The 60,177-nt window shown below is 42.1% G+C and overlaps 1 protein-coding gene across 1 annotated transcript; it reads right to left on the bottom strand.

The window, feature by feature from the left end:
• Positions 1-4,651: 4,651 nt before the first annotated feature.
• On the bottom strand, positions 4,652-36,722 carry GCLC (glutamate-cysteine ligase catalytic subunit). The gene is made up of 16 exons (XM_032184734.1): positions 36,441-36,722; positions 24,578-24,690; positions 23,082-23,264; positions 20,875-20,988; positions 20,034-20,092; positions 19,803-19,939; positions 17,336-17,410; positions 16,296-16,412; positions 15,392-15,530; positions 14,766-14,878; positions 13,977-14,069; positions 13,140-13,244; positions 10,163-10,244; positions 9,964-10,067; positions 9,739-9,859; positions 4,652-6,301 (listed from the first exon to the last, which is right to left on the bottom strand). The coding sequence occupies exons 1-16, from the start codon at positions 36,588-36,590 to the stop codon at positions 6,096-6,098; spliced, it is 1,911 nt and encodes a 636-aa protein (XP_032040625.1). The 5' UTR covers positions 36,591-36,722; the 3' UTR covers positions 4,652-6,095.
• Between the last annotated feature and the right edge of the window lie 23,455 nt (positions 36,723-60,177).

The raw sequence follows: 60,177 nt of genomic DNA, 5'->3' as shown, positions 1-60,177 counted from the left end.
AGCTCACAGATTTCTTCTCAGGGTAGGTGTCAGATAGGAAGGTAGGTGTCAGAACACACATCCGGCAGATTACAAGTCCTTACGGCCAGTGGGCTCTGCCAGTGAAAGATGTCAATGAGGAATTTGCTGGTACAGTCCAAATTTATACACACTGTATTTTCTCACGATAAAAGGTAGGAAATGGGTGTGTGAGGCTGTCGCTGTGTCACCTCTCTCAGGCTCCAGGCATGGATGAGGAAATGCAGTAAAGACAGAGCAGCTCGGTAGATAAAATCGATCATGTGAATTGCAACTAGAGCATCAGACTCACCACACCACATCATTTCTAGGGTCTGTTTGGACCAACACCGTGCCTCCAGTTGTCACACATCAACGGGAGGCACAGCGATTCATGCCTCGAGCTGCACATGGCTGCAGCAAGCTGTTACCACAGTTTTCAGACTACTGAACTCCTTTGGTTGCATTGGGACAAAAGGAAGATTAAAAACTCCCTTTCTGGGTGGATGTAAGTCTGGAAACAGATGCCAGATCTGGTGGCATCCCAAACAGTGATGTGCCTGGCAGATTGTCCCTTCCTCTGGACAGCAGGGCCCTGGAGGAAGCGTTCCTCTCCCCTTGAAGAACAGCTCACCCTGGTCCACCTTGCCGAGAATTACAAAGCTTTATAAAAACATGAGCACAGAAGGCAGAGCCTTTCCCTGGATTCTCTGGTACACAGCTTGAATCCTTCAAGTTTCCTTTCTGTAGCATGGATTTTGCTTTTCCAAGGCAGGATGAGGAATAATGTCTTATTCTAGTGCTGGGTTCGGCTTCAGGGCAAGCACCGCGTTGCATCAGCTCACAGCAAGGCCAAACACGCCGTGCTGCTGGAAGCTGGATTTGCAGCCCGAGGGATGCAGCAGGACTGCCATCTCTCCCAGGCATGCCACACCTTCATATCCCCACAGCCTGAGAGGAAACAGGCACATACTGATGATACCACGCGTGCCTGGATGATAGGGAAGTGGGAAGTCAGAACAAGTTCCCAGGATATTGTGGATGCTTCGGAAAAATCCCTCCTGCCTTGCCTTGCCTTGCCTGGGCTCTGCCTTTCACATCGCTGAGATGCTCACGGTGCAAGCAGCAGCACGGTGGGGATGTGCCCGGGGTCAGGGAGCCCAGCACTTACTTGCTCTCCCCCTCAGAGACTGCCATGGGTTTCCCTACAGCTACTCCGAAACCAGCCCGAGCCCTTGCCCAGCAAAAGCAGTGGGACCTGTGCCAGTCGGGCTGGCCGTAAATAAAGGGGGAAGACAAAAATCTGCAAAATGTTAGTTTGTGCCATTCTCTGAGCTGCCTTAGACAGAGTTGTTTTTATTTATTTATTTACCTCTAAAGTGACGTTTGCTGTCCAGAAGCGAACATTTCAAGAGCAGCACCTCCCTACACTGCGCTTGAAAGCAGAGCTCCCGGGTTCACCCCGCAGAGCTGAGCCGGGTGTGCCGCGGCCGGGAGCACTTGGCAGCTCCGCAGCCTGACTCAGAGGGGACAGTTTTGCTCTCAGCAATGCAATCAGCTGCACTAAGCCCCTGGAAGGGACGGGCTGCCCTTCTTGCAGCCCCCAGGAGAGCTGCACACGAGGGCTGGGAAGCAGCTGGAGATGGCCAGCAGCATGGGCTGGGACTTGGATCGGGGCAGACACTTGGGGACAAAATCCAGAGAGGATTTGGAGCTGAAATCCTGAAGCTGAGGCTCTTTAGTTTTTCTCCTTATTCCTCCCAGGACAGTTATGTTCTCTCCCAGCTCACTGCATTGCCTCTGAACTTAGGAGGCCACCTAGGGCTGGCCCTGGGCTTAGCAGTGAGCTTTTCCTAACCTCATCCCTCCCCGTGTCGTGAGCAGACCCCAGCGAGGACTGTGGCTTGCTTTGGGGATTTTTTGCTTTGCCAACAATTTTAACACTTAAGGACCCCATCAGAGTTGAAAGTGCATCTCTGTCGTTCACCCCGGGACGAATTAGAGGCCGGGGAGCTTGGTAGCCTGGTTTACATCTGGGACACGCAGCCACATCTCCCAGCCACCCAACCCAGGCCTGGCCTCCCCCCAGTAACATCCCTTTCCGCGCTGCTTCGATCCGGAGGCTCTCGAGCTGGTGCCAGGGGGCTGAGTACGAGCCGGGCAGGCCACGGGGTGCTGGCGGTGCGGAGGTTTTGCTGGCACAGCGCCCTGGTTTCCATCAGGCAGCTGCACGACGGGCTCTGGGCACGGAGTCGCAGTGCCTTACACGGCCAAGAGAAACACTCGGAGCTCCCGGCCCCTGAATGCCCATGTCGTGAGTAAACCGGGGAGGGGGGGGGGGGGTGAGGCGTCCGGCCCTGCGTGTGCGTGCTTCCATGGGAAAGGACTGGGAAGCGTAGAGCCCAGCCTCGTAAGTGGTTTAAGGGAAGGAATAAACTGAGCTGAAAAATGCCAGGGAGCTGGAGGTCATCCTGGCACAGCTGCTGCTGCCTGGGGAAGCAAAGCATGGGAAGGAGCAGGCGGTTTCAGACTCTTCGGCTTCACTCCTTCACGCTCTGTTCCCTACCACCCCCAGCCTCTTTTTCTGCACATGACCTCTCCTTCTCCTTAAATAAATTCCCAGAGCCTCTTCAGGCGGCTCTGTGTCATCACGGGCTCCCCCTGCGAAACAGGGAGAGCTTGGCCGTGAGTGTCCTGCTGCTCTCAGGTCACTTTGCACCTCTGAGCAGCAGAAAGTGGGGCTGGCAGAGCTGCGAGCCTGGCAGCATCTTTATTTAATCATGTCATTACTGGCCTCTAGCAACACAAGAGCTCTCAAAAGTGTCTGACCATTGCAGGAAACGTACAAACAACGAACCCTTAATTTATGAACAGGTATTAGATACAAATTTTACTTCTTGTGCAGGACAAAGAAAACTAAAATTTGCACCCTCCCAGGGCAAGAGCAACATACACAACACAACCCCTTGCTATGCACTTGGACAAGGAGCTATTTGGGATGCCTTCCTCAAAATCTGTGCTGTCATCTTCATAACAACCTGCTTTCCTTTTAATCTAATTGCAGTTAATAGGAGCTTGGACTCCCTCCAGAGAAAGAGCAGTTGCTGTTGCTTCAATATTTATAAACTAACATTTTTCTAGCCAAAAAACAAACTCTTGGAAGCCAGCGATGAGGAGCCATCACACACCAACACAATTTTCAAATCAAAAATCAAAAAGTGATTTTGAGCCTGTTAGCTGATGCCTGTTAGCAGCTTGTCTCTGGGCCTTTCTCTCCCTTTGCTGCACCGCAGTCATTTTTATCTTCTCACTGTTGGGATGATTACAGATTTCCCTCTAGGTGTATGCAATGGGTAGATTTTGGAAGAGCTTTGATTAAAGTGGAGGGCCAAATTAATAGGTAGATACGCATGGACTTAGAAAGGACTAGATAGCCATTTCTTGCTTCACATAAGATGTAGATTTTCACCCAATGTTCAATTCATAGACAGCATTTATGGGCAGTTGAACTTTTCTTCTGGAGGTTGCATTTAGGTTTCCAAAGGGAACATTCCCCCAGGGCTATTTACATGTTTATTGGGGAAACCATGTGGGAAAGCAGCTCTGGAGCTGGCTGCACGAACTGACCCCATCCACTCCCGGAGACGCAAAGTGCTCACGCTGCTCTGTGCACACACACACAGTGAGCCACGTTTTGGAGATTTAGGCCATGGTACAAGCGTAGCAAAACTAATTCAGGAAAGAAAAGGTACTTGTACTCACGTAGGTTACTGTCAAGAAAAACATGGCTGTCAGGGTATTGTTTATAGTGTTGAGACCTCAGGAAATCAGAAAAAACATCTTCCAGCTGAATGCCAAGTGGAAGGCAAGAGTCGAATCACTGCGGTTGAGCTGGGGCCAGAGCATTGTAGTGTTTATGGGAAATGCAAAGATCACCACGTTAATAGAGTTTTGGGGTAAGGAACACAACCACCTTTCACCTCAGGTGCTCTGTGCTTCTTCCCCTCCTTTTGCGGAGGAGTCAGTATCTCCATGAGAGCACCTGGTGACCGCAGGACCCAAATTCCCGAATCCATAACTTGAGGCAGCGTCTCATGCTTTGTGCTGAAGGTCAGCCAGAGCCTGCCAGCACCAGCTTGGCCTAGGGCTTGCTTCTCCACCTCTGAGTGGGCGAAGACACCGCAGGCTCGTCTCCAAGGGCTTATTCAAAGCCTGCCCTTCCTGCAGCGACTCCGCGCTGCCCCAGGGCCTTCACCACACGCCTAGAACAGGCTGGGGCACATACCTGAACTCCTCATCCAGCAACCACAGACACCTTAATAAAGGAGCAGCAGCCTCATGTCCAGCCTTTCCCATCCTTTCTGGAACTATGAACGCAACACATTGGACACCACAACTCAGGGCTTTTAAGTGCCAGGACAACAGCTAATAAAACTTTGGCCACCAGTCCTGAGAAGTTTCACTGTACAAAACCAAAGTCTGGCTTACACGAGCTCTGCTTGCTCCACACGCAGCTCTTCTGCTTCTTTGAATCTGAGCACAGGGGTTCAACTGATGCAAGTGACCAACACATACTGCAAATTTTATTTTTATTTCCTTATTACAGAAACTAAATTAGCATATGCCTACATCTTGATTAAAACAAATTCACCACTGCAGAAAAAAAGCATTTTATTCTCTAAAGCACACCTGTGAACACAGAACAAATTCTAATGTCAGTACATAAAAGCTTCTTCTTAGTGCACCTCTTCATTGCAGTTCCTCCATTAGTTGTTTGTAAAAATTATTACACCTTAGGTAATTATATATGCTTGCGTTAAGCTTTGCAATTCACTTTTAGGAGTCAGTTAAGAAGCTAAATTAAAAAGGGCCCATTAACTTGCTTTATTTACACTTGCAATGGCTAAATTTTAAATATGCTACAGTCACTCCCAGCACTGGCTCCCAATTCAAAGGATTAGTACACTCCATGATTTCCTTTATCTGCTTTATAGAAGGGATTAAGTTGCCCACACCTACAGCTCCATGGTACCTCAGCTAGCTACATGAAGTACCTTGTCAGAAATAAACTTGCTGACCTATTTTAATAAAAAGACAAATGAGAAACTCGAGCTTTAGGAAAAAACAGAAGGTCCTTGGTTTTATGCTGCGGTTGCTGTCAACTGCAGTAACGTGGGAGCAGTGCCACAGTCCAGAGCAGTTGTCTGTGCTAGGCTTGTAGAGATCTTTATGTTTGCTTCCCAATTCTTCCTCTCTTTCACTGCCTCTCCCCGCTTACTGTTTTTTGTTAAATCATAAAGAAACACTCAGGCAAGCTTCTGAACCATAACAACATACTTGCGAGGGATAAAAATGATGCTGCTACAGGGAGATGTCTTCATGTTAGTTCTTTGCTGCAGGAAATGCAGGTTACTAAACCATAGGGCAGCCCTTACCTAAGACTACAGTTATCAGGAGACAGGCAGAGTTGTGTTATCTGAATAAAGATTGATCTCTTCCTCCCAATTTTACGCTCTATGACTGGATGCAGGTCTTGTGGCAACTGAGAAACTGTTGTAGAGATTGAGAAAGTTGATGCACATGCAGTTATCTGTTCTTACATACTTTCAAAACCAGAATGGAAGGAAGAAGTCTCTGTGAAGCAGGTAGGTCCAAAAGTTTTTTTTTTCTTACACAATAAGGTAGATTACTCAGCACATTCCAGATTAAAAAATTACAGTAAACATTCAGTAACTGGAATGCATATAATATACAAGTACCATTACATTTACAAAGCTGTCCAGGACAATTTTTCTTTCTAGAATAAGCATAAAAAAGTTACAAGCTAATTCACAATAACTTTAGATACAATGCTTATTAAAATACATTGATGTTAATCATAAAAATATTTTACTATTTACATGTACATTGTATAAACCTTAACAATAAGAATATGCCCTATTTAGGATGCCTTAAATGAATATTTAGGCAGATTGGCCCATTTTATAGTGCAGTATCCCTGTTTTGGTCTTCACACCATGAAGCTGTACCAGATTCACAGTATCTTAGCTAGTGCTTTGCTGAAAGGCTTGAACTCTCTAATATCTGAGAAACATTCATTACAAGGAGCCGGTTTTGCTTCCGCTTTGTTTCTTGTTAAATCCTACCCCCAATAGTTCAGGGCACTCCGCCTGGCCTTGTGCGATCTGGTTGCACTTCCAGATAAGGCTGTAATTCATCTCATCCGTTATCACACTGTCTTGCTTGTAGTCTGGATGCTGTGCGATGAACTCCCTCATCCAGCGGGCGACTGTCATCAGCTCTCCTGTGGGCAAGATCAAGTCAAATTTCACAGTTTACACATCTAATTTAGCAGTAAAAGTGTTGTGTGTGTTACATACACGATTAGTGAATAGCCTATATTTTTAGGAAACATGCTCCTATGTGTATTTTTTTTGCTATACAATGACTAAACTTCAAGTATACTTCAGCTGATATATCACAGATAGTCCAAAACTCACTTATCTGGTATGATCTTCAAACTTTCAACTCTTAATGAGACAGAGCAGAGAGAAGTGTCACACCCAGCTGCTGCAGCAGGTGTTACCGCCTTCTATTCAGGGTCACGAGGTGACACCCACCACTTGCTGGAGACCTGATTTCTTAACAGGTAGCAGCTGGAGGACAGCTGGATGTCAGTGCTTAGGGAGCTGAACCTTGCTCCTGCACACAGCATCTGTAAGGAAACCTCCACCAGTACAAGTTTAAGGTAACTCTGGAGGTAAGACATTGCTTGAAGAGCCTAGCTAAACTGTTACTGCTCCCTTATTAGAGAGAGGAAAGAGCCACAGGCTTCTACTACACTTTTTTTCTTAAGAATATTATTAAAAAACAAAAGGAATCAAGTTAGGGAAAGCAAAGATGAACAAACAAAGTAAAAAGTAAAAAGCACCCAATGTGTCATCAGTACTGCTTGAAGATATCCTATGGGTGGTTTTGAACAGAGGCATCCTAACACAAATAAGAAAAAATATGAAAAGTACAAGAAAGGAAAGTGTAATATGGAAAGTTATTAGAAATAAAAACATCCTCAAAAAACAAGTCATGTTTTTAAACAAATGAAGCCAATGTTATCCACTTCTATATAAAAAAGGGGCAGAAGAAAAATATGCAAGGCACATTTGGTGAAGGCACTAAAAACGTGAGAGGAAGCTCTCAAACAAGTCAGAAGCAGAGGGCTTGCAAGAAAAATCAGCGAGGCCAGGAGATGAGCAGAGCATAACAAGAGACATTCCTGCACTCCCAATGCTGTGAAGCTCATACAACACTGACACCTGGTGGTCACACAGCCCCACCACTCTCCACCGACAATAAATGACATTGTTTCTAGCTGTATACATCTGTATAAAACTGTGTAAAACTTCACCTTGAACTCCTCATGAAGTTCTCAAAAAGAGTAAAGGAAAAAAGCACCACAGACTGACAAACATTTAAGACGACTTCCAAGTGGAGAAAGAAAGGACAAAGAGTATCTCAAGGATGGAAGAGATTCTGAGAAGCTTGCACAATCATCAACATTGATCAAAAGTGAATAGAAACAATGATAATAGACATTATCATCCCACAGTGCAGGAACCAGAAGCCCTATAATGAAGTTATTGGGAAGCACATTTAAACATAAAAAATAAAGGAAGTAAATTTTTTCAAAGAGCATATAATAAAATTGTGGCTTTTTTTTATGACTTTGTGGGAACAAAAATATAGTTGCTTCAAGATGGATCTGACAGAGAGCGTGGAAACCATGTTTGTGAGCTGTTATCAGGCACCATGCTAACTGTGCTACCTATGGCTGCAAAAATATAAAAATGCCCATGCTGCAGACAGCCAGAGCGAGCCAGCACAAGGATAACCTGCTGCAGCTCATCCTAACACTACTTTCTGTAGCACTTGGTGGTGGTCAGCAGCTGCTGCTTGCCTAGCACATCTGTAGTCTCACTGAGCGTGGTGACAGTCACAGAGCAGCTACACTGAGACCAGGCAGGGCAATTCCTAACCATGCTGTGAAAGAAGTGACCAACAAACTATGCCAGGGCAAGGTTAAATCCTCAGCAGCTAGGGCACCAGCATTCAACTCTCACAAGTGCTCTGTGTTCACCGTTTGAGGAGAGTAATGTGACAAGTGGCTGTTCTGTGGACATGTCCCATGCTAGACAGCCAGCAATTCAGGAACATTTGATTTCAGATCAATGGTTCACCAGAAAAATCCAGAGCTCATGACTGAGAAATATGGCACAGTAACATGACGCCTAATGCTTCTTATTCTGTGTATTGTTGTTCTTATGAAGCTTTACTTAACAATTATTTCAAGCTTAGAGTTAAGATATACACCCTAGACTATTTGTCCTCGCACCTTCTACATCTGTGTAAGTCTAAAAGGTGACTTCTGCAGGGTCCACAGCTTCACATCACAAAGCAGAGGTTCTTTGGAATGGGAACACCTGTGACACAGGGCTGAGCCTGGGCAATTAGCTCTTCACAAACAAAAAAGAAAAAAAACTTTATACCATTGCATTCCTTTTTTTTTTTCCCAGCAGCATTTTTCTGAATGAAAAATATTTTTAAAAAAGTATTTTTGAAGCATTGCTACTTTGAGGGTTGATGTGCCTCAGATGTTTTCTACCTGCCAGCTTCTTTCCTCCCTCTCAGTTAAGCCAGGCATCAAATCCCTGGGCTGTGTTATCTGAGGGACAGAAGCCTCCTGCAAACAAGCAGCCTTAGGACAGAACATTTTCAGTGCAAGCAGGAATTAATTACAACTTGTTAGCATTCTGAAGTGCTACTAAAGTATTAAATTACCAGACAAGGAAGAGTCCTGATTTTCATCTCACCTTTAAAAATGTCTTTAGGTAGAAGGCTCTACAGCAATTACCAAGAATTGAAAAGGAATGCAACACTTACATTTAAAACCAATGAATGCATCATAAATAAAAATCTGTGTCTCGACTTTTAAGACTAAAATTAACTGTTTAGATAAACTTACAGCAAGAAAGGCACATGAGAGATTTACACATCAGTATAAAGCTGCCACGTGCCAGGTTTTGAACGAAAGCATTTAGCCTGCATCTCCTATTCAGGATACTGTTGCATTTTAAGGAGCAGCATAAAAAGTCATTATACCACCTATCTGGGAAAACGCTACAGCAAGAGAAGGGCAGGGAAAGGGCCTGGTTTACTTTGAGCTGAAGGCGTTTCACCACTTCCAGAAGGGCTCTCTTATTGGGGAGCTAACAAGGCCCTGTGCTCTGGCATATCAGAGCTTAATCCAACTTAATGCCAGCATGTTTAGGAACTGCACCAATTACCTGGCTATCAGACCCAGCCTCATATACCCTTAAAACATTTGAGTTCCAGGAAAAAGGGATTGAGTAGTTTATGTACAAGCTACTACAACATAGACAGTACACTGGCAAAAGCAGCAGTGCTGAAAAAAGTCTTGGAGATATAATTGCAGCTTCGGGGGTAGTGTAACAATTACTCCTGATTTAAGTCCTAAATAGATCACGAAACACTTAGGATCAGAATTAAACAGGACCAAATATAAGCCAGAGAACACATTCCAGTCCTTTGCTCCCATGATTCAGCACTTACCCAGACAGCCACAGTTGCCACCAGTTTTACCCAACTGATAATTAGAGAACACCCCAATTACTTTCTAAATAGAAAAATGCCAGGAAAATGAGTGTCTGAAAGTGTCAAACATACCAGATGCTCTCTTTTTTATTAACTTCAGGTAGTTTAGGATGGTGCATCTTGTGTCCACGTCCACTTCCATGTTTTCAAGGTAAGAATTCAAAATTGGGATCAAACCAGGAAAGACTCCCTCCTGTATAGGAGAACACAGTTAACATGAAACATGGTTGATCAGATTTCTGAGAGGATGGAGAGGAGGGGAAGAGGTTGTGTGTTCCAGGTAGAAGAGGTTATGACCTTCCCATTGATAATTGTATCGATGCTCATTAAGATGTACTCTTCTGTGTCTGTGCCTGTCCCATTCTGCGCAGAGCCACATCCATCCACGACGACATTTCCACCTTCATAAGTGACAAAGGGAAAGGAAGCAGCAGTTAGAAGGCAAGAGGTACACTAATCATCAACAACTGTGTTGCCAGATCACTTGCTGGGATACCTTTGCAAATATCCTTTCTGAAGTAAAACATTCCCTGCCGGACAGCATCTCTTTTCTGGGCCACCTTCATATTTTCATCCACCTGGAAAAAGAAATATTGCAGAGATTTGTGAATTTTTTGAAAACTAGAATTCTCCAAACCCTCACATTTTGCTCTCATTAACTGAAATATCCCCTATGTTTTTTATTATCTCACCCCAGAAGGTGAAACTCTGGAGGTAATTTTTTTTTTAATTTCCTGTGCAAAACCATGAGGAAATCACATTCCGTAAATCTAGGTCTCTTCAGCAGAAAAGGTGATATATAATGTTAGAACATGCCATGCTAAGCTTTTAAGTTGGACTGAAAACAGGCAACAGGTTGCATCCCACCTGAAAATTCTTTGCATATTCAGATGCAACCTAAATGAGTACAGACGAAGAAAACTGCAACTTTCCTAACAATAGTTTGTTGCTTTTATTAAAAAAATCAATTAAATCTTTAGAAAAGTTAATGCTGAATTTGAGAAAAAAAAACGTTCAGAAACAGAATCCCAGTAACATTGTATGAGAATTATATCTATCCCGTACCTGAACATCTGTTAAACAAACTGCTAATAAAGTAGTTCTAAGTTACAGGCTTCCCAAAAAGTCTACAAAGTACAAAGCACTGCTCATAAGTTTCCAGACAGATTTTGTCCAAGTTTTTTTTTTTTTTTTTACAGGAATGTTCTTTTGGAATTAACAGCACTTTGCTTTGGGATGCTAGCTTTACTATGTTGTCTTTAGAAGAAGGGATACAATTTGCTGAATTCTTTGCTCCACCTCTAATGGAAATAAAATCTTAACTCTTGCCTTTCAAAGCTTTGTTTTTCAAAAGCCTGGTTTTGTTCATGTTGTATTATGAAATTTGTTTACACAACTAGCTAACTGAAATACAACAGTACTCAGACAGAAAAGATCAGCCCCATAATCCTTTATTCTTTTAATTATATGAGGCGGGTTTACCAATGGTTGTGCAATTTGGTGTTGCATTACCTGCTAAATTGCTTGGCAGGCTCAATTTGGTTTCTCCATCAAAAACTCTTCATATTTTTCCTGCACCCAAGCTCTTTTTTGGTCATAACTTGTGTTCATTAGTTAAAAGATTTTTGCACTTTTAAGACATCCCACTTAACATAACTGTGAACTATAAGTGCTAATCTACTGTATTAAGCATGAAATCTGAACTCCCCAACATAAGGAAGAGAATTTCTCTTTGTGGTGTTAGTATGATTTCATACAGAAATAGATCATAACAGTAATCATACCATATATATATATATATATATATATATATATATATATATATAGTTAACTGGCAACTTCAGTTTTTTTCTCCGTTTTGATTAAAACCATTAGAAAAGCGTCAGGACTATTGCTATGCCACAGCCAGTATTGGCAGTGTTTTCTGTTACACAGCTCATCAAAAGCCTTCTGCTGTACAAGATCTTCTTTAAAGTCACCTATAACGCTGCAGGACTGCCCCTTTAAAAAGGGATTTTCTGGTCAGGTGCCTCCGGAAGGTGTACAAAGACGGTTTCCTTCAAAACAGTTCAGCAATTGTGAGGCCGATATTAAGGAAAAAACAAATTTTGCATGGCTAGTTGCAGTTGTGACCAGAATCCAGAGTATCTGTTTTCAATACTGAGTAACACTGCGTGTGCTCAGCTTCTTTCCCTCTCACCCAAACAAAAGCAAGATATAAATAATGTGAGATATAGGCCATAGCCACATTAAAATAAATAACTAAGGAAGTTACAGTTTTAGCCTCCACAGATTACTTTCCCCACCTGTAAAATGGTGGAAATATCTCCTTTCCCATTCTTCAAGCAGATTTGTGACAACGGGCTTTTATCAACATTTCTGTAGTAGTCTGACATTGTTGGGCACCACAGAAATTCCACCATCAGCAGCAGGCAGGGCTTCAGGGAAATATTTTGTTCAGCTTTCACTAAACAAGCATGAAGCCTCACAGCAACCAAACAGGAAAAGAACAGTACTGCGTGGCTACTGCTCACTGAAATGCAGCAGCAGGTCTGCAGAAAGAGTTTGCAGTTGAAATGAAGGCAATGGCTTAATACTTTTGTAAAAAAGAAAATGACAAACTCTCCACAGACCTGTTTCATTTGGCAACTGTGATAACATTTCTGCAGCAAAGCTTATACACTATTTATTCCTTCCTCCTTTTACAGAACTTGCACTAGAACAGATGCCTGAAGTTTAACTTTTATTCTTGCCCTGGATGCAAGACAACAAGATAAACTTAGGAGGAGAGCTAAAGTACCTGGCCACCAGCACTGGATGGCACAAATGACTGGAAATTATTACCGGGAGAATAAATTTAATACAATGCCAAATTTTTAAATACGTAAGTCAAAAGGAATAAGTGAAGAAAGAACAAGGAGGCATGAATTTGTGTAAGCTGCTGGAAAGGTGGATCTTGGTGGGAAAGCAAACACGGAAAAGTCAAGTTTGGCAACCTGAAAAAAATTAATTTTATCATTTATGTTGAAGTACCTTTGGCAAACATATTTTGGCTTTGTGTAAAAGGAACAAAGAGAAGATGCAGCAAATTTTCTTACTGCTAAAAGCTGAAGGCTAAATTCAGATTATTTCTTCTAAGAATAGGTAAGACATTTTTGCTTCTGATAACTTAAAAATTTCTGTGAACAGTTTATAAATAATGGTCCATCAGACATTTTTAACGGAGCCATAAAATGCAAATGGGAGAAAGCTAACTGTCTGTAAAGCCTAACGCCATTAGATAACAGTATTTTTAATATAGTGTAGAAGTGAAGTTGATGCCAATTATTGGTCCAGATTTAAACTGATTGAAAGATAGTAATGATTGTTCTGTAAGTGTACAAATATTAATTCCTAGCTTGCAGAGGATAGCAATCAACTGGAATGCAAATATTTTGCAATTAGCTCTAGTACATCTGACCTTTCACACCTACCTTGGACAAAGGAATGAGAAAATCCAGTTTGTATGACAGAATCACTCTGGTTAGCAGTACCACAAACACAACGTATGCAGAGTTTTCGAAGTCTGTTAACTGGACCTAGACATGAAAGGATTAGAGACTGAATTACTCTAGTGGGAACATGCTCATAGAATTAGATGGCTATCTGGGAGAGTTTAAAAGTGTGACTCAAGCACTCATGTTGATACTTGTATTCACACACACACACTACTAGCAGAGATGGTGATGTACATACTGGAATCAAGGCCTTCAAATGCACAACGCAGTGCACACACTTCAACAAGCTCAACCCTTTAATCCAATGCCAAAGCACACTTGTGTTTCAAAAGGCTAATAACTTGCATCTTTGGGCTCTCTGTGTAATTACAAATGCAGAACAACTTTTAAATTTCTACTTAGGGGATTCAGTTCAGACAGCTCTGAAATAGACAGCTATAAAATAAAAGCACTTACAAAACACAAAATAGTGACTGTGGAATTGTTCAGTACCAACAGAAGTACTGGATAAATAAGGTCCCTGGAAACTAAATGGCTCTTTGTTTGCAATAGCTTTAGTACAAGCCTAATTCCTTTCCCCATCACCCCAAATCCATTAGCATGCTTTGCTGTGCTACAGTGGATTCTCCTGTCAGTCGCATTCCCACAGTCCGTGTCTGATTAAACACTGCTGTCCAGTTCATTTGCGTCTGGCAATTCAGAGGGGAGAAAACACAGCATAAGTAATAAGGGCCTGATACTTGATGACAGCAGGCCCCATACTCTTCCACTTAAAAGTGAACGTGTTTTTGTGCGTATTGACTCTTTCCTTACCTCCATAGGCCTGAATTCCACTCTCCATCCTATATCCGAATTTGGAGGAGGTGGCTTAAATCTCATTGTCTGCCAGTTTGTAGACTGTATGTTCTGCAAAGCACATGAAAAAAATCTGTCAGTCTAGATATGCATCAACCTATAAGATCAAAGCAAAATGAACAAACAGCTACTGTCTTAGTCGTTTCCCAAGAACAGCTCATCAACTTCACAGAGAAATGCTTCCAAACTGAGTTGCTCAACTTCCTAAAAACTATAATGTAACTACTCATCCAAGAAGCAGATATGCTGTACTTTCTCATGCTATTTTGTTTGAGGATTACATAAAAGATACTAGGATGTGTTGAGATTATGCTGGCCTTTCCATAAGAGATCAATTCATCCAAATGTAAAAATACACAATATTACTATAGCTATTACTTCATAATCATTATAAGATTATACAGATTTTAATAAATCTATGTAAGACACACACACGAATCAGAGAAGTCATGCAAAACAGTTTTCAGGAAGTCACAAAAAATGCAATTCCCCATAACAATGGGGATAATTAGTTTGGGCCCTTTGTATTTTGTTGGATATAAAATATGCTATCATCTTCTTCAAAGTAAATGGTGAAACAAAAATATGTGCTTACAGCTACAAAGTCACATGCTAAGCAAGTAGCTTAAGTGAAAAACTCAAGAAAAAATATTCTTAGCTAACAGTCATCCTCCAATTAAGCAGTACTATAAAACATTTCACACACACACCTCTACATCTATTAAATTCCTCTAAATCAGATACAACCTCAAAATGATCAGATTCATTTGCATCATCAAGATGTATTTTCTCCTCAAACAAAGTCAGTGGGTCTCGAATGAACAAGTGTGCAATATGCTGTGCCAAAAGGTGGTCAATACCTACAAAATGAAAATTCGGAGAAACATTTCAGACATTGCAAAGCAGGCTCTAGGAAACAACTTGATTTATAAGAACCAAAAATGAAAAATTCCAATTCCGCAATACTATCTTAACCCACCATATCCTGTTAAGGTTTAAATGATTACTTTGGGAAGGAAGGAAATGATTAAAGAGAAAAATGAACAAGTTCTCCTTTGGAAGTGGCAACTGGATATTGGTGTGGCTGCCATTCTTTCCGTTTTCTGATGCAACTCTGTGCCACGTTTCCTAATGCAGTTCTGCTCTCTCCACAAAGATAAACATTAGTACACGAAACACTAAGCTTCCTGAATTGGAATTAGGGACAGCTTCTAATTCTATTTATTTTTAATTTCTCAATACCACAATGCACAGATACTTTGAGTAGAATCACTATCAGGGAAGCATGATCAAAACAAAAAGTTAAATGTAAAAATATCCCCACACACTGCAAGCATAATTCTAAACCTGCTCATAATGAAGCAAACACTTACCTTCCTTTATTAGGTGCTCGTAGATATCTTTGTCTATTGTCAAATCAATGTCATTGTATTTCTCACCACATTCAGATAGATAACTGTCTATGGAATCATATCTGGATTTACTGATTCTATAATGGTTGTTCTTCAGTGGCTATATAATTTAAGAATACAATATTTTAACAGCTTGTTAACAATGTTACCTAAGTTTTGCTCACTAATGACACTTATGTGAGAATTATTATCCTGTTTAAAATATCCTACAGCCTCAATTAAAATTATTCAAAGTATGAGTCTTAAACGGAAACATTTTCCTGATGCAACAGAACATTATTACCCCGACTGTCTGGAAAGCATTATTATACCTATTGCAACACATACTGATGCAGTTTCATTCACACACATTGTTAGAGATATTCTTAAACTGTGTAGCTCAAGAAGTATTTCTAGTATTTTTGTTTGCTTGTTTTTAATTCCCTAAGTGTCCTGGATGCCAATTCTTGAAGTTCTAGCAACTGGCTCTCTTCACGTAGCTCCAGTTTACACTACTAGATTACTCAGCATCACCCACTATTTAACTCAAAGCAATTTTTGCCTTTTGGGCTTAAGCACAAAATGGAAATTTTAAACACAGAAGGACAATTTTTAGCAAGCTGTGGAGGAGTGAAAGTGGAGTTTTACTGGAATTCCATATCTAACTGAAAACATATTTGCTAACATAAGCTGTACAACCAAGATGACTGTTTGCACCATCTCTCGTGCATTTACCACAACGACTGCCACATTCCCTCATTAGGGATTCTGATGACCACAGGCAGAATTTGATAATAAAGGAAGTTAAAAAAAATTTTGCCTGGAAAAAAAAAAAGCCAACACACAACAAAAAAAATAATGGACACCTACTACTTAAATCACTTACCTCCAGCCCCCTCTCTTCTCGTGTTCGATCATCTACAGATGCAGAGATTACTCCCCAGCGACAATCAATATCAGACACATAGCCTCTGTAGAACGGAGATGCAGCACTCAATGCCATCTGAAAGAAAACAGCCTGATATGAACACAAAGGACAAGCCAAGGAACCAAACACACTATCTTAATCCCATAGGGAAGGGAAATTTGCCAGTCCAGAAGTAACTGAAGTACAAACTACGGTTTGGCATGTAAATGAAGCCCATACCATAGTCTCTCAATTGTTATCTCCATAAAATGCCTAGACGAAAGGTCAGTATTACTGACACAACAGCTTATGCTTTCCAAATGCACTACCTCTACAGATGAGCATTTAAGGAACAGAAAGTTGATACAGGTAGAAGCAATTGCATAAGAAAAAAATCAGCAAGGATTGTGCTTGCACACTCCTTTAATCCCTGGGAGTTCACTTGGCAAACATTTTATTTCTGTTTAGCTTATCGGCCAGGCATCTTAGCAACAGAGCTGGAATATACCTCACTGAGAGCAGGAGTTCTTCCTGAACAAGGCAAAACTTTATAACACCCATTTCCACATGTTTACAAAAGGGACAGAAGGTGAATCTATTATATGAGACCAAAGCTAAAATTTTTGAAAATTGTTTAAGGAGCGATTTTAACAAGTTTCCATGGAAGATTCTCCAAAATTTGTTTCTAAAGTAATTCAACTAAAGTCTTCTGCATGTGGGAAGCAGGGTAGAGGTGGAGAAACAGACATCTTCTGCTTTGTGGTATCACACTTTTCTTTAAGGAAGACTGTAACACACAAATACACATGCAATCCAAAGTGATAGCTCAGATGCATTAAACATATTTCATCGTTAAATAAACCATACTGTTAATGTGACAACATAATAAGAGACACCAATGCTTTCCCCAGAGTATTAAATTTGTTGCTAGTATTTAAGCTCTTAATTCTGATTTTATTTTTCACACGTAGTGGCTTGCACATAACAAATATCTGATGTGACAGAAGTGCATTACTCACCACAATGGGACAGATTGTGGCTAGCTGATCATAGAGATACCTCGCTTCAGAAATGCTGCAAGCCTGGAATGTCACCTGATAGAGAGAGGAAGGACAGTTGTTGTAACAATTTTTATAATCTACCAGCAGCATTTATGTTACAAGGTTCTTTCCCCACACTTCCCATGTGTACTAAAGCATTTTATACCGCAGCACTTAGGCTGTGACACCAGATACATAAATACTTGCCAGAACCAAAGAAAACTGAGTTAACATTTACAATGCACATGGGCTGATAATGTGCATTCAGGAAACAAGCCAGGAGCCTACTCATTTAAAACAACAGCCAAACTGTTGCACATGCAACATTTATTTTATGTGACAGCTAGTCCTCTTTTAAAGAGCTGTCTTAATTTCAACATGCCTCTGTTTGATCCTGCAATTGAGAAAAATAAATATTTGTGTGTCTACTGTAATACATATGTTATAGTTTTTAAACAATACAGTTTTGCCTGTATTAGAGACCAGGATACAACAAAATGAAGCATTACTTGCATAAACTATTAATGATAAGGAAGCTCTACCACACATAAGCCCCTGGGAAGCTACGATTTCTTAGCGACTTTTGGTGAAATTTGCTCAGGGCAGCATCAAACACAATCTCAACACAGATTTTCCTCATCCACAGATTACAAATCTACAGTCTCCAAAACCATACACATTATTCTTAATCTGACACTAAAGTCCTCCTCATCTGCAAGTAAGCTTCAAAAAAATCCAAATCCATATCCAAAACCTCCTGAGCTTGGCACATGAAGCCTGAATAAGGGCAGAAGCACAGCACTTTGCCTAGACACTTGCAGGGGACATCATCTTTCTCCCCATCTGGCAAGAATTGCACCATCACTGCATATGATCCCAACTGATCCGATCAGGACATTTCTGACCTTGAAAACTCCTTCAGCCAAGTCACAGCCTAGGTGTGTAGTGAGAAAAAGACAAAAGGAAGTCTGCATAGTACAAACTCCAAAAAATAAGTGGGGAACACATGTTTTTCTTCTAGTTGGCAATTAAGAATTAACAGTTAATATGTAAGCAGCTGCTTACAGAGCCTACCAGCTTTTTCTCCATTCTCCCTTTGATGGTAACAAGAGTACTGAATTTGAATTCAACCATTGATTTTAAGGATGGTTAATAGTAAAACAGTGTTTAAAAATATATTAAATTCCTAATTTTAGAATAATCTCGTACAATGACTGCAAGTTAAGGCTGCATTGCTATTGTTGGTCTTAAATAATAAAAAGAGATGGTATAAAACAGGCTGTATCAAGCTTAATAAAATGTGTATAATATTGCCTGTTTTTACACTTTACTACTTATTCTCCCTAGTTTACCCAAATGGACAGGAAACCTTATTTAGCTGTAGTCAAAAACATTTTATCTATGCACCTTTTAAACTTTCTTAATCTCAAAGAGACTTGTTTCACAGCACTGCCAGAAATAACCACATTCCAAACAAGAGGAGCTTGGAGAATTTCCTTTCCCTAGGGACTTAACACTAGGCTCTTCCTCACTCTGCTTCGAAGTTAATGGTGGCAACAGGCAGATTTTATTGACAGTTGCACACATTGCTGCTACCTAAGCCGTCATCCCCTAGCATTGGGTTACTGTGATAGAGAAATTATAGCAATAATTAAGAAATATAAAACACAACAACAAAAGATACTGAAAGAATTAAAGCACTCCCAATATACAACACCTGGATTTAAACTAAAGGTACCTGAACTCAGGCAAATGAATGAAAACAATAAAAATAGGGCATGCATTAACAGGAGCAAAGAAGAACCAGAATGTCTTCTAGTATACTGTGAGAGAAAACAGTTACCCACATGGATTTCATGGTACAAGCAATAAGAAGGAGGCCTCTCAGTAGGTAGTTAAAAATATGTATGAATGAGGAATGTGTACACAGGAGTTAACATAGCTTGTAAAGAAAATGAAACTACACAGAAGAGAGCTACTTATTTTTTAAAGATGTTCCAATAACTTCTTGTCACTTTGTTTTTGTTGTTCTAAGAATTGGGAAAAGCCAAAAAAAAAAATAAGATCAAAACGAATAACCAAAAAACCCACGCATTTGTGCTAGATAGATTGTTTTAATTCCCACTGTGCCCTTTGGTCATGCCTGAAGAAAGAAGTCAGTGGAAGATCTTTCACACCTGAAAAATGTTGGAGTTCCAACAGAAGGTACTTGATCAAGTGAATGGGATGTGACTAGTTTGAGCAAATCCTTTTAAGTAAAGCCTCCAATTCCATTTGAAAATTAGCAGAAAATAAACCTAGATTCCCCTTTTTGCCACTCTGAAAACACAAACTACATTAAGCTAGAGTGATTAGACATAAGGCAAATATTTAAAAAAAAAAAAAAAAGGGGAACAGTTTAGGGAAGACGACATTCATTTACATCTCAAAAGCAGATGCATTTTACCTGAAGACAGCAGTTGCCCATTCCAAAACCCATAGCATCCATATAGATATAGTCTGGTTTAGCTGCTTTTGCTGCTTCTCCATCATCGTTGGGAAATGTTTCGATAAATGGTGATGGTGTGTTCTTATCTTTAAATACTGGATGGAAAACACAGGTACTCAGTAATTCAGAGTAACAGACTGAACATTTTTTTTTGGGAAAAAGAATAAAAGATACATTGGATTTACTCACTTGGTACATTTATGACAACCTTCTCTCCTCTTCGGTGCCGGATATTTCTTGTCAGTGTACTAGAACAAGAAGAATTCAATATCCAAAGGTTTATCTTTATGAAAATAGTTTCAGAGTTAATTCCTCATTAATTTTCATGATTTCAGAATATCAGCTTCCTATTGGTTTTAGGCATTTTCCTTCAGGACCCTTCTTTCCCTGGTTTACAATAGACTATAACAGACAGCACTGAATTTTTCTTCAGTGAAGTCAAACCCACTTAGAGGAACTTAATAGGCAGAAGCAATAGGCTACTGACCCGAAGAATACAAGGGTGAGTGAAAAGGCATTGCTTAGTTTTTAAACAGAATGATTTTGTTTCTTCTAAGTCCTATCCTTATAATCAAAGCTCCGCTTGAACTACACAAGTAGTAGTATAGTAGTATACAAGTAGCATACAAGTAGTACAACACTCATGCTCCATTCCAGAGTAACTTGGGTAAGTTCAGGACACCGAGATGTTTATGGAATAAAATGGACTGTGACATACCTGAATAAGAGCTAGATTAACTGTGAACAAAGTGGTTAATCATGGGATTTCAAACTGGAAACAATTTTGCAGTAGCATAATCAACACCTTTTGCCCCATAATGGCATGAACTACTATATAAAGTTATTTGAGCTTAACAGTTTACTTTATGTCACTTTGACAGAAAATACACCATCACAACCATCTCTGTCCAAGTCCTTGGGACATGTGCAGCAGCTAGCCAAGTAGTTCTCTATTGCAGGTATTCCTATAATATTACAGCACAGAAAAAAAGAGTTCAGTTTCTCATTCAGACTCCTGAAACGCTCTTACCTAAACCTAGGATGTTTATTGATGGCTTCATCTGGAAAGAAGAGGGATTTTGAAGCTCCTCCTTCTACTGGCGTTGGCTTATATTCTGGCACCGTAAATCCAGGACACCCTAACCTATATAACACAACAATGAGAGTCCAAGTTGTAATGAATACAGACTGTGATTTTAAAAGGGTCAGATGACCTAAGATTAGGATCTCAGTATACAAAGGGAAAAAAAAAAAAAAAAAAAAAAAAAAAAAAAAAAAAAAGGATTTTTAAAAACTTGAATCTAAGTCTGATTACTTCTAAAGTGCTTTTCAAGACTGTTACCTACCCATCTGGAATTGCCAGAAAGAGTTACCATAAAAAGGTCAGTGCCTGTCAACAGCTGGCTTCTGTTGTAGTTAAAACAGACTTATTTTTTAAAATGTATTACTTCATCTCTGAACACTAAATGCGGACCTTTTCAGTGGCCAAATTAGGAAACTTCACAGCATTATACAGAGTAAGCTCACATATTTTTAGGGCATTAGTACCTGTCATTAATAGTGACACACACTGGCATTCAGTGCCTCAGTTTCTCTACACGCTGCTGGTTAACATTCAATTTCTGACATATGTAGTTTACCCAGTTCTGCCCCCAACAAACCACCTCTGTTAAAAGGACGTACCTAACTAATAATTAGAGGTAGTTTCATGTGTTACACACAAGCAAATGTCATAGCAATTTGTGATTTTGGAACTTTGAAGAACCCCCTAATGGGAGAAACCTAGGAAGTAACAAAAAGTTACACCTATAAGGCATAAAATGCTGAGATATGAGCAAGAAAATCAAAATAAAACCCTCCTCTTTGGAGCCTTGGAGGATGTAACAACAGGAAAAAAAAATCCTGGAAAAGTAAGTTAGCAAGACTCCAACAAACACGGATTTGAATGGCAAAACAGTTAAAGGCAGAAATAAGAAATATGTTCTCCCTACACAGCCTAGGGAGAACAATCTCTGAGGGATGAAACTATGAATCATTCCAAAGATAAGTCATATGCAGACTGTACATATTATTTGCCAGCTTCTACTGAATGAAGTCTAATGTACTGTTTCCACAGTCATGTAAAAACTATTTATCTGTATCTCTTTAGTCCTTGTGAGACTGGACGTGAATTCTTTTATACAAAATTTATTGGAGTAATCTTTTTGTAAGGTTGCAGGGCAAAAATGCAATTCTGCAACACACTGAAAACTGCTTACTATAGGAGTTTAAAAAAGCGCTCATTACTATAGACATATCTAGTCTAGTTCCCATAAAGAAGAAGCATAGTTTAATCAATAGAGAGACCTCAGGGTAGAATACATGAGGTATTTTGGTACCTGATTTTCGCTGCTAAATCACATTTTGTACTGTTCACGCTCCTGGCAACAATTCAGGGCGTTCTGTACTACACAAGAAACCAGCCAGTAAGGCCAAATGCTTCTGTTTTATTGCAGATTTTTTTTTTGAACTATTTTAAGCATAATTATCTTCATTCGTTTGACTGACCAGGCTAGTTCAAATGAACACATTAAATCCCCCCTCAGAATTATGTTTGAAAGTCACAAAGTTCAGTTTCTCCTAGGCAATGAGGAACATCCTGAATGTACTTTTTCAAGAGTCTCCTTACAATAAGATGAAATCTACCCTTTGTAAGGATGTTACGACCTCAGGAGAGGTCTACCTTTTCTAGATTCAATAAATACAGGACTATAGAAGCTTTACATGTCCATTTTGTAAAGGTAATCACTTTCCTTTTCTACTGCGTTCAAAGTAATAAAAGGAAGTATGCATGTGCTTCAGTGAATATGTAGTATTAAAAAATAGATCAGGTTAGCCAAGTTTTATAGAACTGATATTTATAAAGATCAAAGCTTGGAAAATCGGTAAATGGAAACCTTTACCATATCAATTCAAGATTGCAGGCTACTCTGCATACTATACTTTGTTATGAATAATCAAATTTTCTCTCCTACTGCAAAACTATCATAGATTAGAAGCTTAAAAATATAAAAGATGCAGATTTATTTCTGTCTCACAGCAATAAAAAAAATTTGAAAACATGACTGGAACATTAACTACTTTAGTGGAGTCATATTTTGCTCAGTTTCATTGTACTGTTTAGCTATACAGTAAAAGAGAAAAAGCATATATGGAGAATAAGGAGACGGTGTTACACTTCTCAAACAACAATCTCACCTTGGAAAAGATGTCACAGTGCAAACAGCCTCATTTTCTTTCAGCACAGAGGCAGCCTCTTGCCTCCTTTTCCTCATGTTGTCTTGTACAGTGTTGAATTCAGACATGGTTCCTCCATATGGCTGCCCAGGTGTCCCTTCAATCATATAGCTTCCATATTCTGGTCGCCAGAGCGTTGGGTGGCTTTAGTAAATAAATAGCATTATTTAAGTATTTATGCAACTTCAAAAAAGATAGGTTATTAGTATAAATTTCAGACAAAGGCAACTTGTAAGAAAAACCTCCTAAAGCTGATTATTTGGTGGAGTAGAGTGGTACGATGTACCTTCAAATGGATGGAATCACTTGGAGACAGTTGAGAGAAATTAAGGTACAGTTTTTCCACTAGAACTGGTGTATAATGCAGTAAGCAGAAACTGCCTGGGCTGACAGCTTCAGTGTCTGTCTCAAACTTTGTTTCTTGGGGTTGTAACACGCTACAGAAAAAGCCACACAAATTATGCTCCATTTCTTATTCCTACTGGCTGTGGAAACCTGGTCAGATTTCACAAATTTATTGGGCTAAGAAATGAAATGAAGTTTAAGCACACCATTAACCCCTGAAAAGCATCTTTCTTTCCTGACAAGCCACCCCACCTCCATGGAGCACAAAGGCAGAGCAGCATTGTCCCTACACTCCTCTGTACATGAATAGTTTGAAGCACAAAGTCTTAAAAGAAGAGAAATTGCTTCTTGTAGGCTTTCAACAGCTCCTCTACCCTGGAAGAAAAATAGGAAAGCCTTGCTGGATACCAGGCGTTCCTAGCAAGGAGCAGACAGGCTCAGGGCACAAAGGCCTTTTATCACCACAGCAGTTTCTCCAACTTCCTTTAAGCTTCTGGCTCTCTTCAGCCAAAACACTTCAGTATCTCTGGTCTCATTCCTCTGCTTTGGAAAAATACATCTGGTGCCATGAATTAGAAGGGAATTTGCAGTTCCCTGGCTAGCTGAAGTAGGGATATGATCCACTTATTACTGCAAACTCCACAGGAGAGGATGGGGAAGAACTGCCCTGCCACCTTACGCCCAGCCTTCTGCCAAAAATAGGACAGTGTTCCTACAGATAGCAGCTCTCTTACACAGACCTCATTCACTCCTGTAGCCAGGGATGCATGGCTCAGTGTACACATGCACTTCAGCAGGGAAGGAAGGTCTGGTATACAATTACTGAGTACACACAGACACAAAACCAGAGCAGGACAAAACAAACACTGAAACTGCAGCTTCTGTGGGCTCACCATTACACCCTTCATTTTCACAAGGCATAACATGAAAGGTGCACGGACTGCCTGCAGGTGCGCTCAGAGCCTTTCACTTCCTGCACCCCAGTTTAATCTGCAAATATTGGTACCGGTGGTTTATGGTTTTACAAAGAGCAGACTTGAAAGTTAATTGTACAAAATTCTGTACGGTATCATAATGGGAAGAAGAAAAAGTAACAGGAAACAGCTACTCACTTGGGGTTTATCTTCTCCCCCTTGTCTTGCAGCGTCTGAAGAACTTCTTCGCCACACAGCAGTAAGCGTACTTTCTTATTCTCATGGTCAAATTTTACTAGCATATACTCCACCTTGTAAATAATAAAAACAGAACAACCAGTTAAAAGATGGGATTTTCTTCACACACAAATTCATTGGCGCATGAATTTAAGTATCAGCTATAAAGGGATGACAGACGTCAGACTGGACTTCACCTCTAGAGAGGCTTAAAACCATAGCTAACTACGAATGTGGTAAACAATACTGAAGAAGACAGCTGCTTGCTCATTTCATCTTGAATGAAGAACCGAAAATTCCTTGAAATCTGATTTGAAAATCCTCAGTTTTTAACTGTGCTCACTTCAGAGATTCTGAATTTGCATTTGCCTCCATTATTGGCATTATTTGCTAAACCATGCAAACTATTAACCACAAGCGTGCCTCTGTCATCCCATGGGTTACAGTCTACAGCTGACTAAAATAAAATAAAATAAAAAAGATAAACCCTCACTTAAAAACAGGATGTCCATTTACATCAGCCACTTGTTGGAGCTATAAAGCCTACAGCCACAGAGCCTCAATTACAGCACAGAAAGCCCAGGGTTGTAACGAACGGCACCAGCCCTGCCATGAATACACTCCAGCTCTTGGTAGAGCACAGGCGCTTCCACCCTTTCTTGGTTCAGCCTTGCTTCCACGGCCCTTCTTGCCTCCCTGCCCCACGGCCTGCCTTCCTGACCCCACAGCACCTTGCTCCAGGCCTCTGCCCCTCCACGTCCCCAGGGCTGTCACCTCCACCTGCTCCTGGCACCACACCGGTGGAGAACTCGACCCAAGAAGCCGCTAAAGAAAGCGGTGCCAGTGCTGTGCTCCAGATCCGAAGGAAATGGTTTTTGCCCAGAGATTACCTGAAAGCCATCAGACCCGGAACACCCACACTTCAAACCTTCTAATCTCAATGCATACTTGCTATCAAAACTCCCTTAAGGCCTTTTAGAGCACCACCTGACAGTCACCTGGACATTATAACCCTTCTGTACTTACTGATATAACTATTTCCTGACACATATTTGGAAGGGGATGCTTTGCCTGCCAAGTAAAATCAGAAATCATACATGGAAATGCATCACAAGGGCTGTGAGAACTCCTGGCTGGCCCAGCAGTGATACACAATGCTTTCTGTTTGCAGCTCTCAAACCCCTGCTTCCACAACTTTCACGACTAATCTAATGTAAACATCAAGTTCGAGTTGTGAACTGTAAATCCACTGCTAGAATTTATCAGTCTTTGTGCTGTGCTATTCAGTCATTTTTTCTGACTTTGTGTAGGATGCCATCCAGCAGTACTTACTGAACTCAGCTGCTTCGATGCCAGAGGCTCAGACTCACCACGACACAGATTTTGGAGCTGCTGGGTCCAAGCTGGCAGCAACTTCTTTTTGTACAGAAGTCTGTGAGTATAGGAAAACGGGCTGCCAAAGCACAGGAAAGCTTGTGCGGTGCTTTCCAGCACACTGTAAGTGGATTTGTGGGCTTCCCAGTCTTTGGTTACTTTGGCATTCACAGAAGAGTTGTTGCTAGCCGCAGTGACAATGAATGTAATCCTCTGTTGGGATTTGTGATTAAATCTGAAACAGCATTACCCGAGAATGTTTGTAATTCTACAGAATCTGATTAGACAAATCCTGCAGGGACTCATTGAGCAATTATGCATGTTCTCAGTATTTTTTAAGATCAAATCTTAATCCCCTAAAGAAAAATGATTTCTAGTTTCCATGCAAGACGCTATTTCTTTGTGCAGCATGTTTTGTGGTTTGTGTGTATTGTGCCACAACAATCTACTCGAGATAACTGCAGACAACAGTCAACCAGAACGCACTCGAGCACTGATTTAGTTATTACTGAGTACCAGTCTCTCACTCTCAAGTGACACTTGACCTGTGATTAGTGGGGATATAAAAGGACTTTTTTCACACCTTCTGGTTTTCCTACCACATCTCTTCCTGCTTTGGAAAAGCTTCAGCCAACTTATCCTTGCTTAGACCCAGCCCGAACTAGTGGAGGTACATAACTGCAGTTCTCCAAGTTATAAAGACAGACGTGTGACAGGGTATATTGAGCCTGCTGCCCTCCTGGCATCCCACCACACAGTCCTTGTGGTGCCTGCAGGACGGACTGAAAGCAGAAACATGGCAGAGTAATTGCAGCTGTGTTTGAGAGACACCAAAGGCCAACACTTGTCCACTATTCTAATTTATGTTCCTGTGATTAGCCTCCTATCTCAGTAATCCCTCTCCAAATCTAATTACAACAAGCTGGTAGAGTGAACACTGTACTTCTCTATAAGCTGTATTATATACAGCTTAAAAGTTCCACAAAAGAAAATTAGCCAAAAGAATGTAAAGAAGCATTAAGCCAAGAAGGCAACAAGAAAGAAACCAAAACGTTTCATGATCTGAGTGCTGTAGTGAATATATTTCATTTATGCAAACAGCTTTAGAAACAACTGCTACTCTTGCCTCTGGAAACATTTGACTAAACCTTCAAAGTTGTCTTCACACACAGAAGATCTGCCATTAATTTTAATGAGAAAAGAAGAAAGCTTCAGACAGCTGCCAACGATTCCAAGTAACCCACAGAGTATCTTGCCAACAGAGGGACCGACTGAATGGGCATCCTTGAAGAATTTAATTTAAGCTCATCAAAAGATTTAGCCTCCAGCTAGAAAAAGGGAAACAAATTCACAGTTCACACATTTTTACATTTAACTTCAGCTCTTCGTTTACAGACTTTGCACATGTTTTTTATCCACAGTGAAGTTCAGAGAGCTGCGGCCTAGCTGAAAGCATCAGTATGCCCATGAGAGCTTTGACTCTGAAAGCCAAGTGTGTGGGGCTTCACCCAGCCTTTGTAATTCATCGCTTTGCCAGACTCCTTTATAGTTCACTTTTCTCCCTGTTTTTAACTAGTTTATCTGCAAGGGAAGCACACCTTGCCACTGTAAGGAAGGCAGACACCACGGATCCTTGTGTCTAGCTGGGGCTCTTGTCCCAAAGCAAACCAAACCCTAGACGTCACTCTTCTCCGGCTAGAACATGATGCATGAGGAGAAAAAAGCCTGCCACTTGGCTCCCTCCTGCACAGAGGGGTGTACAACATGGTTTCAGTGGTCTAAACCCTCCGAACAGCAAGAGTCTGTCCAGCTCACAGAAGTGTGGTGGACACCTCACCAGGAGAGGGACAAGAGCTTGGCCGAGAAGATTGTGAAGTGAAAGCTGTAAATCCCTCCACATATACAACAAGCCTAGGAAAAAGTTAAATGCATTCAAATGGCAAATAAATTCTACATACAAAATTAATAATATTCAAGTGCAACAGGTCTACCTCTGAGCCAAAAAAAACCCTGTTCTTTACCAGCTTCCTTCAACTACTAACCTGCAGCATACTGCAACTACAGAATATTTCCACATCAGTTTCACTCCATGGCCTTGTCTTCTAAGAGGGAGGCCTTCACCAGCAGCTCGCTGTCAGGACAGTACCTAGAATAGCCCTGCTTCATTTGTCAGGATTACTTCTCATAGCTGGCTACTGGAGAAATGTCAGGCTTTCAAAATTCTTAATGCTGCTTCTGTAAATATGACTGCAAACAAGACCTTGAATCACCCTCAACTGGGGAAGAGCCAAACCACTCTCCCCACACGAAGCCAAATAGTTGTTACTGGACTTGCCCGGCAGCAACATGAAAGCTAATAGTCCTCTGAAAATGGGCGAGCATGTCTAAAGCTGTGTTTGAGTGCTAGAGTTCATGGAGTTTTATTTGACCATAATTGCATGTATTCTTCCTGCAGAGAACTCGCTACTTAAGACTGAAGAAATATCCGTCAAGCAACTCTACAGCAGCAGCAACGCTACGAGCTGAGGAGGACTTAAGCTGATGCAAGTGCCACAGGGTATCATTGTCCAAATACACACCTGGGCAGCGGCCAGTTTCCCAGCATCAGCTCCCCTCCCAGCACACAACTAACACCGTTATGCCAGGTACACCAGGAACAAAGCCTGGCTAACATTTGGGCAAAAGCCTTTGCTCCAGAGCGTAGTTACTCAGGTGCTTTTAGCATACCAACTATTTGCCATGAGGCACATCTGTATGTAAATACACAAGTAGGAATTTGGTCTCGCAGCTCGGTAAGGTCAGACATGAGGTGCTGAGCAGGCTGAGATTCTAAAACAGAGGAAGATGTGTCAAAAAGAGTTACCTGAAAAGGAGCTGCTTTTGAGAGGAAAGTGGGCAAGTTTGCATGCTCTCTGCCCTGTCCATCCTCCTGGGAAGATCAGCCCTGTGCACTCGCCTTTTACCTGGGCTTCTGATCGCCTGCCTCCGGCTAGACCTGATCACAAATGAGTCACTGGAGACACAGCAGAGTCCTGGATGACTCACAGCCGACCCTTCTTCCTAGAATAAAATCTTAGTGATGCTTTCTTCCCTAGCAGTGCCTTCACTGGGCAGCCACTGCCACAAGGATCTGGAGCAATTGCTGGAGTCACCTTATAATGCCAGCTGTCTTTATGCATACTTCACCCCTGGCCTGGAGCTTTTAAGAAAGATCTAAGGTTTTCCTGACTTTTCTTGGCTTTTGCTGACTATTCCCAGAAGCCACTAGAACATTTAATTCACATCTCTTCACGTAGTACGCCTCATATATTTACGTACACAATAAATAAAAAGGCAACCTTTCCTCTCAAGAGCCTCAAACAAAACAAAACTCATTTCACCAGTTATTAAACTACATCATAGCAAGAAAACATAATTCCTGATACATTTATTGGTCAGTTAATGCATCATTAACATGCCACATATCATTAAAATAACAGCCTACAGAAGAATAAAGTTTTAATAACCTGACTGCTCATCAAAAGACCTCTACCACAAGTATTCAGTGCTAAAGTGCAAAAAGTAGGTTTTTCCATAAGCATGCGTATTTGCAATATATGTAGAGTTTTTTAAACACAGCTATTTTCTCACCACTGCTGTCATAAAACGTGGAGCCACAGTAATAACCAGATCATGATGCACCTTTAATGAAAGGTTTACTGGCCCACAAAGGACAGCCTAACCCCCGAGGGAGTGAACTTACGAGGAAAACAACTCTGGGATCGCAGCAGAAGCCATTCTCCCCATTTCTCATCAGCAAGCCTCCAAACTGCTCACTGTCACAATGCAGAGCACTCCCATGCTCACAGGACTACAATGGGTATTTTCTGTTGTAAAACTTTTTTTTTTTTAATCTGCTACTCAAATTTATTTTCTGAAATGCTTAATTTTGATCAAGCTGACTCAAAGTGGCTAATCCAATAACCAAAGCAGTCTGCAGCTCTCCATGAAACCAACCTACAGAAATTGTGCACTAAAAACCAATAACAATAACAACAACAACAAAAACAAACAAACAAACAAACAAAAAAAAACAGCATAACCGCTGTTCATTACATTGAGTTTGTACAAACCTGAAGTACTTTTATACCACACTAAGATGACCAGAGATACAGAAGAGGATGCAGCACTCCTCATCCCAGGCAACCCAAGCAGCCCCCATGAAGTGCTGCTGCCCGCTGCCCTCCCGCTTGCCGACATCAGGGCTGCAGATTTTCTTCTTTTGCATGTGATAGAACGCAACTAGAGGATGTCCTGCACTGCACATACCACAAACCAGGAAGCTGGGTTATTGAAAACTAAATTTAGAGGTCATAACTCTTTGCATGCGTCTCCAGAACAAGATGTGGCACATTAGAGAACAAGGTGCCTCCTCTTTGACCGCTGCACTGCGTCGTATCTGAGGTAAGACTGTAAAAGATTAGGATAACGTTTAGATTTCTGTAGCAAGAGCAAATTTATGGCACTCACAGAATTTTAGATTTAAGACAAAAAGGCACAAGTGTTTTCGGCACAACTATTTTCTAATCCACACAAGCTAGATGTTTTAATAGACTAACAGCAAACCATTTCTCCAACTGTGAAGCAAGACGTTGCAAGCTTCCAAGTTTCCTCTTGCATCACAAAGAGAGAAAAAAATAAAAACAAAAAAATCCTTCCTGTACTCATCCTTCCTACTCAGCTTTTCTAACACTATTAACTAAAACAATGCATCTGCACAGCACGAAGAGGAAGTCCCGTGGCAAAAGCGAAATTATGCTGAAGCAATAGACAGTAACTCCATGACAAGATTATAACAATTCATTTGACATCCACAAAAGGCAGGAAGTTCACTGTGAGCAGAGTATTTCTCTATCTGAAATACAACCAGCGGATAATTAAAATTCCTCTTATTGAGATCCGCGATTGCAGAGGAGGATATCAATGCATATCACAGGGCTTGGTCACTATTTATGACAAATTACAGTTTGTTTACGGAAAATAAGCGATTAAAAACCCTTCCAAAATGTTTTCCATGAATTGCAAAATTAGCTTTAGTTTACAGTGGGATGCTTTTTCTATTTGCTGCAACATTCAGTCTAGTTCAGCCCAATACCAGTAGGATTACACTAATAAACTTTATGAAAGCAATTCCAAACGAATAGAGAGCAGTTTATAGAAGAAAAGTAAAAGCAGAAGCATAACATGAGCAGAAACAAGGACTGGAAAAGACGTAAGGCAAAGGACCTATAGATATATCTGCATTTTCATCTGCTAGGATTGGAGTTGAGAATTGCTTTTGCTTTCCTATCAGCCTGGGGTAAAGAAAATATCACGATGTACAAGTTTTTTTATTTTTATTTTTAGTAGTCAGGGATAGCTTCCCAAATCCCAGCCCCTTCCTGTTGCTCTGGAGCTAAACTTCTCAGATGTTTTCTCTCTAAATCTAAACTTCTATGTTTTCTTCAGCATAATGGCTCTAGACTTGTGGATATTAAGTATTTTGCAGTTTTCTCCCTGTTTGTTTGCTCCCCTTTTTTGCAGTCTGAGCAGTTTTAAGCTCAGGATAGGCCACTCTAGCAATACCAGGTATAAAGAAACTTAACAGAAACCCATGCTTAGAAGTTAGTAATTTCCATAAATACAACCACTAAAAAGAAGTCATCACTTCACGCATGTTTTGAGAGCTGGAGGCTTTAGGTTCAGTTCCCTTTAGGCATTTCCCACAGGATTAAGGCAGGGCAGAGAGGTAGTACAACAACTATCAGCCGACACATCCATTGTAGCCGCACCTGCTGCTTGTTCTAAAATAAAGGAAGCACAAATTATTTGTAAACAAACAACGTCACCCTCCCTTTATCTAGTCAAAGCTCGAAGTGTGATCAGGCAGGCACATGAGGGATAACCAAATGGCTCACAAGTGCTGCCCTTCCTCACGCGGTGGGCACATCGGGTAGGACAGCCACCATCCAGAGGCATCCAGACAGGCCGCATCTGGCAGGGGGCCATCGCGGGGAATTTCTGCATGAAAGAAATTGAAAAATGCATTCCGTGGGGGGAATTTTGCTGGGGGAGGGGGGAGACCAGAAGCCATTGCCTTAAAGTGACAAGGGCTCAATGTAAAACAATATATATACTATTATCTAAGTGGCTATGGACATATATCTTCCAGCATGTGGATATAAAAAAAATGTTTTGAATAAAAAACATGATAAACCGTATGCTTGTCATCCACCTAAGTGTCCACCTTAGCTTTAAAGCTATCATTTGGCATCCTATTCCACAGGACACCCAGACTTCGTAATTATCTTAAAAGGACATCTGCTGCTTTTCTGCTCCACTAGCTTACCCAAATTTCTTGTAAAATGAGAAAAGCTGAATGCTTTTCCTGCACACCGTGATGCTCTCTGAACCTGTTCCTTTGAACAGTCAGTGTCTTTTCTTGTCTCCACCTGAATTCCTCTTTGCATTCACTTTTGAGCAAGTGTGTCTCTCTCTAGGCCTCTTTATTGTCTTTTAGAGGAGCAGTAGCCAAAACTTTACCTGTGTGTTTTAGGGACAGGAGCTGTACTTATTTCCTGCAGTAGGTGAGCTAGATTCATCACTGTTAAGAACACCCTGGACTGCTCCTGGATTTACAGGAGTAACAGACATCAAACAGGAGCCTCAGTGTGTGTGCGTCTGAACCCCACACCACGTCCTTCAGTGGCAACAAGTATTTCACCAGTCTGAAAATCCACGGGCTGTGATGCAGTGTCACTGAACACTGCTGTTGCTGCCCTGAAAAACACATACAGGCTGTGAACAACAGCAAGACGTTAATGCTGTAGCTAGGTCCCTGGGAAAAATATCGTTCAGAAGGAAAAGGAGCTCTTCTCACAGCCCAGGCTTTCCTTAGGAAAAAGGAGAAAACTTTAAAGATTGTCTGACCAGGAGGAATACCTGTGGGTCACTGTGGTAAGAGGCCTTTGGTTTCTCTTCTTGCAGCGTCTGAGAAAGGCTGCTTTGCTGCTTGCATTAGGAAGTGCTGAGCAGCAAGTGGTCATTTTTTTTTCTAATCCATTTCACGGTATAATTAAAAAAAACTAATGAACAAGGAGCAGAGTAAATCAAAAGTAAGAAGAAAGATAAGGAAAGAGTACAGATCAAAAGAACATAAAAGAAAGGACTGAGAAAGAAACAAATGCAGAAAGAAAAAAAAGAAAAAAGTCAGGAAGATTTCAGCTTGCAAGCAGCAGTGTCACATTTTTCACGGTGCCTCATGGAATTCAGCATCAAAACAAATTTTAAAGATGGCCAAATTCCACCTTAATTTTCCACAAAGACAACAGCTCTCTACAAGCTGAAGACGCCTGTTATGCTCCGTGCCCCAGCGCTGGCAGTAGCCAGCCCCATGCCACAGCAGGGTCATTACGTCCAACTGCACTGAACAAGGCCAGGCAAGTCAGATTGCCCTTTAATCCACATACACTTTCAAATAAAGCCATGTTCTGCCCATGCTTGCTTTCTACAACCCTCCTTCTGAGGGGATCTCCCTCTAGCATACTTTTCTTCACACTTCCACAAGCCGAAGCAGCTCTCCCTTCCTCTCTACAGTATTTGCTCCCTTCAACTTCTCTTTTCCAACTCTTCTGCCCAGTCCAGACAGGGATTCAGCCTGCAGAGCAGTCAACCTGTCCCTTTTAGCAGTTAAACAGAGTAGAAAAACTTAAAGCATCCCATACATGTACTCGTGTGTGTGCCTGCACATGTGCACGTTGATGTCCTTGCAGACTCACGTGCACACACAGCACAAAGGATGGAGCTGAGTTAGCCGAGAGCCTCCCATTCCACTTGCCTGATCCCAGCATCCGCATTAAGCTGCAAAGGGAAATTTAAGCAACATCCGTCAGCTGCAGGAATGCAATCAGCAGACACGAGGTGCTGTGCAGCACAGGAGGTTTGCTGTGCACGAGCACCCGAGCCAGTTTTTCAGCAGAAAAGCTGGAAAGCAACAGCATAGACTTTGCCTTACTCTCAAAAGCTCCAAACAAAACAGTTTTTACCATAAGAGGTACCACTAACATCTGCCAAGCATCCCCAACTAGTTGTTTTACGTAGTACCTGCTACCTCTGCTGGACTTGTAAAACACAGCCCTGAAAAGGTTTAAATTTTTTTTTCATTTGCTGCATGAGGAAAAAAAAAAAATAAAAGACAATCTAATGACTCCTTACTCTGGAAACCCACAGATGAGCAGACACTGCTGTGTGGGAAACAAAGATGGAAACATGAGGAAAATGTGCAACAGTACTGGCAGACCTATTTGCTGCCCAACTTTCGTGGGCATTAAGGCATGGATAGCTAGGTGGGGTTTGATGAGGGATAATAAAATAGCCCAGTATTTTGTATTTCCCACAGCCAGGAGAAGCCAAGCATAAAGAGGGAGGCCAACGATCAGTCTGAAACTAAATGAGGCAGAAGGATGATTAAGAGGCAGAGGACCTTCACCTGCAAACGTGGGTTCAAAGAGACCCTTAGGAAGATTTTTTAAGCAAGTCTTATTCTGTGCTACACTTGTGGCTTTTTTATAAAAAAAAAAAAAAAAAAAAAAAACCACAAAGAACTGTTGCAAGAACTTTGTGGTTATAGAAAACAGTCCAAAACATAGAGACCCCCCCAGAAAACAGGGTTGTTTTGGTAAACCCCTTGGGTCTCCTACTACAAGGCATTACAAGGGCACTAGCTAGACAATCTTTAAAATAATGACATTACAGTAGAAGACAAACTCAGCAGGCATGATGAAAGTTGGGTTTTCCTCCTAACAGTCATTAAAAACAAAGTAAAACAAGGTACCTTTTGCCAAACCTGGTCTCAGTAACGTCTTGGGAATACAAAAGTAATTTTCTTTACCCTGATTTCATCGCTACCATTATGTGAGGCCTGTCATCTTCATTCTTGATTTCTATCTTCAAGAGGTTTTCAGACAAGAGCAAACCCTCGGGCTATGACTACACACAAGAAGGTTGAAGGGCACAGAAGGCTTTTTAATGAAAATTGTCCAGCTAGTCAGCTGAATCATCTAAGCGGCATATAAATGTGGCTATCTAATAACTAGCTATTTGCAAGAAAAATGAAAAATGAGTTTACAGTTTGCCCCACTACCTACAGCACAGCTGAGCAAGTTGTAGAGAGGGGTATGTTTCTGTGCTCGCAGAGCAGCAGACAGGCAACAAGCCTCTGCTATGCTAATACACTCCTAAACGCTGTTACATAAAAAATTGCACAATAAGGCAGAATAAAGATAAATTGCCACACCTAGGATTAGTATCATTTGCTAAAGTAATGCGTAGATTGTGAGCCCAGTTACTCGAACTTCTGAGTGTTCACAGTTGCTTTGAACGTGGCTCCAAGCTCCTCGTGGAGTGTAGTGTGGCAGGCAGCAAATCATGCTGCCCCTAAAATTTCGCCCTATCACCCCGGGCAGGACAAAACGTGAGTCTCGTTAAAGAGCACCACGCTTTACCGTGCAGAAATGCTTCAGTAAGCTCTCTGCCACGGCTGGGATGAGGTTTGCAGGGTGCAGCCCTGCCATACGGCCAGGCTCACCAACAACGAGCTGCTGCTGCAAGGGGCACTCTTACTCGCCCCTTTCCTCCACAAGTTCCCGTTACTTTCCCTACGTTAACTTGCTGGATCTCGCAGGGGAACAGCGGAGGCTGTGCCGAGGAAAAAAAGCCAGCCTAAAAAGCTGGATGGGGGCACAGCTTTCGGCTGGTTTGTTTCCTCAGAGCAGGAACCCCAGGGAGAGGAGGGGAGCTGAGCCGAGCCAGCTTGCTTGCAGATCAACCTGGGCTGCATGATGAAACCCTCCAGCTAACCCTCAGAGCCACAGGGACACCGTCAGCTCCGGTTTTATTCCCGATCCCATGCGTGTGTGTGGCTGTCAGCCCAACTTCACAGCTGTGTACTGAAGGATCCCAAACCCACACCGCGCCGGCTGCGAAACCCTACAGCACGCAGCGGCCACCCCACAGCGCAACTCCCCTCACAGGGCAGCTTCTTATGGCGCAAAGCCCCCAAAACCTCACTTTCTCCTCTGGAAAGCGGCTCCTTGGCTCGGGTGCGTGCCCCGCTGATGTCCCGCAGCCTGTCGGTGGGACGGGGCATGTCGGCGACAGGGCATGTCGGGGGGCAGCGAGCGAGGCCCCAGCTCTCCCCGCCAGGCTCTATCGCGACAGGCCAAGCCTCCCCGGCTCCGATAACGCCAACAACAGCGTTAATCGCGGCTCTCCCCTCCCTCCCCCCCGCATTATTTCGGCGTTTTACAGCCCCGCGGCCCCCCCCGCGGCACCTGCGCGGTGCCGGAGGAAGAGGCAGGGAGGAAGAGGAAGGCGGGGGGGGATGAAGGAAGGAAGGAAGGAGGGAGGGAAGGAGGGAGGGGGTGCCGCTCACCTCGTCGCCCCACTTGAGGACGTCCTTGTGGCGGTCGCGCAGGGCGCGGTAGATGTGCAGGAACTGCAGGATGCCGTGCTTCCGCACGTGCTCGGCGTGCCGCCGCGTCTCCTCCCAGCTCAGCGGCGAGCCCTGCGACAGCAGCCCCATGCCGGGCCGGGCAGGGTGGCAGGGACAGGGATAGGGCCGGGGACGGGGACAGGAGCAGGGCTGCGGGGCGAGGGGCAGCGGCAGAAGAAGCGGCGGCGGCGGCCAGCCCGTGCCCGGCGCCACACGTGATGGCGGCGTCGGGCCGTGACTCAGCACTTGGCGCCGCTCGCTCCGCCCCGCAATGCCGGGCCGGGCCGGGCGTGGTGCTGCTGCTGCTGCTGCTGCTGCCGCTGCTCGGAGTACCACGGCTCGGCTGCTGCTGGGGCCTCGGGTGGGCCAGAGGGGGGTGGTGGGGTGGGTTAATTGCGGTTGTTTGGTCTGGAGGGGGAATAAAGGTGTTTGGAAGTCAGGCTTGTGTGTGCGGTCTCTCTGCTAGGGGGTGGGCGGCGGGGGGGTGAGGGAGGTGGAGGGGCTGGGTGGCTAGGGGCAGGGGGAAGGGAGAGCAGCCAGGCCGGGCCTGGCACGAATGGAAGCCGAAAAGACAAAAAATGGGTGAACGGCCACCCCCTGCTGCAGGGGTGAGCTTCTGCACCGACACGCTTCGTCAATATAGTCCCTAATGCTACAGCCAAATGGCCTCAGTGAGTGCCTCAGTGAGGCACTCGAGTCCTCTTGAGACATACACGCATACATATTTCAGATTTAGAATGAGATTCCTCTTGAGACAGATGTATATATTTCAGATTTAGAATGAGATTCCAGCTTGTTACACGCTTGACATGCTCAGATGCACGGTCTGATTTTCAGGTGGTGCTGTGTGGAGTCGGAAGTTGGACTCGATGAGCCTTGCGGGTCCTTTCCAGCTCGGGATATTCTGTGCTCCCTGTGTCTGCGGTATCAGAGAACGCAATAAATAATGGTATATTCAGGTGATCCTCCAGTTAATGGGCTTTTCTCAGGCTGCAAAGTGAAGTACGGCCAGCACATGTTAGCACAGCTGGGCCTGGGGAAAATTTCTTCCTCAGTCCCAAATCCAGCCATCACCGTGAGCCTGGATATGTGAGCAAGGGGGGTCAGCCAGGAATGTAGAGCTGTGTGTAGGCAGGAGGACATCTTCTGGGTGTCACCTTGGCCAGGCTGATGTTCCTGATGAAAAAGGATGCTTCTGTGGTAAAGGGGCTACCAACTGTCCTAGCTCAGTGTCCCAACTAAGAGCTCCTAAAATGTGGACAGTGTACAGAAAGCTGTTACATATTTTTTAGAGATCAGAGCATACCTCTGAAAAGAAAAAAAAAAAAAAGAAAAAAGTGCATACAGATGTTTTGAATGGATTGAATGAGACTCAGACACCTCACCTTCCCAAGCCAGTTCTGGTCAGGCTGCAGCACCCAAGTGAGCTGTGACTGCACCCTCTTGTGCCAAGAAGAGGCCTGGCTATGACGAGGCTAAAAATAAGTTCATTATCTGAGAGCTGCCTTGAAGGGAACCTGAACAATATTCATCTCAGCAAAGAGGAAGGAGGGAAATGTCATGTTGGGTATTTTAGATTTGATACAAAATAGAAGAAGGGCTGTATCAGTGTTATTGAGAGTGTTTTCTAAATGATGAGACAGAAAAAAGGAACGGAATGTTACATGAAGAGAAAGACTTGCTTCTGAGAAGAGTGTCCTTTATGGGTACCATTAAAAAGTGAGGGCTATAAGCAAGTCTGCAAAGGGAAATTCATTCTGCCTGAGCCCTAGTTTTTCCTTTTATTTACACAGCTATTTCTTCGTAGGCCTTTGAGAAAAGCATGGCTGGTATGCAGTAGGATTGCATAGTTAAAGGTCTGAGGATTAGTAGAATATTTAAAATGTGGTACAGCCTACTAATGGATTAATTATATTATTAGATATTTCATTAACTGAATGACTATCGACAAAAATTGCCTAATTGTCTTTATTCCAGGATACGAGGTACCTCAAGGATAGTACAGGCTCCCAACACATTAAAATAATAAATCTAAAATGCATTAGTGGAAAGTAGAAAACAGTAAAGTAAACCCACTTCAATTTAAAATGTTTTGTGTCTTGGGTTATTTTTTAATGACTAAACTTTGCATAAAAAGGGCAGCATTGGCAAAACCATTACAACAAGAACAGCTGTGACCACTATAATTACAATTCCAGGTTTCATTTCTAATGCACCAGTTTTATGACTTTTTTAAAACTCATGGTTTTGGCTAAGATTTTCATTGCTGATCTCTAACTTGAAAACAATTCTGTTGCTGGTACAGTTGCAGATCTGGAGAAGGCCTGTTGAGTTTGAAGGAAAAGAATACAATCTTTTCCTTCAGCTAAAAAAAACCCACAAATTTCTCATTTCTGAAAAAATAGGAAGTAAAAAAATCTTACAATTGGCAACAGAAGCCTGATGAGGAGTATCCCTCATGTGAAAGGCAACTTCTACTTTATTTTTGGTCTGAGAGGACAAAGAGACTTTATGCACTGCCCTGTGTGTTTGAGGCCAATTGCACCAAAGGATGAAGATTCACATGTCAGTGCCACCATGCTGCCACCTGGTCTTATTTTTTCCATAACTTTAAGGTTCAAATGGAGCACCTGAGGACTGTGCTGCTGAGAGGGAAGTCTGTGAAAGAATTGGGTATTTGTTATGATCCCAAGGTGCTTTGAGTGCACTGCTGTGTATTATTGACCGTAATTGTTCTGTACATTTCCAGCAACATACACAAATTTTCCAAACTACAGTCAGCTTTATGATAATACAGGGTGCAATTAAGCAGTGTCTTCATCTCTTCAGCTGACCGCTAATGCTACTCTTCGTCCTGAAATTCAAGAGCACATTTTCAGTGGCTGTCTCTCCACAGTTATTTATGTTATGCTAATTCTTGAGTTATTTCAGTGTCACTATCCACTTTCTTTTTCCCCTCATTCTTGTACGCCTTATCAGCTATCAAGCTAGTACACTGTTTATAACAGAAAACCCAGATACTTTCCTTCTGCACCAGTAAAACTGATAAAAATGTAAACTCCTTTCTCACATTGTAATCTTTGGCCTAACAGTGTGACAAATCTGCTTTGTTTATGAGGTGTTTACTGTCTTCAGATGAAGCTCTTTTTTCCTTCAGTTCTAAAAGTATGTGTTCTGGCAGCATTGGGGTATATGTAGCCTTTTTTCTTTGTAGGGGACTGTGGCATGGAGGAGGAGTACAAGCTATTCTAATGATGATGGCATCACATGCAGAAGTATTCATTTATGCATAGCATAAAACATGACTTCAAGACACACAAGCATTGTGTAATATTTGCATATGTCCATAACGTTGTATAATTATTTCCAGTACAGTTAATATGATGTATAATTGCTTTCAGGGCACATACTATGAAAAAATAAAGCTTCTCCAGCCATCCACTGTTGTAGGTGGTGTGATGAGTTTAGCTCAGAACTAACATCCCCAACCCCAAGACATGACTGCTTTCGCTGGACAGTCCAAAGGAAAATCTTTTGGATTCATCTTTGAAATAAATTTTTTGCTAGAAAAGTATTTCATGGAGAAGAAATACTTCCTCCTGAAAAACATCCTTTACCTAAACTTAGCAACATGGAATTTTTATAAAGCAGACTCAGTCCAAATTCCACTTTAAGCCTTCCCTTTGCTCCAAGAAGATCTGTTTTATAACTGGGCCAAACCACTTTATTAGTTCCTTGTCTCTTGGGTAGATGCTTTTCAGCCCCAGCTAGGGACTATTCCCAGTTCCTGAAACTGTATCTACTGACCGCACAGCAAATTACCATTTGTTTGGTAAATGTGACCAGGGAGTGTGACTTTAGTGCATTTTCAATGTTTTATTTATTTATTTATTTATTTATTGATATTTAATTTGTTTGTTTTACTTTGGGCTCACATGAAGCAATTAGAATTGCTCTAATCAAATTACATGTCCCATTAAATAAATATAATCTGTTCCTTTTTGTTCTCCTTGCTCTGATTTAGAACAGAAACTTGATGGAAGAGCCTTGCCTTGTATGAAAAGGAACACAAATTGTTTGCATCCAGTTATAAAAAGGAAATATTTATCTTTTTTCCAGAGACGGAAAAATCACTTCCAGGTGAGATTCAGCTGCTTGTTTATGATAGCGTGATAGCATTGATGCAGCATAACACCTGTGCTAGAAAAAAAAAAAAAAAAAGTACTGAAGTTACAAAATCATGAGTGATCTTACTTATCCTTGCCTTGAAAACCATTAGAAAAGCATTCTAAAACTAAATTCTACTCAAATTTAGGTATTAGAGATATGGAAGAGTTTTCCAGTTAAAGTAGTTGAGGAAAACAGCCCATGAATTTTTAAGTTGGAGATGATAAGGTTGTTGGAAGGGGATGTATGGCCTGGTATGTGCAATAGCGAGGAGTTGGCCTTAGCGTTTATATGTTCCTGTCTTCCTAGAAACTCCCTAGAGTACAACCCACTTCATCTTTTGGGTATCTGCTAAGTTGTTAAATCAGCTGCCACACAATCTAAACAAAGTAGCTTGGCGCTTCAAGAATATACCTACAGGGAGAGATGAAATGCTCATGGGTGAGACCAGTCATAGAATCACAGACTAGTTTGGGTTGGAAGGGACCTTCAGCTGAGTTCCAACCCCCTGCCATAGGCAGGGATGCTACCCCCTGGGCCAGGTTGCTCAAAGAACCATCCCTCAGAATGCTTCTTTTTACCAGCTGTCACTAGACATAACAAGTAAAAAGTAGATGTCTTGTGATGAGGCTGATATTACAGGGAACAAAGAAACACGTTTTTCTTCATGAATCATCAGAAAATTTTTAGAGTAGCATTGTTCAAAGTGATTATCGAGTTGACATTTCTGAATCTCGTGTTATTCTGTGAATGCAATGAAGGGTTCAACCGGAACAATCCACTTTCAGAGTTTTTAGAATAATATCTTTGGTAGGAAAAAAAAAAAAAAAAAAACCATTGTATTTTTTGATGCAAATTTATGCTTTCAGGTCTATAATTTACGATGTGCACCTGTGTCCAGTACTGACTCAGGTGAGCAGCAGATATGGTAATTGCCTTATTTTGAGCTAGGAGACCTCCAGGCATTTCATCAGGCACTGGAGAGACCTGTGCTCAAGCAATTATTTCTCAATGTAGAAAGTCTTCCAACTAGTAACTTGAACTAAGTAATCTGTTTCAGGCAAGGTGAGAGTCACAACACTGAAAAGCTTCAAGTGAAGGATCTTCAAATGAAGGCCTTCCTGTTCTGCAGTGAGGAAAATTTTAATGCTGATTCCTCTCTAAGCTAATTTCTCAATTAGTGTATGAAAGACACTATTGTGACTTCTCAGCATTGCTTTAAACTTTTCTTTTTCTTGCTCTCAGCCTCTTGTTCTCCAGTTGATGTATGGAATCCTACTGTACTAGGATTAAATTCTGTCATGAGCCTGAGTGGTGGGTTTTTATTTTTTTGTAGGATTTCTCATTTATACAGTTGGCTTTGACGGTTGGAGTTTTTTACTTATACACTTCAATGGAAATTAATCATGGATTTCAACGTTCAAAGTTTCATGCTTTTATGTCAAAATAATCTTTATCTGATTTTTTTTTTTTTTTATAAACATCACTTTTTTTTTTTTTCGTAACAAATTTGTTGTTCTTGCAAACAACTTGAATTTCTAGTTTCTTACTAGCTCACATGTTCTTTTTCTGTGACTGTGCGCAACACATGATTAGGGTGTCTTTATTAAATATGGCATATCTAACCTGGCCATGAGTGCTGGTAGGGGTTGTAGCAGATACTGTATTGTGTGTAAGTTATTCTGTGTGCAAACTGCTGAGCTGCTACCTCTCAGAACAGTCTAGTGATGCCTGTTGCATCTTGTTCATCTTTTAGCCCTGTTGCACCTTTCCTCCTGCCACTATCTGTTCCCTTGGAGATTCTCTCATCATTGTGTCCTAATCTCTCCTAAAAAGAGTCTTCTTTGGCGATGCCCACAAGATACAAAGTGCTTCCAAGAAAAGTAAGAACTTCCAAATTATTTTCCAGTTTATCTTGTTTTCAGCATCTTCTAAGCTGGAGAGTCTATGTTACAGGACTATCTTAATTTTGTTTCTCCAAAGACTGGCCTAGTTGTTTTCTTTTTCTTTCTTAGTAAGTAATAACTGTGTGATGTAGAACAAAAGAATGCCAGGTGCTCAGTGACAAAGCAGAAGACTGACTATCTTCTTGTCCTCTCTGCATGCCAAGCTGTTTTATTTAACATGTCATTTCATTCACAACGAATATCAGAAGTGGCAAAAGTCCTTTTTAGGCAAAAGATGCGAAAAACAATAGAGTCATGACCTGAAATAAACGCTGTGTGCAACGTCCTTCCAAAGGCTCTGCTGACAGCTCAGTTTTCCAAAGGACTGAATTCAGACGTGCGCAGTTTAATAAAGTAGCTGAATTCCTTCATTATTTGGGGTCCTCCCACAGGTAGGACTGTCAGTCTGTGTGCTTTTCTTGCATTGGAAGAAGGCACACTGAAAAATCCTAAATCCACAATCAGCTTCTGCCAAAAACAACCCACAAAAACCCCAAGCGTTAGTTGAGTATTAGTTGAAACATTCACAAGTTAGTTGAAAAGTAGCATAAATACATCACATTTTTCTCTTTAGCAACTAACTGCTTTTTCTTTCCTGCCATTCCCAAATTGTGGCATATTTATTTTATATGGAGAGGTTTAGCAGCTAAGAATGAAATATCGGTCCATAGTGGAAAATACCATAATTGCTAAGAAAGATGCAAAAGTAACAGCTCATACCTGGGTTTTAATACCATGTTTCAGCCTTGAGTATTTTCCAGACCAGGAAAGTAAAGCAGAGCCAGTGACCTGCTGTGCCAGGTACACTCCAGAGGGGTGAAATGGCCATAGGACCATGCTGTACCCATGCCTTGGGGCAGGCCATGGTGGTGGCCTGGGTTCCATCATCCCACCTGGAGACATGTTCTTCTGCCCAGCAGCAACCTGGACAACAAGCTTGCCCCGTCCTGGCAGCAGCTTCACGCATCCCCTTGTAATCAGGTCTCCTTGCCAGGAAAGCAGACAGCCGGGAGCTGTGTAGGTACCTAACATGAAGCTCAAGTTTTTCTGCACCCACTCACATTCAGGTCAGGTCCAGCTCAATGTACTGAGCTGTCACATTATTAGATCTGCAAAGCTGGAAATACCACAAATTTCTCAAGACAGGGTCTGTCATTTTTCCCCACTTTGTGTAGCTGTTCGTTGCCTGGCAGCTTTTTGTGTGTTGCAGCTCTGTCTCCCTTAGTTATTCAATTCTCTTACTATGTTTTCAGTTATGGTTGATTGATTTGTGGTGAGGGTGGTCAATATTGACAAGATCGCTCATTCTGGAAACCTTTGGCCATGTAACAATGAATCAAATGGCAATAATCTTCTTGTGTTTTAAAGGGGCATGCATATAGGCATTTGTACCTTAGAAAAACCAGCAGGGGAAACAAACTAACCTTCAAGAGGAAAATAAGATAGAGCAGGACTTTATAAGATTAGAGCCTTTCAAAAACCTTATTGGAAGCTTTGAAAGCCCCTAAATGCAGAGTACAGAGTCTCAAAAATGATCTGATTTGAACATTTAAGTCCCAGGCAGTAGCTTAATCTTAAGAACTGCATCTGGTTAGAAAGACTGAGGCAATCTTCAAGTACCCTTTGGTATTTTACTAACAACCAGGACATCATTTCCCTTAAAGTCTAACCCACCACTCACATAGCAAGAAAAATAACAGTCTACAGGCTTTTATAGGTTAAAAGTAGTGGCAGTAGTGGCTGCCACTGTGAACTGTTGAAAAGCAATCTCAAATTTTTATTGAGTGCCATACCTTAGTTCCTGCATGACTTATGGCTCTGATGGCTAGTGAAGAATAGTTTATTTTCAGAAATAATTTTGCACCAAAGCATTTTTTTTTTCAGGAACATATTGAGAACCAGGATACCTTGAGTGGCAGGTGCGGAGAAAATAGTCTACTAATAGTCGCTCACTGAATAGTCTCCAGAGATCAATTACACCTTCTTCAGTTGCAAGTTTATCTCCAAATCTTTAATTACAAAGTCCCTGCGTCTCATCTACTTCATATTGCGTATTGTGTATAATCTACTTCAACTGGAGTATAAAGTTCTACTGAAAACTTGAAAATTATTGGAAATGTGTTCTCCTCTTCTCCTTGATGAAATTGGTTGCTTGGTGATTTTCTAAAGGTTTTAGGCAGAGCCCAATGCAAAATCAAAATAGTGAGAGGAAACGTTGAAAGAAGAAAACAGTGAGAGAAAAAAGTCAGTATTTTTTAACATATATTTTTTGTAACTGTTAACACCATTCATACCTCCAAAGTGTTTTCACCAGATAGGTGTACATTCCAGAGAGAAGTTGGAAATGTTTTGAAGACTCCATGTCAAAGAGAATTAAAGCAGAAGATCCTGAAAATATCTTTTTTTTTTGAAAATTTTCTAAGTGGAGCAATTGATACATTTCAAAAGCTGGCCTAGTACTTAGTGCTATAGAACTTTTTAATATGTTTGTATTATTTATAGCACCTCTGAGGAACTGTCAAGTGAGAGTAAGCATAAACAGCTCTATATATACAGGTAGACAAATTAATGAGCAGACATTTCAAGCTGCTCTGGGTAGGATCCAGGATACTTCACTTAAGTACCTAGAATAATTATTGCTTTACCTTAACTGTAGGTCCCCAGCTGCAGGAGCAGATCCAGGTATCTTAGAGTAAGAGCCTAAGTTTCCTATAAAGCCTGCTGTGAAATTACTGTGTAAGAAAGAGTAGAGAAAGATTACTGTGTAAGAAAGAGTAGAGACAGGCAGCTGTGGACATGGGTACTGGGACCACCAGTGAATTATGCAGTGGCCTGGCAGACATGGTGTGTCATCCTGCTCTCTCCTGTTCCTTGTGCTTGCACTGGCACAGTCATTTGTGCATCTCTGTAGCTAACTGGAGCCAGGAACTGGTTAGCAGCATCCCTGCCCCATGTCAGCTTTTCAGGGTAGAGCACTGTGCCAAAGAGGACTGTTGTAAAGGTCAGGACTAATGAGAGACCCGCTGGGCAAAGCCACGTATTCCCTAGCAAACCCCTGACGTGGGACTTGGACCTGCTGATGGTGGCCTTCTGGTCTTCTGGTACAGAAGGTCAACAGAGCAGGTGAATGAAATGTGCCTTCAGTCCCCTCACCCCTTCTCAGAGTGGTTTCTTTTGGGAGGCTTGACAATCCATATTCTCCTGGGCGTTCAACCACTGACACTAAAGCAATGACCATAAAATAATAAAGATATGCAAATAGCTCTTGAAATAGAGCTGCACCTTTGTATGTCAGAGTCTGCATTGATAACCTTACTTTATTGCAAAAGTGTGCAAGGTACATGTTTCGGTTGTTTATATTCCCTGTTTAAGCACAGGTTCTGTATACATATATATATATATATACACACACACACACACAAACATGTATATGCCTGTCATGTGGCATTCTTGAAGATTTTCATTTTAAGCACGAAGAAATAGTTAATGCTTAGCAAGTGAGGTAAGAGTTGGAATCCACACCAAGCTTTGCATTAGTAGATCCCTAAAGGCTCTGTTCAACTATTTGAGGTTTATAGAAAATAACTGCCTAGTTTCTCCTCAATGCCTGTAAATGATTCTTTGCCTCGGATTCTTAGCCTTGCTAATACTGCCAGTAACAATAATACAGTGCCCGCATGGTAAACCAGTCATTCGCATATGTATCTTCTTTAATCTTTGCCCAAATCCCCATTTCCGCGAAAGAATGCATCGGGCACAAAGATAAGAGTAGAGGAAATTTAACCCTTGCCCCAAATAACCTGTAACATACTGTAATGTTTTATCACAGGAACTGTACTTTGTACAGTTGTGTAAAAAAGAGCATCTGCTTGCCAAACCCTGCTCGCATACTTGGTGGTGCTGACACCAGGACTCCCCTCAGTTTTGCCCATGGGATCAGCTGCTATCACCCGTTTCTTTCCAAAACTAGGGCTATAGGATCCATTGGTGCTCTTGCTCCAGGTGGAGACAGAAAGGGCAGTGCCAAGGCAGTGATGCTGATGTGTTTCCTGTCCATGCACAACGCAAAGGGGCAGAGAAGGCTGAAAGGGTCACACCATGGGCTATTCTGGTCACACAGCAGATAGAATAACCCACCAAAAGCCTTCATACTCAACATCAATGTAATTTAATCTAGTGCTAGTTATTTTCTTCTCAGGCATTGAAACAAGGAATTGTGGTACTTTTTAACCTCCCTTTTGGTATATCCATGTGCAGGTTTTGGTCCCATGGATCATCCTATGAGAAACCCTTGTACTTCTGAAATTTCTCATGACTTCTGTTCCACCAATCTGCCCTAATCTTCCTTTTCACAAGAGGTATAATTTGTGGCACTCCACCAAGGTCTTCAACTTAATTCTGTATGAGATGCTCAAAATACCAAATAAAACCCTATTTATTACTATGTGTAACAGGAGATTAAATTTGTTAGTGAGCAAAAACATGTTCCAGACACCTCATGAGTAAACCACATTCTCAGCTAGGTCAGCAAACACTAATGAAGCTGAAATGTCAATATGCCATTTCAATTCTGAACAAACAGACCAAATAGATCGAAAAAGAACTGTTGGTCTTCCACTGAATGCTTCAGGTATTCAAATAATTTTCACAGAATCACAGAATTGTAGGGGTTGGAAGGGACCTCAAGAGGTCATCGGGTCCAACCCCCCTGCCAAAGCCGGTTCCCTAGGGCAGGTTGCCCAGGTAGGCATCCAGACGGGCCTTGAATATCTCCAGAGAAGGAGACTCCACAACCTCCCTGGGCAGCCTGTTCCAGTGCTCCGTCACCCTCACCATGAAGAAGTTCTTTCATGTGTTGGGGTGGAACTTCCTGTGCTCCATTTTGTGGCCGTTGCCCCTTGTCCTGTCCCCACAAACCACTGAGAAGAGGTTGGCCAAATCCCTCTGTCTCCCACACCTCAGGTATTTATACACATTGATGAGATCCCCTCTCAGCCCTCTCTTCTCCAGGCTGAACAGACCCAGATCTCTCAGCCTTTCCTCATAGGGAAGATGCTCCAGGCTCCATATTGTCTTTGTGGCCCTCCACAGGACTCTTTCCAATTTTGCATCCTACTTGTTTCTTTCTTTGGCTGCTTATATTCCTAGAAATATTTTCAGCTCCTGAAAAGAACCGGTGGACTATGAGCTCAGTGGTGCTATTTACTGCCTGTGAGGAACCATATCGTGTGAACGAAGAGCTCTGCAGGTTGCTATCACACCACTGCTCCCATATGCCACATCAACACTGCTGTTAGAAGATGTAGCCATTAACCATGGGCTGTCGTGGGGTTGGTGGTGTTACCACACTTGTTTCTCAGAACATTTTGCAGAAAGAAAGACACGCTCCTAATTGACCATGCAGGTTGTGCAGAGGTGAGGCCTAGGTTCTTGGAAGACAACAGTGCTACAGCTAAAAAGAAATGCACAACTCTCAAGGGATATCAGGGTGCTTTGGAAATGCTACTAGATGCTACTGTACATTTTAGGCTTCTAGACACATTTAATATTTGGTCTCTGAGGTAGTTTTCTCTTGAAGTTCATTATGTTCTCCATATATTACACTATTGCTTACCTTTCAGAGCTGGGCTGTATAATTACTGATGGGCTGTGGATGGCTGTTAAGACAAGTCTATAGGGCAAGTAACAGGAATTAGTGTCTGCAACAAAGCTGCCAAGGGTGAAGTTATGTGTTCAGTCTTAACATGACCTAACAGCTCATTTCCACATACAGGAAGAGGCTTTGTGCCCTTCTTACCGCTCTCCTTGCCTTGGCCCTCATCCTCACACTTGCACTGGCTTGTGTTTTTCTGACCCTGCACCAAGCTGATTCCGTTTACTGGAAACAAAAGAAGATTAAACTGGAAAAAAGGTGAATTTGACTTACACCATAAAGGTACTGAAGAGCACTAAAGCTAATGCTAATGGATAGGATTATCTGTTGGGTCTTGGTCTCAGGAAAGGAAGAGGAGGAAGAGGAAACGAGATCTTTATGGTATTGGCAAGCTGGTGAACCAGCTTTTTTTGTAATTTGCCACTACCCCTGAATAACAAAGGACCAAGTTCTGTTCATGCACAGTCCACTCTTAGCTGCATTCTGCATACATGGATTTTTTAAAAAATTGCACTTATGTATTTATTTATTTATTTATTTATTGTATTTGCTCTTATGAATTTGTCTTTCATGAAGTGATTATATGTGGATAAGATTCTGACTACAATATTACGGGCTAGCCAATGTGACAACAGCAAGAAGGCTTTGCTCAAAGGAAGAAGGTCAATAAAATCTGGGTATTTTGTAAGCTCATCTTTCAGCTTCCTCCAAGAGATGACTGCAATATCTCCTACCATCTCCACAGGACTTAGGTAGGCTTTCTTTCTCCACTTTTGTTGTTGTTTGTTTATTTGTATCTTAGATTTCTGGAAACTTCGAAAAGAAACTTCTCATATTCCTCTCAAAAATCTGTAGAGAAACTATGAAGCTATACAGCAGTTAATAAATGTGCTGCCCAGAAAGGTTTTATGTGATTCAGTAAGAGGAAAAGAAAGAAAGCTAATGGTTGTCAGCAAGTAGTAATCACTCCAGTGTTCAAAGTGTATTCCAGATGAACTCGGACATTTTCTGTTTCTACTGAAGTCAAAGACAATATTTCTGTTGGCTGCAGTGAGACGAGTTTTAATGTCATAAATTCTGAACTGTTCTCTTTTTCAACCTAAAATAATAAAATATGGTATTATTTCAGAACTGATACCAGATAACTGATATGTGGATTCATCATTCATTTTAACACTTATCTGACTGTTTCCTCATTCTACTGCCAAAGCTGGTTTAAAAGAAAAGAAAGGCACCTCCCAAGCTATCTTCTCTTGAAAGGTCATATAAAGTTTTCCATTTTTTAAGCTCTGCAGGAAACGGAACTTTAGGCTCATTAAAACAAAACCACAGCAAGAACAACTCATCTTCCTCACGCAACAGCATCTCGGGGTGAGCACTGCAAAGACTCATTGTTGCCTTTGGCACCCTGCATGAGATAGGCATGTGTGGTGGGCAGGTATGTGGGAGCATTGGGTGCATGGAAGCAGATGGGCTAAATGCCAAAGGCATGCCAAAACAATGACATCCTCGGCAAAATGGTTGGTGGGGAACAGGGCAGCTGCCTGGACACAAGCTACTGAAAGTAGGCAAGGCATCCACTCAGTGCTGCAGATACAACCTAGGACCTCATGGACCCTCATGCCCTCTATGCCAGCAGCTGGAGGCTAGCCACAATATTCTAGAATGTTCAAGAGTTCACCTACATATGAAAACATGCATCTTTCTTGAATATATACAAGCGCTAGTATGTAGAAGTCATGGTTGAAAGATGTAACCCTCACAGAGAGCACACCTGTTGGTTTTCCTGAACAGATTCTCCTCTGACACCTCTAAGTGGATTATGGGGTTCCAGTTAAGCCTCTTTTTAAGAAACAGGGTGTTTGTGTTGCTTTGTACTTTGTTGTAGCGCACCTCTGAACAGATTGGAAGTGCTGTAGTGCAGCTGCCACTGCCTTACAGGCAGCTCTCAGCCTAGTGCTCCTTGTGCCACAAATACGGCCTTCACGTTGTCTCCTGCAAGAAGCTTTGCCTTATTCCAGGAGTTTTGGCCCATCTGCTCACCTTCAGGATCCTTCTAAGAGAGCAGTCCATTCTTCTACGGGCATGCACATAAGCATTGGATATGGCAGTCATTTCGGGGGTAGATCAGAGGGAATTGAAAGTTTTCAGCTTTGCACGTCTCTGTAATACCCTGCGGCATTTTTCTGTACTCTGCAAACATTTCCTACAGGCGGTCAGAAAAGAGGCAGCCTGAGGTCTTTGGTGGAACTGCGTCCAGTGAGAGGACAAGATGAACATCTTCTGGGGTGAGATGAAAGATGCCGTTCTCTGAAGGGTCTCAGATGCATTTGCTGCGGAATGTGAAGGTTTCAGGGATGGGTCAGAAGTTGAAAGGAAAGCAGGACTAGTGCCATGGCAAACGCAGCTGGATATCACTGTGTCTCACAACCTGCAGGAGGCAAGACCTGAAAACAAGGTTTTCACAGCTTCGTTGGTCTTTGTGTTTTAGTTTCTTGTCTTGGACTATTGAATCTTAGCACTCATCTGCAGATGAATATTACTGGGAGTTGAACTTTCAAAATAAAGTGTTGTATTTTTAATTTTCTATTCCAGGTCATGTTGGGAAAGGGTTTAGTAAGCAATGCAGGGTGCATCTCTCTGAATGACAGTGCTAATAAAAATCCTGGCTAGACTGTCTGTGAGAAACCTCTGCTGTTCCTGTGCACTGAATGAAGCAGGGATCTCTTGAAAGGAATACTAATGCAGTGGTACCATTAAAAAGGTGTATTGTAATATATACACAACAGAGTGCCACGTTAAAGGTGAACTTAATTCTGGCATTTAATGATATTAGAGGCTTTGCAATGTTAATTTTCATTCAGAGCAGGCCTATGTTGGGTTTCCTAACTTTACAAGAGAGAAGCTGGAAACACAGACTTCCTATGTGAATACCAGCACGTGGACACTTAGGTGTTCATCAGCAAGTTAGATGCTTCAGATTTGCTGTGCTGACCTCTGCCATTTGGACACACGCACCGAGAGAGGCTGTCCTCCCTGGGAGTCAGTCAATGCCCAAAGGACCCTAAAATGTGTATTCCTACTGCCTCTCACAGATTACTTGCCAGTAAAATAAACCTTATATTCCTGGCTCCAGAAGAAGTTGTTATGAACTGAGCACAGAACTATACAGCTATTTGCTTTTCACCATTTCTTTGTGATAAACGTGCACCTTATGCAGGCCCATCCAATGAGTTGCTGTCTTCTAGCAAAAGCTCGTGGTGCTCTCTGGATAAGCTGGCTAATTCCATCTGCATCACGTAGCTGTTCTTGTGCCCCCAGAAAACCTTAGCTTTCTGCTTCAATATGGGACTGCCTGGGGTTGAAAGTAATTCAAACTTGTGGTTGTTCTTTGTGTCTCTGTGTGTCATACAATGGTTATAAGTAGCCATATATAACCATGGTTATATGGTTATCGTGACAAACTACATTACTGCATAAGTTGGCAGCAGTACTATGAAAAGCAGTTCATCAGTTCCTTAGTAGTTGGAATATGATGACACTTGGAATAATCTAAGAGGATCAAATCTTCTTTAAGAAAACAAATGAACAGATCCTTTTTATGAGTTCCTTTTAATTTTCCTTGACATACCGACAAATGAAGCCAGGAAGATATGGACTTCTTTTGGGAGGAAATTGATCCATTTGCTATCTCTGCTGACTGAGCTATGTCATGCTATTTCACTGTGCTAATAAGAAAGATGAGTGACTCAGCATCTGCAGCTTGCAATTCAATATCAGGTGAAAAGTTGGACAGCATGTCAACATTTCATCCTGATGTTAATGTATTATCTCAAAGAAAGTCCAAAGGGCAGCCTTCTGGAATGTGAATAGATGAATATCTTTAACCTTAATTAGTTTTAAGTTATCTGCTTGTTTTCTAGTTGGCACCTCTTCTTCCTAAATGATTAAATTACTCACATGAATTAAAACATCAAATTTGCCACAGACTTTGCCTCTTTCCCACTGAGAGTGGTAGGAAGCGGTATAAACCAGAAAGAATGGATAATTGTGACAATTGACATTTTCTCTTCTGATTAATGTGCTGGTGTGTTTTAATCCTTTGCACTGTAAATTATTTCTAAAAGCTTCAAGTGGAAAATCCATCTGTAAACAGACTCCCAGTACTTACAGGCAGCACAGCTTGCACAGTAGTCACAGGAAAAAAAATAGGTGCAAGAATTAAACTCATAGGAAACTCAAGTGACTTCCTTTTTGAAGCATATGCCTGCTTGTGGGGAAAAAGGGGCTAGAGGAGGCAGTCTTGAGATATTTCCCAGGGAATTCACAGGGTAGCAGCAGCTACAGGTCAGTGCCCAGGTCAGTGAGCAGTATGGCCCAAATCTACTAATTAATTTCACAAAGAAATGAGAATTTGTCAAGGTGTGTAGTCACTACCAATTCTCTATACCATTATGCATATAGTAAGTCCTCTTCTCTCTAAAAATAATTTAAAAAAAAAAAAAAAAGGAAAAAAGAAAATCAGGCTCAATGTAAATTTCATCTAAATTTGAAAAAACAATTTATTTGTAACGTGGTGCTAAATTTGCTGAAGGAGGTCCTTGGTCAACTCTTGTGTTAGCCTCTACTTCTCTGTGAAAGTATAGAGCCCTGCTCTCAGGTTGTGATGAGGGCCATGTACCACATGCCCTTCCATGTGAAAATGTCCCTTTACGTGAAAAGTCCCTCTAATTTCTGTCCAGTCATTCTCTGTTGGCCCTGTTTCACATGAGCAAACTCGCTAGCAAACCAATAACTTCGTATTTGCACATTATGCGGGGCATGAAACGCCCATAGCCGCGTGGCACTGAGATGGTTTGCCATTGCACAACTCCCCTCTGCTATCAGCATGAGAAAGCTCACACTCCTTCACTGGGCTAATAAGAAACAGTGCCAAAGACACAGGAGAAAGTCTTCATTTTATTAAAATATTATGTCTTTTCAACACAATGCAAGGATTTTACACATTTTTCTATAAATATATATATTTTTTTCCATCTAAAATTCCGTAGTGCTCTAATCTCAACTGCCACAAAATGGCATTTTTCTGCAACTCTCAGTGCACCCAGAAACTTGACCTGGACTTTGAGGGCCAATTCCCTGGGGTTTAGAAGATGCTCCTTTGACAGTGTGGACCTCTGAAAGGTCCACAGAAAGGTCCGTGTACAGAAACCCTGCAGTCAGGATTTCTGTACATGGAGGACAAGGATCTGGGGTCAGGAGCCTGCAGATACAGATGGGGAATTATCCAAAAGATTGGTCTTTAACAGAGAACAGTGGATTAATTGGACAAATATCTCATAGACGTGCATCACTTTTAACCAGTACTTCACACCAGAGGAGTTCTCTGGGGATGTGCCAGGTCTCTTGGCCAGCTGCTGGGATAGGACACAGCCTTGCAGTGCTCTCTGCTTGTGAGCTGACATCTCATGCTCCCTTTCAGCAGAGCTGGAAGAGTGGAAAGCTTTTATATATTGCAGTTGCATCCAGAGGGACTAGCCTGTGAGCTGGGATGCCCTTGGGTCATCCCACGTGAAGAATAGCCCGTGTGTCCTGGGGGCTGGAAGGAAGAGCCCCATGTGATGTTGGCAGCTGACTGCTTTGTCTGGCTTTTTGTAAAACTGATGGAATGAATACTTTCAGAGTCTCCTCTCCTGCTTTCTATTTATTTATTTATTTATTTTTATTTTTTATTTTATATTTTATATTCTGGTTTAAAATAACCATTGCTATTTGCAAACCATATGACTTGCAGAGCCCAGTAAGAGAAGCAGTCATGTGCCTTCCACAGTCATGAAGAAAAAGCTGAAGAGGACTGTTCCACTAAGGGTGAGAAGTCCATACAGGGGCAGGAATTATATCTTTGAGCTGACATTAGCAAGAATCAGTGCCAAAAGATGGAGCACTGCTTCTTCCCTCACTTGCTCATTCTCACCCTCTCCCTTGCTCGTGGTGCACACACGAACACCAAGCCCCGCACAACAGCAGGATACAGCAGGAGGAAAGCACTGGAGCAGCAAGCACGCAGCTCCTGAGCAACAGGCCTGAAAGGGATTTCCTGGGCTGATTCCAACACTGAAGAGATGGGCATGGGGCCACCATGAGGATGACAAGCTGGAAGGTGTCCACACCCCAGCTGTCCTGGGATTTCACTGATGAGGTAAGGGGAGAGCATTTATGGCACAACTGTGTCTTGCAACCCTTCTTTTCACAATGGAGTTGCACAAAGTGAACTTGTGTGTCTGTGTGTTGAGAAAGAAAGTCAGTAAACGTGCTGCAGTGTTGTAGAGCACTCGTGGATCTGCTCTGTAGACCTCGGTGGGGATCTTTTGGGCCAGCTCCAGGCTTGCAGAAACAGAGGTGTGTGGTAACCCAAGCTGAACCCAAAAACGGGCATGTAAAAAAAATCTTCAAGGTCCTTTGCAAGTTGTGTTTTTATCACTGTTATTATTTTTGTAACACAGAACTACTATTATCATCTTGTCAAAACCCATGCTTGTGTGGCTTCTCTTCCATCTTCTGGCTTTCATCACCTTATTTCTTTACCTATGACTGCAAAAACACACATCAATTGCCGGAAAAGCTTGCCAAAGACAAGAAGGTAAGTGAACTTGTTTACCTTTGTAAAATAAGACAGCTTGTTGGTACTTGCTGTCAAAAAATGTGCAGTGGTTTTAACAACTGGAAAGATGGTGGTGACACCAGCATTAGGGTGCCTTGTTTTAACTGCACACACACGTGCAGAGCTGCTGAGCAGATGGGGAGGGCTCGAAAAGAGGCAGAAAATTGCCTGAAGTCTGGAAAAGCTGCCACGTAGACTTTCTTAAAGCCATTAAAGTGATAAATGCAATTTTCTGAACTTAATTTTTCAAAGAAAGAAGGTGTCTCAATTTGAGACATATCTTTTTCAGTATACTCTCTACTTTGATGAATAGCTCTGAATTTTATGCAGGAATTACTATGTGCTTCTTTTGGCAGTTTATCATGGGGGAGACCAGACCTTAAATATTTCAATCTGATGTACAGTCCTGGAATCTACAACTGATTGAGTGATGCAACAAGTAATTTATTTATTCATTAAAAGTAGCATCTTCCTCTGTGGAAATACACACAAATTTATTTTTATTTTCTCTCAATTCCCTTTTTGATTTTTTTAATTTATTTATTTATTTATTGATTGATTGATTTTTCAGCTTAACATCCTGAGGAGGGAAGGCTTCGGTGACCACATCTGTCCACCTGTCCCTCTCTAGTAACTTTCAAACCAACTTTCTATCAACTTTCAGATCAACTGCCGAATCTTAGCATTGTGCAATAGCGTGGCACACAGCTCACAGGCACTGGAACAGGATTCATTTCACCTAAGTTTAGCCTTCAGACATGGTATCAGTGTCCTCATCTGAGACAGTCACCTTAGGTTGTCCTTACAGTTAGTGGAGACCAGCTGGCACCTTTCAGCATGATTCAAGTGACCTGATTTAGACGTCTATTTTGGGGTAGGATGAATCACAGACTAAGTCTGCCTTCCTCTCTGTACTGTTCAGTTGGGATGATCGGTTGAGATGAAGAATGGCGAGTAGTGGAGTTTTCTGCAAGACTTCTGAGCACCGTGTATAGATAAGAAAGGAAACGTAATGCCTTCCTTGAAGCAAAAGCTGAAGCATGTGCACAGCAGCGGCGGTGTCTGGGGAGCACATGCCCCATGTCAGGAGCTGGAGGCAGCTCACGGTGCCCTTCACCTAGCTGGTATTTGGAGGATGTGCCCAGAAGATGAATGCATTGCCAAGGTGAGGAGAGTCATGCAGGGCTTTTGGGCCAGGAGAGCTGCCAGCGTTATTGTGTTGGGTGGGTAAGAAAATAAGACATGAGTTCATAAAAACAAGACTGTGGTGGTTTTACCGTGCTGGGCAGCTAAACCCCACAACCGCTCTCTCACTCCCCCTCCTTTAGATAAGGAGGGGGAGAAGTAAAGCAAAGAACAACTCACGGGTTGAGATAAGGATAATTTAATTAAAGGGAAATAATTATAATAATTAAATAAAGACTACCATGAACTAAACAATTTAACTAAGGGGAAATAAAAGGGAAAGGGGAAAAAGGGAGGAAAACAAACAAACAAAATAAATGAAAGCTATATGGAAGTGCAGAGGAAAGAAATTACTCTCTACTTCCCACAAATGAGCGATGATTGACCACGTCCTTGAAGCAAGGCCTCAACGCACGCAGCCGGTGTTCGAGAGGAGGACCGACGTCTTCTCAACGAGAGCCCACCCCTCCCCTCTTCTTCCTGTTTCCACCTTTTATTGCTGAGTGTGACACCACATGGTATGGAATATCCCTTTGATTGGTTTAGGTCAGCTGCCCTAGTGATGTTTCTCTCCTCACTTTTTTGCCCACCCCCTAGGAGGGTTAGAGAAAGGCCCAATGCTGTGCCACTGCTGCTCAGCAGTAGACACAACACTGGTGTGATAACACTGCTGTTCCAGCTACAAGTACAGAGTACGGCACTGAATGGGCTGCTGCCGGGAAAGTTAACATTCCAGCCAGACCCAGTACAAAGACTTCACTGGATTTACTGCTCACAGAATTAATTGCTTTTCCCCATGAACTCACCACAACTCTGCAGGCTGTGACTGCTCGGATAAAACCACTTCTAAACCAACCCTTTCATCATCCAGAGGCCAAGTCCTACCTCTGATCAACATACAATGCCAACTTCAATTTCCAGCTTAGTAATTTTCAAACAAACACTTCTGTGTGTTTCCTCACAGCTGCTCTCTCTCCCTAGAAAAAGCTGCTATAAACACTTTCAGACTAACTCATTCTCTCCTCTGAAATTCCCCAGGCCTGCCTAAGCCCTGATGATGACTGAGTGGTTGCTCTGCTGAGACTGCTGCCCAGGACTGACCATCTCTTTTTCCTGTTGCTATCCATTTGATGGCTCCCAGTCCAAGTTCTCTGGGTCAGAGCATCTCATTGCTATGTGTGGTAGAAGTCTTGGCCAATAAACCTAAGTTTATAAAATGTATGGTAATGGAAATAGATAAATAAGAATACATTACTGTTCTGGTTCTGTTCTGAATGCGTGAACATTGGTGGTATTCATTCTAAAGTGAAGGGTCTGGGGCTTGTTATGACAATGTCTCTAAAACAGAACCACAGAATGGCTTGGGTTGGGAGGGACCTTACAGACCATCTGGTGTCCCCCCCCCCCCCCCCCCCCCGCCATGGGCAGGGACACCTCCCACCAGCCCAGGTTGCCCAAAGCCCCATCCAGCCTGGCCTTGAGCACCTCCAGGGATGGGGCATCCACAGCTTCTCTGGGCAACCTGTGCCAGGGCCTCACCACCCTCTGAATAAATAACTTCCACCTTATATCTAATCTAAACCTACCCTCTTTTGGTTTAAAGCCATTCCCCCTTGTCCTATCACTGCACTCCCTGACAAGGAGTCCCTCCCCAGCTTCCCTGGAGGCCGCCCTGAGGTACTGGAAGGCTGTTATAAGGCCACTGTATACTTTCCTCTGAAGTGTTTTCAGGTTAATCTCAGTCCCTTGGTTGTTTGTATGGGGAGACTGAGAAGCAGGATCGAGCCATACCTGTGGGAGGGGCAGACGGTGGCAACAGCAACATCTCACAGGAAGGAACAAGAACACAGGAAGCGTATCTCAGGAGCCTGCTAACCCTGGTGATATCACTGAATGAAAAAAGTCATCCCCACCCTAATAACCTTCATAAAGTTGTGCTTTGTCACGGTGACTTTCTGCGTTTAATAAAGCAGGGCATTAATCAAGGTTGGCCTTGGTGAAAAGGCAGTTGCTCCCACAAGCATGTTCTCTTCTTGGAATCACTCATTAATGCATATTTATTTAGTAATTTACTTTCTGGGTATAATTCCATTCATGTTCACTTTTTCATTATCAGCAAAGCATAACTCATTGCCCTGCTTTTCAAAAGGCAACACTGGGATAGCTCGGTGTTTGCTCAAAGCCAGGGAGTGCATCAGTGACTCATCAGAAGAGCAGTTTGAATGGCAGGCAGTTTTTGTCAACATTTAATTCCAGGAAAATGAAAATAAGCCATACAGGCTGGAAGAAAAACTTCAAAACAAATGGACTGGAGCAATCAGTCCCAAGTTGATGCTGTCCATAAGTTGGCTTAGAATTGTACTCTGAATGACAAACAGTGAATGCTGGTTCCCCCTTTCATCTGCAAAAGCTTCATTCTCTATAAATCTCCAGCAGGGGTACTGCCCATGGTCCACGGTTCCTCCTTTTGGGTATCTCTGTCCTCCTGGTGGGACAGCAGAAGGAGGCATGGCACATTGCAAGCAGTACTCTCGTTGCCATCCTCTTGCTGTCAAAGCACAGGTCTTCTGGTCATGATGTAAATGAATAACTCATCCCTCAGAGCTTTCCAGTTCCACTGCTGCCAGCCATGTCCTTGGGTACCAATAGTGACCATCCCTTTGTCCTTTGCTGCTTTGTCTGGTATTCTCACATATTTTCATTTCTGTTTCACCTGTAGCTATCCGACTATTTTTTGGTCTTTGCCATAGGGTTGCCTTCCAGGGGCTGTCTTGCAAAACATGATTGATGGCAGTGTTCAGTCACTTGGAGTAAGTCAGATATAGGAAGGCTTGAAAGGAGTCTCTGAACTGCCTGTGTGCATGCACACCCGTTGTAAGGTTCAATAAAATAAGCTGTCCCTGAGCAGGTAGTTCAGGTTGCCTTGTGGTGGGTGAAACAAAAGCAGGTGGGAGTCTGCAATTAACAGACGCAACAGCCTCAAAACAAAACTTCAAACCAAAGAAACCTTCAAGAGCAGGTACAAATATACAGTATCTAGAGAGGAATCCAGTTCAACATGAATACTCTTAAATGAACATGTCTGTTTGTAGGTATGTATAAATAAGCGTGCTGTGTTTTGACTATAGAGATCTATGGGTCAGCCAGAGGAGATCAGAGGCTTGATTCAGTCACCTAAATGCTGGTGCCATTTGAAATATTTCAGAAGTCCAAGACGTGGCTGGCACTTGCAGGGGAACTTAGAGGGGAAACCCATACCCTTTTGGAGCAGCTGGATGTCAGCCCAGATACCTCCCCAGTGCTGAGACAGTGCTGGACACTTATGGGTAAATCTTGTGTCATGCCAACACAGTCAATAAAACCTAAAGAACAATTCATCTCTTCCTAAAGCAGGACTTTGTGGGTGACTGAATAAATCACTTGATATGAATGTTATTGGCTGATATTGCATCTTTGTCTGTACCGACTATAACTGGAGGTTTAACATGTACATATATCGATGCCTACAGTTTGTGTTTTCTGACCTTGAGTTTACTGCAGCATTAAAAGGCAATGCTGACAGCACTCGGCATGCTTGTTCCAAAGGAGCAGTGGCAGATATGAAAACATTTATGTTCCCCAACAGATGATGCCTGCGACTGCTCAGTTTCATGACTTGCATGACTTATCTGTCCCCTTATAAGTGGTCTGCCCCTCCAAAGAGATAAGATCACATGGGAATACTTTGAACATTTATTTCTCATACGAACCAATCCAAATTCTGTTAGTGTGACCAAACGTGCCCTGCTTCTGCTGGGTGAACCAGTCCCCTTCTCGTGACTCCTTGCAACAATTCAGCCCTGGACACATGCCTATCTTTAGTTTCAAAGGGTGGTTTGATAAAGAACTATTCAAGCTGCTGCTAAGAGCTTAGGGTGTTATTTATTACTCACATAACACCACGAGAGAGTTCTGCACTGAGTTTTAATCCATGATTTATGATATCTTCCCCAAGTCCCCCAGTTTTTCTAAGATTCTTTGGCAGTCTTAACAGTTTTTCTGTTCACCTGTCCTGGAGCCTCTCTT

This window comes from Aythya fuligula, chromosome 3 (genome assembly GCF_009819795.1).
Source record: "Aythya fuligula isolate bAytFul2 chromosome 3, bAytFul2.pri, whole genome shotgun sequence".
NCBI lineage: Eukaryota > Metazoa > Chordata > Aves > Anseriformes > Anatidae > Aythya > Aythya fuligula.
Note: the sequence above shows the minus strand (reverse complement) of the source record. Positions and strands in the feature narration are given on the sequence as shown.

Bases quoted from the DNA above. Each gene is read 5' to 3' on its own strand.
- GCLC (XM_032184734.1), bottom strand. From the start codon at position 36,590: ATGGGGCTGCTGTCGCAGGGCTCGCCGCTGAGCTGGGAGGAGACGCGG. The intron at 17,411-19,802 runs GTAAAATGCATC...TCTCTCTATCAG, and splicing joins TGGGCAACTGCTGTCTTCAG to GTGACATTCCAGGCTTGCAG. The intron at 14,879-15,391 runs GTAAGTGTTTGC...TTCATTTTGTAG, and splicing joins CGAGCACCTAATAAAGGAAG to GTATTGACCACCTTTTGGCA.